Source organism: Macrobrachium rosenbergii, chromosome 58 (genome assembly GCF_040412425.1).
Source record: "Macrobrachium rosenbergii isolate ZJJX-2024 chromosome 58, ASM4041242v1, whole genome shotgun sequence".
Taxonomy (NCBI): Eukaryota; Metazoa; Arthropoda; class Malacostraca; order Decapoda; family Palaemonidae; genus Macrobrachium; species Macrobrachium rosenbergii.
The window spans coordinates 14690237-14762325 of record NC_089798.1 but is presented as its reverse complement, the minus strand read 5'-3'; the positions used below and the strand labels follow the sequence as shown (position 1 = coordinate 14762325).

At 39.1% G+C, this 72089-nt stretch overlaps 1 protein-coding gene and 1 long non-coding RNA gene across 3 annotated transcripts; one reads left to right on the top strand and one right to left on the bottom strand.

Annotated features, from left to right (window-relative positions):
* Positions 1 to 17167: 17167 nt before the first annotated feature.
* Positions 17168 to 34396, top strand: LOC136837215 (uncharacterized). Of its 2 annotated transcripts, none has more exons than XR_010852632.1 (5): positions 17168 to 17482; positions 30591 to 30689; positions 31345 to 31428; positions 31704 to 31857; positions 33743 to 34396. It is a non-coding gene; the product is annotated as an uncharacterized lncRNA (long non-coding RNA). The 2 variants fall into 2 exon arrangements; XR_010852631.1 differs by having other exon boundaries at positions 33706 to 34396.
* A 2818-nt stretch (positions 34397 to 37214) lies between these two features.
* On the bottom strand, positions 37215 to 47835 carry LOC136837226 (protein white-like). The gene is given in 13 exon segments (XM_067101918.1): positions 37215 to 38389; positions 40108 to 40213; positions 40696 to 40924; positions 41379 to 41510; positions 41773 to 41919; positions 42316 to 42499; positions 43218 to 43456; positions 43592 to 43690; positions 43885 to 43956; positions 44410 to 44648; positions 45282 to 45329; positions 45332 to 45467; positions 47603 to 47835. Coding segments are annotated over 13 exon segments (2007 nt in total). The 5' UTR covers positions 47702 to 47835; the 3' UTR covers positions 37215 to 38112.
* Positions 47836 to 72089: the final 24254 nt, after the last annotated feature.

Genomic DNA, 72089 nt, shown 5'->3' with positions numbered 1-72089 from the left:
TATAAACACCATCGCAAATATTTATGAAACAGACTTGAGACTTTTAGGTATCAGTGTTGGAGATATGTGTGGGTCATTGTCCGAGACAATTCCATTGATATGTCCGGAATATTGTTTCAGATTTCGCTGTCACAAACACCAAGTCCACATGTCATGATTTAATCTTTGACACGTCAGCGAGGAAAGAGGACTTACTTCTTGTGGCAACTTTAGTTAGTTTATATGACTTTGTGCCGAAATAATGAGAAATGAAAACAGATTCCGGGTGCACAGTGGAGGGCCGTGTTAAAAGCATGAAACATGATGATACTGCTCTGATGGTTGCTCGGCTCCATGTTATAAAGAGGCCAAGGACTTAGTGGTAGTCCAAATTAGTGTTTCACACAAGTAACCAGCGGTTGTCAAAGACGCTTCCTGTATGGACGGTGTTGGCTTGTTTTATCCTGTTCGTGATGTGTGCGATAAATTGCTGACATTAATTTATGGCCTGTTTTACTGTGGCGTGGACACACCCTAATGAATTATTCAAGAGAGTATCCGAACAATACTGTCATGCATTTGATTTTCAGATATAGTTCAATGTTCGCACATGTAATCATTGTTATACAGTAGATGTGAACCTTATCATACTCGATTCTTCCCTAAAAGTGATCCTCTCTGATTACAGGGTAAACCATCTGATTACCATGATGAATAAAGTTTCCGTCATCACGGGAGACAGTCCTAAAGTAGTACCTCCCTGTCATACTAACAAGAAAGCCGCTACCGAATTCTGTCCAGAGCCATTGTCTAAATCATCCTTAGGCGAGACTGTGGAACAAAACATGCCCATGACGTCCCGCATCAAGTCGTACCTCGGACTGCCATCTGAGACCCACCAGATAATCTTGGAGGGTCTTCACTGGTTCAGTGTCCTCGTGGGGCTCCAGCCAGGCCGAAGAAGTGGCACATCAACCTCATGGAAATCTGTTATTTTAGCAGCAGTGTATATCTTCGTACCCTTATTTCTTACTTTCTACTATTTATTCGTCCACCGTACGTACTAGAAGTAATACTGTAACCTTTGTTTTGAGAAAATCAGTTAATCATACCCCGTCGCAAAATAGATGAAGATCTAACAGCAACAAAAGACTTTCCTCATACTTCCTTTACTCACCATCAAATTTCAAGTCTTTGTGGTTTGTTTGATTTTGCGCTCGTCACTGCCAATTAATTATGAATACAACAACTGAGAGTTCCATTCTCTAAGTCGCATTACTAAGGGAAAATGAATAATTTTCTGTGCAATGCATTTGCTGAATTATGAGATCCACAGCTCCTGTATTCCTCTTGATTTTCTAGACCTCAAGCAATAAACCAATTAATTCAGCTCTTGGCCTAAAATGGCTGTAAATTAATACAGGTTTAATTTGGATTATGAAATCTAGTCTATCAAGCCAAGCACCGCGCCGCTTTCGGATATTCAGCGCTGTGAAAAGAGGAAGCTGAAGTGACTGGACAGCAAATTAAAGAGATCTAGAAAATAAAGGAGATGAAGCAGGAGGATCTAAAGATGGAACAGTTACGAAGGTGTTACCATTTATAACCATATGTTAAATATATCGGTATTGCTACGACAGTTTATGTGCTCACTAATAACCGTCATCTCTCTCTCTCTCTCTCTCTCTCTCTCTCTCTCTCTCTCTCTGAACTATTTAGGTCCACCTTGGAAGTGCCGATTTAGATCATCTGGTAATCACGTCACCTTCACGACAGAATAAATCAAGCGTAATAGCTGGAAAATTAGAAATATGCAAGAATTCATGTGTATATCCGGTAAAAATTAGAAAAAAAAAGAACTAATTTGAACAGATAGTTAAATTAGATTGGCACTAAACATTTCATAAGTCATGATGGGCATGAGAAGCGTCGTTTGCTACAAAAGAATCTTGCGCGATACATTAGGATATTGATGACATTTGAATTTGAACTCATGGAGAGTCAAAATACATAAATACTACTGCGCTCTTGACATAAGCGCAAACTGGCTACACTAAGACTGCTTCTCCCCATACCTTGCTGCTGTCCCTTCATACGACCAAATAAAGGTTTGGATAGATTAAAAAGAATGAAAAATGTATGCAAACCGGATCATTTCGATTTCCAGAGAGTACCTGGGCCGTATTACTTAGTCTGGTGCTTGCAGGGAAGAGAGCGCCCACCCCAAAAGTTCCTTTCTCCCAAAGGCAGCAGTGCTCTATCCTAGAAGACTGATTAAAAAACTTTATGAAAGAAACAAACCACACAAAAATCCTGAGAATGATGCTTTAATTTTGACGGAAATCTTGACGTATGATTTAGTTTCTGTTTTTAGCCTTAAGTGTATGTGTTAGTTTTGCATTCCTTTGTTACAGCTGAATTTGATGATGTTAAGTTGCTTTATAAAGTCTACAATTACAACCTAGTTTTACAGTATAAGGCTTGTGAACAAGAGGAAGGAATCCACGTAGTTAGAACAGGAATTCCTTGTACAGTCTGCAAAATATTTATAAAGATACCAAAATCTATGCTAGGTTAGCAAAGGCTTGAAAAGTGAAGGTGATTTAAAAAGATGCTCACAATATTGTATTTGTATAAAATGTTTTCTAGTTCATAAAGGATACAAGGAATTTGATATGGTAATCCGAAGTGATCAGGTCTCTACTTGTCTTAAACTTGATATTTGCGTTCTAAGCTGATCTTAAGTGTTTAATGAAGTCATAAGCTACCTTAAAATCTAAATGACAGCAATACTAAAAATGCCATATACTCGAGGTACTAACATTACACTTTATGCTGGCAGCGATCTTTTGTTTAGTTAATTAACGCTAAAGAATACTGAGCTAAGAGCAGAATTCATGCTACTTTCCATGACATGCTCTCAATTCGTTTCTCTGAGTAAGAGCTGTAAAACTATGATTTTCCAACTATGAAACAACTGTGTACAACCCGCGTCATTGCAGCGGTAACGTTATTATCTGAAGAAAATTCGTATAATTTTTCAGAAAACCTATGAATTTTTATGGTCGTATAATTTGCCCATCAGGTAGAGTATGTGACAGTTTTTAATTGCTTTTCCTTTTGGTTAGCAAAGAGAGGTCTCCTATCAAATTTCTTATTTAGTGTTTATGTGACTTATAAACCTGTGTACTGTGGAGCATGAGGCCCAAAACTACAGAAAAACAGAAAAAAAAATAATCCTTGCAATAAATTACGTTACTCATCACTAGCTAACATCCTTGTTCGCCAATTTATACTTCCAATCCAGCTTAATGAAGAAATATTCATAAACGGTCGATCAAAATTATTTGCAGTCTGTTTTTCCGGGGAAGCAAGGCTACCAACTTCAAGCCTGAATCAGTCACTGAACCTGAAATAAAATTTAGCTTATTGACTAATTTATTAACTGTCATACTCAGTTAATAAATGAGTCAATAAACTAAATTTCTTTATTTTCAGCATCACATACAGTACATCTTACATCTAACTTAGCTGTCAAAGGAACATCTCTTGGCTAATTGACTTTCTCAAAGAAGAGGGAGATAGACTGCTTTTCACTTCATGGGATTACTGTTAGCCATGCACGAAGGGGCTGCATGACCCTGCAAATCACTCATTCTGTGTATTCATATTTTCTTATTTTAACAGAATTCTCTTCTTGGGAATCACAGAAGGACCAGTCTTTCACATTATGGATTGGAGAATGCATGTACTGCATCACAATGAGTTGCAATTCGTGTGTAACCTTATTATCGTTCTGGTACCATCGCAACACTTTTGTTACACTCCTAGAAGATTTACGAGAGTTGCAAGTTGATTCTCTCGGGATGACATATTTTTTCAAGTTGCCTTCCTTAATAATCTACTTGTCTTTAACTTCATACATGAATATACGGTGGTATTTGGAAACGTTCGTGTTTAGGAACAAGTGGCTAGCCCTGCTTTTCATAATTTCTTATAACTGGTTACTGATCGTCGCAGTGTCCACAGTTGCCTTCCAAATAACGCTAAGTACAATTCTCCTGGGGGCCTTTCGAAATACGAACAGGAAGATGCGAGAAGCCTTGATCTTTGAGGAGAGAAAGAATCCCACACGCACTCTCCGATACGTTTACCGGGAGCTCCTCAATCTTCGGAAATTTCACGAAGTTCTGGGTGAAATAATGGGACTTCCCCTCCTCGGTCTTTATGTATATACATTTTATTCCCTCACCAATTCGTTGTTCTACCTTACCTACTGTATCTTCTATGGAGGAGACACGGCTGTAATACCAGGATTTATCGTCATGGATGCCAGCATGGTGGTGATGGTGTCATCCATGGGTTATACTGCAGACTCCCTTAACAAACAGGTAAGGAAATAAAAACGTCATTTTGTGTTTGTCTTCTTGCATGCACATGTTTTAAATTAGGTCACTAGAGACAGAACAAATAACTCAGGATAGAAGAGAAGATGAGAAAAGCATTTAAGAAGCATGCACATATTTTATGTGGGTACAGCGTTAAGCTGGAAATGCATTGATCTGATAGCAATGCTGAAAGTGTTGCTTTAATTTGTGAAACTGTTTCAGCTGGCGTAGGTCTCTAGTCTGTGGGGACCTTGCACGAAACGCTAATGGAGTTACCGGTACTTCAAAATATTATGAGTTAAACTTAGAATAAACCATCAGCTGTGGCCGATAGAGAAGGAAACAGGAGGAGGAGATGATCGTGCCGAGGGTATTTCAAATTTTGGGAATTAATACTTGTTACGGATACGTTGATGCAAATCTTATGAATGGAAATGTTGCAATTTACCTTTTGATCGCTTAAAGTGTCTCACGGGCCACTGGGCTTAACCTGGTGATCGAATCCACGTAAGATGGCCGACCAGTGCAAATAGAGTGCAATGGCGTCTAGCCCAACATATCTCTCTCTCAGTAACCCCTCTTTTTATCCATTCTCTCTGCTGCCGAGATCTCTATGCTTTTTAGGCTTATAGGAGTGATGCGCTCAGCTGCCTCTATCTTAAGTGGACGTACATTCCCGCTCTGCTTCACAGAGGCCACCATTTGCCTCATGCCACGTGGACACCAATTCTAGGACCCCAACTCATAAAGAAGTGATCATTTTGGATACCCAAGGTAAGTCGACTATACTATATTTCCTTTGTTTTTATCAAGAAACCTTCCCAAATGCCCCCATGGTCTCCCATGTGTATCTCTCTCTCCCTTTGTCAGTATATGTCCCACCTTCGCCCTAATGCAACTCTTCAGCGTCATTTGCACCCACTGTTAGCAAGCTTAGTCATTTTCCAGATTAGGAACAGTGATAGTAAAGCGTCTTTTGACTGCCTGTGCTGTCCTGTGCCCACCTAAGTGGTCAGAGAAATCTTTAAGCATTCGGGCGTGATATTGCAGTTAGTTAGGAAAGCCCAATGGTATATGGTTAGGGCCTTAATTCATGCTAGTCCTATAGTTAATTCAACACCTCTCTCTTTCAGAGGGATGTCTTTATTGTGTGTGACATAGGACAAATCTCAGCTCACACTTTTGTTTGTCGCCTGGACCCTCCACGAATGATGGAACAGAGGAATTTAACCTTTTACAGCACTGTCAAATAATTATACATCCTTCTTTATTGTTTATCCACGTGTGCCCATGGTTATAATTAATTTGTGAGCTATTGTTATTATTTGTTAAGTAAACATTGTAAATTGCTAAATGAATATAATTGTACCTTCCAGTAGATTGATGTAAAGTAATAATTCATGTTTACATTCCCATTCTTTTCATTCCTCTCATGTTTTGTATTACCGGCAGCCATTTTATAGTATTCTGTTGCACTAGCAACCTTGCTAAAGATCAAGTAATGAAATTAACGTAGAAATTCCCCAAGTAAAAAATGCACACATACATTAAAAGAGTAAAAAGCGAACTGAGATCCTTGCCACGGCAGTAAGCACTCTTGAAATTCTCACCCGTTTTAGTTAGCAGAAGACGTTCTGCAGTACTGATTTTCCTCAGGCAGGTTAGCAAACGTTAGTGCATCATAGCGATAGAAATTTTAAAGATCTTGCTCTTATTTACAGTGTTTAAGGTGTTCTTTTTAAATTAATGTATGCTCTACTTTGATTTGTAAAGTAAAATTGGTTCCACTCTGTGATTTAGGAAAGTACATCCATTTTAGCCAAGCACATGTTCACGTAAACAAAGGGCAAGCCTGATTTAGCCTAGCCTAGATTACCTCTTTCAGTCATTAAAGCCAAAGCCAGTGGTAGATTTTTTTGAGCCCGAAACCTACACAATTTCAGAGAGGGGAAACTTCAGAATTTTGCTGAGCCACATGTTTTACATGATGCTACATTGCTGGGCTGTTTGTGCATGCTACAACTTTAGATAGGGCACATGCTTCCAAAGTTAGCATTTATTTGCCAGGGAGTAGCATTTGGATGAGTGTTTAACCATAACAAAACAGTTTCGCGGAGTTTCGGCCTAAGAAGGCAAATTTTCTCAATGCTAGGTGTTAGGTAGTGTAAATTTATGCATGCTATTTATATTTTTCTTTCAGTTTCAGTGGGATATGCATATACAATTGGCTAGGGAATGTTTATTGTCATATTAAATTGAATTGTTAGACTCAAAGAGAGATAGAGAGGATAGGTTTCTGTTTTCTTAAATTTTGCCTAGGGTGTTAGCTATTGCTTTCAGCCCCACTAGATTATTTAGCCCATCAGAGGGAATTAGGTGTTATATTGATTTCATATCACAATAAGCAGTCCTATATAGAATTTCATATTCTCAGACTAATTGCTTGGTATACTCCTCTGTTGATAACAAACCCATTTAACGTACAGGCAACCATTTTTCTGGGCTCTTACATCCTATATATATACATTACAACCTTGCAATCTGCAAAATCATTAACTGCCTTGTACTTCTTAAACAAATTGCACTATGCGCTACTCAATTATCGTGTCCTTACACACCACTTGCACCTGCATGATAAAGCCCTAGCATGCCATACTATTTGTACTTATTTTACCTAAAACTTGCACATACATGCCAAAGCATCCTTGTGTTCCTAAACACAACCTGCACCTGTGCCATTTGTTGTATTGTGTGACATTATCTTTCAACCAGTTCTTTGAACAAGCAATTCATTCTTTATGAACCCAACCTCTGACCTAAGTGTAACCAGCGTGTCCATGGGCAAGTTATTACTGTTCTTCGTGAACAAGCCATGCATTTTGTCCCTCAACGCACTTTATGTTTCCATTCACATCTTGCACCACTTGCCATTCTGCACCTATGTGCCAAATTCTGTGGACTGCCACATATTTAGTTCCTAGGTACTCACCTACACCTGTGTGCTAATCCTGTAGAGTGTTATATATCCATTCTTTGGAATCCATAACTTCTGCGCTGTAGCCAGTGCCGTTCGTGTACATGTTATCCATGGGGTGCCACATACTTAATTCTTCGGAACCACTTTACACAACAGTGCCCGTGTTACCCTTATCACAATGGCACCTCCATACCAGTGTAGCCTATACAAGGTACACTGCCGGTTAGAGTCGCCTCAGAGGGACTATCCCATTTACAGGTGGCACCTCCTATCGGCCCATTTCCTTATTTTGCATACACTCTGTCTAGTTCAGAGTGCATTTTCCATTTTGGCACAATTGCTTGCATGGCCATCCTAAAATTTTAAGCATTTTTGAGGAAGATCAGACCACACTTCAAGCATCAGCAACTTGGATAGGAAAAAGTATGGGGTTAAAAGGAGAACAGCTATCCCAATGGACCCAAGAGCAAGTGACTGCTGCTAAGAAAGCCAGGGAAGAAGAAAATATGAATTGCAGCGGAATAGCTGAGACAAGAAGAGGGGGAGAGGCAGGCAGAGAAGGAGTGACAAGAGAAAGAGAAGCAGTGACAGCATGAACTAGCCTTGGCACAGGAGAAGGAAGAGGAGTGTCAACATGACGAAAAGGAGAAAGAAAGGGAGCACAGTATCAACTAGCCTTGAAGGAGAGCGAACTCAAGCTCGAAAAATCCAAGCACGATAGTGCCATGGCACTGGCCCAACTGGAGCCAATCATCCAACCCCAGTCTCTGCTCCTTCCATTATCTCAAATATCAGCCACCTCATGCCTCACCAGAATGACGCAGAGCCAGAGGCGTGGCTGGAACATGTGGAAACTCTCCTCTAGAGTACAGTCTGACTGACACTGAGAAGGCCATGATCCTAGCAAAACACATGGCAGGAAGGGGTCAGGATGCCCTAAATTCCTTAGAAAATTGTGACAGGGGAAACCTTGAGGCAGTCAGGAAGGCTGCAGCAACAGCACATGAGATTACAACTGAGCGTTGGAGACAAAGATGGCGAAGTCTTCCCAAGGAGGTTGGCCAGACCTGTTCTGACTGGTGCTACAAAAAGTCTTGTGCCTTGCAGTGGTGGATCGACGCCTTGGAGTGCATTATGCACCTGGCCCCTTGGCTCTACACAATGAGAAGCAGCCAAGACTATTCATTGACTGCTGCCGCCTGGCCGATGCCTATGAGATGTACCACCCATCCTCCAGCACCTCCAATAGGCGCATAGTTCCACCTGACGCCACTGCCTCATCAGTCCAACCAAGAAACGGACCCTCTAATCCACCTGTATGTACTTACTGTAAGAAAGTAAGGCATTTGGAAGCCCAGTGCAAAGCCAAGGGGGAAGCCATGACAAAGCCCCCCTCTAACCAGAAATCCCAGCCCTCCCATACTGTAACTACTCCTCATAGAGATTATAGCCAAGTTTACTGCCATAATTGTAAGAAAAAGAGACATTCTATGAATTTCATGGATTGGCCTGGAAAGAAATCTGCTGCTGTCATTGCTCTGGCAGCCACTCATCCATCCTCTTTAGGATCCCCAGCTTTGGGGCCTATTTTTGTTGCACCTCCTCGAGGTCGTTACCTTGCTCAACAGGTCTCTGCATTTGAATACAATGGCGCTCAAATCAGCTTATATGGCGAGACAAGCTACCAAATGGGGCCAGCATTGAAGACAACAAGCCTGTAGCTATTGAATGCATCAATAATTAGAGGCTGACAATCCTGACTGTCCCATTGATGGTCACCAGGCCCCACAAAAGTAGGATTTGTATGATTGGAGTAGCCAGTCATACAAATGACCTCCTGGGACAGGACCACCCCTCCCAAGCCCTTCTTTGGGACAGTCAGGGGTCCTACCCTCTTCGAGTCTCCCTCAGGTGCTGATGGTCATTCCAGCCCTGACATTGAGCCACAGCCAGTAACTACACTTGGCCAGTGTAGTGCTCTGCCCAATCCGGTCATTGAGCTCACACCAAAGCCAGATTCTGGTTCCTTTGCAACCTTTACCCAAGGGGACGTCCAGCACTCTTTGGTCCCGATGCCACTTATGTCTCCTCTCCAAATCCTGTGCCTGAGCCTGCCTTAGTGTCAGTGCCAGAGCAAGATGCCGATTTCCGGCAACCCCTCTTGTCTATCAGCCTGGTCCCGATACCAGTGTCCATCCGAGAGCCAGCCCGAAGCTCAGTAGAGTCCATTCTGGATTCCCCCTGACCACAGCGGAAGCTTGTCCCCCGGCACAGCCTTGCAACCCATGCCTGAGTTGATCCTTGTAACCTGGGAACCTCTCACACCTACAGCCACCTCTTCTTCTTCACCACTGTCCCCAGAAGACAAGACTCTGGTGGACAACCACCTCTGAGAAGTCCTATTTAAGTTGGTCACCAATGCGGAGGCCATGCCACACAAGCTAGCAGAACTAGCTGGCACCATTGCTGTCCCGGTTGATGCAGCAGCCAAGGCAGTAGCCAACTCAGTGCCTGTTTCGCTAGTTGACGTAACACCCACAATCAATCCAGGCCTAGGTCCCGAGGGTAGTTGTGTTGCTGGCCCAAACAAACCTTCCCCAAGGGTCTTCTCAGCCTCATCTGGTGCCACGTACCCAGCCCCAGATAGGAGATGTCAACCTAAAGGGCAGAAGAAATCAAGAAGAGGGGTAAGGGGCGTAGAAGGAACTCATGTCCTATACTTGTATTACAGTGCCTTATCTCACTAGAGCAATTCTGGCACCTTGCCCAGAGAAGGATACCTAGAATGTCACCTAACTTGTAGTCTAACCAGAACTTGTATCTATGAAATATGAAATGTTCATACCTTTGTACTTAGTTAAATCTGTTCTCTAGCTCACAGCTGAGGACATTTCCTATGTCCATTTTTATTTTGAGTATTCTAATGTTAAGTCATGTAACCTGCCTATTATTGCCAAGCAGGACTTCATGTGTTTATGCCACACTAAAATTAATTGCATCTCATTTTGAATGTAAAGCATTTTTAATTATTTGCTTCACTTGCTTAATTACCTTATTTGATGTATTCTTCTTTCCACTGCATATTGCTAATGTAAAGTACTCTATTAGAAGCGACCATTTATTTTTATTAAAATTTTATAAGCTGTGGCTGTTCCCCAGCTCTCACGCGAAGGACCAGTCCTAGCTTCCTTTGTATTTTAGTTTACCATATTTTATAGACTTAGTGCTCTTTTAAAATTCATGGTGCTCTGTTAGCTAGGTGCTGTATGGCATTCAGTTAGTTAATTAACAGATTTACTAGATTTAGTCAACCCCACAGACAGTACATTACTTAAATAAATGCAGGCATATTATTCTTAACTCTAAGTATTGTTATTTTATGTAACTGAGAGAGAGTATTCTGCAATGGCCAGCCAGCCAAAACTCCCTTTTGCTTTGCTTAGATTCACACAGGTTAAGCCTGTCCTTACAGAATTTCCATCCCATTTAGGATGGAATCTCTGCTTAAATTGGGGACTATCTTACAGGCTACTAGGGTTAACCTGGTGATTGAATCCACGTAAGATGGCCAACCAGGGCAGATGGAGTGCAATGGCATCCAACCCAGCATATCTCTCTCTCAGTAACCCCTCCTTTTATCCATTCTCTCTGCTTCTGAGATCTCTGTGCTTTTTAGGCTTATGGGAGCAACATGCACAGCCACCGCCATCTTGTGAGAGATACACATGGGAGACCATGGGGGAATTTGGGAAGGTTTCTTGATAAAAAGTAAAGAAAATATAGTATAGTCGAAGGAAAATGGGCCTCCAAATTCCCATGTATGATTTAGACTTCCCTTGGGTATCCAAAATGATCACTCCTTTATGAGTTAGGGTCCCAGAATTGGTGTCCAGGCATGAGGCAAATGGTGGCCCCTGTGAAGCAGAGCAGGATTGTACATCTGCTTGAGATGGCTTCTAACGGCAGAATAGAATATCTCCTGGCCCATGCTTTTCTGACCTGGCCGGGAGTTGCCCCAGGGCAACTTTCACAAGATAGAGGCGGCTGAGGCATCACTCCTATAAGCCTAAAAAGCATAGAGATCTCGGCAGCAGAGAGAATGGATAAAAAGAGGGGTTACTGAGAGAGAGATACATTGGTTTAGACGCCATTGCACTCAATTTGCACTGGTCGGCCATCTTATGTGGATTCGACCACCAGGTTAAGCCAAGTGGCTTGTAAGAAGTGTGTTGCTTCCGAGGACTGGTTAAAAGTTTTAAAACTTTGGCTTATGGTAGTACTACCTCCCAAACACGTCAAATAGCCACATTCACAGCCCCTGCAGCAATGAATAGGAGCATCTCACCTCTAATATTTACGGAAGGTGTCAACAACAACATTAAGAAATTTTCAGCAACACATCAACAAGTATAGTCTCATGCATTTTATCGACTCTTCAGAAAAAGTCGATAAATATTAAAACTTCTGCTATCTGTTGACCATAAAATTCTAGAAATATACATGATATTGTGCTTTGCTGTTACCTAGTCTTGTGGTTTATTTAAATTGCCAATTCTTGTCGACCTGTCATAAGGTTGATACTTGAAAAGTAAAAAAGACCTAGTTGATCCAAGTAATGAGATCTTAGTGGATAAAGCATTTGTCTTTCCTTTACAAAACCCTAACTATGCCAATGTTATGGAGAACATAACGTGAATGAATACAATAAAATACATTTGCTCAAGAGGACCTCACTTGTTTTGAAGAAAAATACAGACAACCGCACTAATAACGACCAAAATGTTTTCTTCGTTTAAAATGACGAATGCCCATAAATTATGCACAGTAATGATTTTTTTTTTATGTTAACTTTAGCGGGCAAACAGTGAAATTGGTGCGACGTAAATGCACTGTTATAATTCTTTTCTTTTTTTCGATATTCTATTAATATAAATGGTGCTGAAGTCGTTTACCTGGTTTGTTTTGGCAAGCGTATACAAACTTATCTTTGTAACGTGTAGGACTCTGATGAATAATGAAATTGTAATTCAATTTGAGCTTATGCACCGAATATACACATGTGTTTTAAAATCTGATCTAATCTTTAATAGCCAGCAAGTACAATTGCATTTTATAATTTACGGAAACTTGAGTGACTAAACACAATATATATTTTACAGGTCTTAACTGAGAAAATCATTTGAGTAAGTTTCTAGAACTTTGGGTAATAATGAATTTATCTGCAAAACAAGGAAGACCTACGATAATGCCTTCTTTTTGAGAAGAAAATAGACAGTTTGAGCTATTATATAAAGACTCCTTTGAAAGGACATATGTAGGATGCTCTGTGGTTATTATAAAAAAAAATTTATACACAAAATATCCCCAAGACTTCAGAATGGCCATCACAGCTTGTGAAATTAGTGTTTAATGAGATTTTTTTTTATTACACGCTTTTACTTAACTTGACTTGTGTCTGTTTGGGTCAAAACTTGTACCTCAATTTTCGACCTGTTCCCTTCTTCTGATGGACTTGAAATTTTGCATGGTTACTCAGTTCCGGTGACAATACAACCTTACTTGATCAGTAGGTCAGCAGTGACCTCCAGTGACCCTACAGTAACCTCTCCCAGTATCTCATGATTTGTATGAAGTGAATAACTCTTCGGAATTTTCATACCTTCTTTGACTTAGTAGAATAAATTAATAACTACGGATTTTCTAAACCTTCTTTGGCTCGACAGGATATCGCGTTCAATTTCCTTAGCTACAATCGTAAATCGGTTACAGTTTCTGTCAAAACTACAAAGTATAACATTAAAAAAATTTTAAAAAATTAAAACACGCTTTTCTTAAAATGCACTAAAAAGCAAAAAAAAATTATTTTTGAGACACCTGGATTTTCTTACATTTAATCATGTCTACAAAAATAAAAGCATGGGCTCCAAACATGGAAGGTAATGTTACAAGAAAAGAAATGTTTTTTTATTTCTTGTAATATTTCCTCCCGTGTTTGGCGACCACGCTTTTATTTTTGTAGACGTGATTAACTGTAAGAAATCTTGGTGTCTCAAGAAATTAATTTTAACTTTTTAGTGCATTTCAATAAAAACTTGTTTTAATTTTTTTTATTTTATTTTATTTAGTCAGCAGATAAAAAACCACTTTTAAAATAATAAGAATTGGCATTTGAAGTTAATTAGAGGTCGATCATTAATGGTAGCGCATTTCTCTTTACCATTAAGCTAAGATCATCAAATAAGTCAGCAGCTAATATTCCAGATAATTTCTTTTATTTTGGAGGGTTGGGGTAGTGGCAGGGGTAATCACAAACAAGCAATTGTATATCTGCAGAATTTTGTCATTACCTACTATACTATACATACAACAAAACCATACGTCTTTGATAATTTGCATTTCATGGCAACGAGGTAGTTGACTAAAGCAGGCGAGTGAGGAGCTGAGGGACAAACCGCCCCACCCCTCCCCCCAAGTGCTCAGGCACCTTAAAGGCCTGCCTACGCTAGGAAACATTGTTTGGAAACAAAGTTTGCAAACTGCTTGAAAACAGTTTCTTGGAAACTGTTTGTAAACAGTTTGCAAACCGTTTCCAAACAGATTGGAAACTGTCTGCAAACAATGTTTCCCGTCCAGACCTCAGTTGTCGTCAGGATGCCTCCTGGTGCAGTAGCCTCTGTATTTTACTTGGCAATTTTAATGCACTCAAGGAGGGATGAGAGAAAGAAAAAGAGATGGTTGAGGAAGCTTTTAGAAAAAGGAGCATGCCATGCTGACTTGCTTCTGACGTGTATATATATGTACATATACATATATACATATGTATAAGTATGAATGTTTAAGTTTATATATGTAATTATACATACACACACACACACGCATATATATATATATATATATATATATATATATATATATATATATATATATATATATATATATATAAGTACATTATACATGTGTATATATACATATAAACACAGAAACACTAAATGTTTTCCATTCTGGATGGGAAACAAATATACGGTGAAAAGTGTTTGCAAACGGCTTGCAAACAGTTTGTACTCTGTTTCCAAACTGTTTGCAAACTTTGTTTCCAGACAATGTTTCCTAGTGTGGACAGGCTTAGGGACAAAAGTGTGGTTGGTTGAAGGTGGGATTGGGATAAAAGACTTCGGGTTTGCATTATCTGTGAAAAATGTAAATAACCTTACAGTGTGATTGCTTCCATCGAGGATACTACAAGTACACTCTCGTGCATATTATTGAATCTTCAGATGTAGTCAATAAACATTAAAACTTTTGCTATCTGTAGACGCCATAGACAGGAGGTAGGATCCAGATATCATGACTGGAGTTGATCCCCGCCCCCACCCCAGGGAAATGTCAGGTGAGCAGGGGAGGGATGATTCCTGTGCAATCTGACGTGTCATGTCGAGGATGGCAGGGCCCTGTGCCAGAAGATGCCTTGTTTATAATCTTACCCTAGGAAATAGGAGATTTCAGGTTTCACATGTGGGATGGGATTCTAAATCAGGTTAGTATGAGGTGGTCAGAGGGGGTGGGGGAGATTGAAACAAAACCAACTTCAGCCACCTTCCCCCCTTGCTGGGCTAGGTTAGGTTAGGGGAGATAAAGACAGGAGGTATCACTAGCCTACTCATGGTTTACAGTATTCCAGGTTAGATTAGGTTGGGTTGCCCTTGCCTTTTGGCAGTGGCGTAGCTGGCATTCCATCAGTGGGTGGGGCCAAGATATTTTTTTTTGGGGGGGGCGAAAAAAATTACGCAAAACCAATGTTTCTGTAATTAGTAAAATATACTACACTCGAATGTGTATATCAATGTGAACGAGGGAAACTAATAGTATTAGTAATTAGTAAACCTGTATTTGAAATGATTGAGCTCAATTTTCAATTAATTTTCAACCCTTAATATATGCAAATGTATCAAATACTGTAATGTAAATTCCCTCACAACTTTCTATTCAACACTAGCCCAATTTCTATGATCAAGTTTTAATTTTCAATTATAGTATTATATCCTTGCCATGCAAATATATCAAAATAGGGCATATGATCAATAATACAAAAGACTTGTCCCTTTCCCTCTTCTTCAGCTCCACTCCCTGGAAAGTAACTCTAAGCAGCAGTAGCAAGTTATTCAAAACTGTAACTGTAGTTTCAATCTCTTCATACATAAGTTGATAACATTAAGTTGGATCAAAATATGAACAAACGTGTCATTCGTGTTAAAAAACTATAACTATATCCATTCATTTCTTTGCTCTATATAAGTTGTAAAGGTAACACGAACCAAAATAATGTCATTAGATATGTAGCACATCTGTAAACAAACTAAAAATATTTTTTGTACTAAGATGATAGTAGACATCGTCATGATCAGCGTCTGGCAATGACGGTGATTATTCTACAACACCAGCGAAGCGTGGCATTTTTTAAACGTTGTGGGTAAAAGTCGCTTTCGACCTTCGTAGGACATGATCGCTAGGGCGAGAATATGACCACCAAGGGGTTCAAGTTTAGCTACAAAGGGAATTTCAACTGGAGGCCAAGTATCTGACTGAGGGGGCTAGGCCCCCTCCCCTGCCCCCATAAAGACGCCACTGCCTCCTGGCCACCTAAGTATCCAGTGATCCAGGCTAGGTTAGGTTGAATGATTCATTATGAAGTAGGCCTTAAGGCCGAGCATGTTGAATGATTCATTATGAAGTAGGCCTTAAGGCCGAGCATTGTAGATGTAAGGTTATGAAAGGTAAGGCTAGGATGCGTGCCTGTAATTGGCCTTGTGACATTTTATCCTTTGAAAATGTTTTTGATTAATGATGATTATGGACATACGCCATGAATTTTTTCGACTGGTTATCTTATGGCACATGTAATTAACCATTCCTATTTGTGCTAGTCATTTTATTCTTTCACTCATAAAAACCCATGTTTAGGCTACTGCTTGGGTTCCCCATGTTTGTTATGTACAGGGGGCTGGGGAAACAAGCAATTTGTTTGCAACTCAACAATGAAATCTCAATAATACAAAATCATCAAGCAAGCAGTAGGAAAACATATGTACCAATACACTTGGCAAGATATTCAAGCCTCATGGCATTTTAGCAGTATCAGTTACACTACTCATACCGTAGTAATTTCCATTAACGAGAGTTAAATGTTTAGACCAAGGAAACTGGCACCATCAAGAAAACTTCGAATAACTAGTAATATTGAATGATAATCTATGAGATTATCATTTTTTGCTTTTGTATAGTCCTCCCTAGCACCATTCTCTGGTGCTGTTTCGAGAATAGAAGAAATCTAATTTTTTCTGTTGTTCGAGAAGCTTGCACTAATACTGTGTGTTTGTCATAATTTTCAATTCGAAAAAATAATTGCCTATCAAGATGTTAGTAAAATTTTATAGGTTTCAGTCATGTTTAGAAGCGTATTAATTACAATTTTCTTTAGGGGTTTCACACAGTCTGTTTTTTCAAGATCTTCCAGACTTTGAGTTATCCAAGATTTGGCAATGCAGCTTATGACAGAATCGTCGAGAGCCAGAGGCAATTCCATTTAAATAGAGACAAGTATGAGAGAAAACAGAAGGCAATCCTAATCACATATCCCTGGTCGTCTCACACAGAAAAGAATACAGGCTTCAGCTTAACGGGATTTGTTTTTGTGTCCACTGCAAGGAAGAAGCTGTTATAAAGAATAAGCCCTCGGCAAACCACTTCCACGAGGTAGGATAGGTCTGAAGTGAAACACATCGTGCCAAGTATTGTGAATAAATTTTATATTTTTCTTCTTTTACCCCATGTTTCAGTCATACCAAATATAGTGCTAGCCTATACTCCAGCATGTTGACGGGGACAGTGAAGCTTGTGGAACTGGCCAAGTAGATGGGAATGGAAGGCACGGAACTGTGGTATTTTGTGCGTGAAAAGTAGATTCTACCCTGCGCAGAGCAACAGGGAGGAAGAAGAGCAGCAAAAGAGGAAGCTGAAATGAAGTGTATATGAAGAGAACGTAAGACAAGAAGTTGAAAGAAAAAGACAAAAGCTCAAAGATGCCTAAGGGCAGTGGGAACATGAACTTCAAATAATCAAACACAAAGCAGAAATAGGACAGGTAAGCAGCACTAGCATCCCTATAGCCACAGTAAAGCCAAAGCTGCCCAGATTCGATGAGAAACACAACATGGATACTTTCGCTGAAAGGTTAAGGAGGCTTGCAGAGAGGCAAGGTTGGTTTAGGATGAGCAGACTGTTTGTCTAAGTCCATTACTATCCGATAAAGGTCTGCAAATTTTTTTTTATAGTATGAAATTTAATAAAGCTTTGAATTTTGAAAGCTGAAAGATAGCATTGTTAAAGAAATATGAGATGATTGAGAAGGGTGGTAATTCTATGTAGCCTATTAGCTCCGCGCCTGTTTTTACTTTTTCAACTGGTTTTTTCTACACTTTTAGGAGCTCTTCGTTGGCGAGTCGGTAGAGCTGTGGACTAGCACGTGCTAGGCCTGAGTTTGAGTCTCCGGCCGGCTGATGAAGAGTTAGAGGAATTTATTTCTGGTGATAGAAATTCATTTCTCACTATAATGTGGTTCGGATTCCACAATAAGCTGTAGGTCCCGTTCCCGTTGCCAAGTAACCAATTGGTTCTTAGCCAAGTAATAAGTCTAATCCTTCAGGCCATTCCTAGGAGAGCTGTTAATCAGCTCAGTGGTCTGGTAAAACTAAGGTATACTTAACGATCTCTACACTTTTAGGGGTTCTGATACTGGCGGTGCATCTGTTTGTTGTCGACCAAATGGAATGTCCCTTCGCCATGTTTAGTAGTGGCCCCGTGGGGGGTTACCCATACGTTAACAAGTTATTGCACTTGCCGGACAGGATATGAACCATTCGAAATAGATGTACCAGTATGTCTTGTGAAGATCGCATATGGAAACCCCTTGTTGGATGGACTTCAGGGGTTAATTACAATCGAGTGCCAAAAAGTAAAGGTAAATTCATAATTAGCAACCAAAAAACTGTAGAAAAAGTTATGTTAGAAGGCAGTCGCCGCAGCGGAGCTGCTATATAATTCTACCAGAAGGGCTTTAGGAAAAAAAGTCCTTGAAACTAGGCCAGCACAATTGTACATAGAAGTTTGCCTACTGGGGAATAATTGACTGATAAGAAAGGGGTTTGTGTACTTACTGATAGGAGTATCCATAGACTTCCTGTCGCAAAGATTTATGCAACTTGATAGTAAGTGGGAAAGTTACTTGCCATGTGCCTAGATAACCGTATATAAACCCTTATTCTTGGGAATATTCCAAACATAAAAGACCTCAAAGAAATTATTAAAGCTAAAGCTGAGATGGTCGAGAAAGCTGTAATGACAAACAACAGTGCATCACGTGAGGTGTATTCAACGGTATTACCCCCCTACAGGAAAGATACCGCTAATGAAAATGCCGTTGATGGAAGAGCTGTTCAAGAGAGTAGTGTTAGACCAGATTTGGGTTAGTTTACAGTTTAGTTGGCCAGGCCTCGCAACACCTTCTGCCTGGACTACAATCACTCCGCCAAGGTAAGTAGTTCCGCGACCCGACCCTGCTCGCGACCCAGTGACCCCACGCTTTCTGGGGGCGTCCAGGGCAGGCAAAGGCCCCCCGGCCAGGTTAGGGCACACTGCCCTATGTTAGGTTAGGTTGATTACATCTGGTTAGGTCAGGACCTGGCTATAGGAAAAGTTTGTCTTGTTGTATTCGTCCGCCAGTTTCCTAGTCGGAGCCTACACGACAGCCTTGGCCAGCTAAACTGTAGGCGCTCCCAGATTTGACCTACATCGTCATTGCCAGAGGAGGGAACAGAGACATCCTGCAGGTAGCAGAGGCGCTGCTTGAAGTTTCCAGCATGCTAGTTGTCCACAAAGAAACTCTCAGCGACTGAGGTACCCAGCTTATTTCTAGATGATGAGGGGGTTGAGCCATCTGGTGGACACAAGCAGCTGTTCATAACTTTGTGTAAATTGAAATGCAATGGAATGTGAGAAAAGATCAACAGATTGCTGAAGTCTATGCTGAAGATTTGCCAGGAGAGAGCAAAGGATTGGGACCGGAAGTTACCAGTGATCTTGTTTGTTTATCGAGAAGTACTGCAGTCAGGCACCAGATTTTCACTATTCAAGATACTATACGGAAGGACAGAGAGAGGACCGATGCAGATTCTCAAGGAATTGTGGACCGAAGTATGTGTTGGAGCTGAAGAGTCACTTGGAAGAGACCTGTCAACTAGCCAGAGAGTCTATATGTGGCACTGGGACACTAGAAGCATCATTACAACAAAAGGATGAAGGACTATCAGTTCAATGTGAGACAGAAAGAGTTCATGTTACTATCAACAGAAGCAAACAAGCTAATGTTGCAGGAGAGAGGGCCATACAACGACAAGGAGATGGTTAACCGCATGGACTACAAAGCTGATGTTGGCAAAGAATTGAAGACTCTTCATTTGAACATCCTGACTGGCAACAGTCAGAGGAAGGTGAATGAAACAGCAGCAGCTATTGTTGAGGAAGAGAGATACTAGAGAGCAACCATCATCAAGAGAGAGCTGATGGAGAACGAACATGAGGGCTGGCTGGTATTTTGACCAATGGAAGACGGGGCTTACCAAGACTCAAACATTAGCCATGATCTATAAGCAGCAAAAGAAACAGGTATTGCAGTTGCTAGAACAATATCAGGACATTAACCAGCAATCCAGGAAAGACTTTGTTGGAAGAAAACTGCATTGACAACAAAACAGCCAATCAGAGCAAAAATGTGTCCTTTAACTCATCCTTTACCAAGAATAAGTTGAGGCGATGCTAGAAATGGGAATCATGAAAATATAAACTTCTGCATACTGTTTACTGGTAGTAATGGCAAGTACAAGAATGGATCAAATAGGTTCTGTATGGATTAATGTTGACTAAAGGCCATAACCAAGTCTGAAAACAAACCAGTGGGCGAGTCAGAGTCCATGATGGTGAAACTTCATAATGACAAATTTTTCACCAAGGTGGCCTTGATCATTGATGCAAAAAGCTCAGTGGAGAAGACAGCTTTCAGTTTCAGGTGGTTGTTCAAAAGGGTACCATTTGGATTAATGAACTTAGCAGCAAATTTAAACGTTCATGAAGAAGATGCTACCTGGGGCCAAGAACACTGATCATTTTGTGGATGATGTGTTTGCTCATACGGCAACATGCGAAGAACACAGCAAGTGAGATTGACTATCTGACTTTCCACTTTCCAAGTTAAATCAGATGTAGCGAAGTGGAATTCTTCCTATGCAGGGTCAGCTGTAATAGAATAGCCATGGATGAAACAAAACTAATGAAGATCTAGGATGCATCACCACCAAAGACCAAGACACAAACGAGGTCATTCCATTTCTAAAACTGACAGGCTGGTACAAGATGTTTATGAATAACAAAGGAAATCTTGCTGTTCCTTTGACCAACGTAATTATGAATGGATGGCTAAACAAGGTGGAGTGGAAGAAACCTCAATCCAAGACATTTGATGGACTTCAGCAAGCTTTAGGAAAGACAGGAGCAATACAAGTCCCAGTCTTCAATAAGACATTCATTTTGAGGACAGAGGCACTGGATGAAGGACTGAGAGGCATACTCCTGCAAGAGCTCTCAGATGGAATATTTCCATGTGCTTATGAAAGTAGATAAATCAAGAACAACAGCAGTTACTGAACCACTGGAAAGGAATAACTGACAATATTTCCATTAAACAGTTTCTATCTGTACTTGCATGGGGTGGATTTCGAGGTATTGTGGTAGAGACAAACCACAAGCCACTTTGGTACATTCAAAGATACAAGGCTAAAAGTCTAGGAACTATGGGGGGAGCCAAAGCATTCTAAAGCTACAAGTTTCAAGTGGAGATCATTCCAGGAAAGTTCAGTGTTGTTGCAAATTACCTCCATAGACAAAATAAAAAAAAAAAAAGATAAAATCTAATAAGTGGGGGTGCATTGTCAAAGTATAAATTACAATATGGATTTTTTCTTTTGTGTAGTTCCCTTAGTACCGTTTCTATGTTGCAGTTTCGAAAATAGATGAAACTAATTTACTGTGATATTCTTGAACTTTGGTTATGTACGTTAACTTCATGCTTGTTACTATGAATATACAGTATTTGTTTTGTAAGATGTTAGTGTAATTTTGGTATATTTTATATATGTTTAAAAGCAAGTCAATATAATTGTAAGAAATTTTTCATAATCTATTTGTTAGAGATTTTTCCATGTTGAACTGACCAAAATCAATGTAATGTCTACCCTCTGTGGGTGTGTGTATGTGTTTGCCAGACCTTTTAATAGCTAGAGGTGATAGTAACAGCCGAGGTCGGAATAGGTGACAAGACCAGAAGAGCGAGGGGAGGCAAGGCTCCTGTCTTCTATCATTTCACACAGATAGAAAGAATCCGCCAGAAGTTATCGTTACCTCCTGCTCAAGCGTAGTAAATAAACTTTATTTTTTATGGATACTTCGTGTTTTATTCACACCAGGTATAAAGACACCAGCCAACATTCTTAAAGAACCTTCCTCAAACATTGCGTGACAGGAAATACGAGAGTGTATACAAGATAATAAATTGGGTGATGCATATAGTATAAAGAGGTTAAACTCGTTGCTGATGAGCCCTCTGTGTAGGTGTATGAAACTTAAGGTTCTTTGCAGCGTCCCTTCGGTCCCTAGCTGCAACCGCTTTCTTTCCTTTTACTGTACCTCCTGTCATGTTCTCTATCTTCCATCTTACTTCCTACCCTCTCCTAACAATTGATTCATAGTGCAACTGCGAGGTTTTCCTCCTGTTACACCAGTTTCGGTTTCAGCACTGAATGACCTCATAGGTCCCAGTGCTTGGCCTTTGGCCTAAATTCTGTATTCAGTTCAATTCAGAAGTTTTGTAAGCAGCGGGTTTGCCCCACGAGTTAACAATTGAGGTGTGAATGTGGCAATTACTATTGTTGTTTCTCTGGAGCTGCCATCTCTCAGAAAAAAGAGGGCTTGGTAATAAAATAAGCTATATAATTTAGAAAGAAATATCAAGCCTTAGGGTTTTGGATTTGCAAGGATGCAAATGATGGTTTTTTTTTTAAAAGGAGGGTGTATTGTACTCATTGAGATTAAGGAAAAAGATCAGTACATGCAAGGTTGAGAAGGACAAAGATTAGGTGCTGAAGTGAGCAGAAATGTAAATTTGCTGAATGCCAAAGAATGAAAAGGTCAAAGTTTTTAGATGAGTTGTGTCCACAGTATAAGTGGCGTAGAAAGATTTTATAGGGTGAGAAATGTAGAGATATGTGGAAGTGAAGAGTTTAAAGTTGGGGAAGTGATAGATCAGAGTGTATTAAGTTGGTTTGGTCATATGGAACAAGCAAAGGGGCAACAAAATGGTAGAAAGAGTATATACAGTAATTAAAGTCTGTTGGAAGGGCGAAGAAGAGGAAGTTCCGGAAAAGGATGGACAGATGATGCAAAGGAGGTATTGGAAAGGAAAGGCCAGAATATCCAAGAAGCCCAAGAGTACGTGCAAGATGGGGTGAATGGCGCACTGGGTGCAGAAAGGTTTGACATGCTGCTGATGAACCTTCTGTGCGAGTACAAAAATGTCACTGATATTGTGAAAGTTTTCTGCACAGTGGTTCATATATGCTTCAGCAGTTTAAGTAAGAGTGTGGCAATCCTGTTAAGCCACCTTCTGTTACAGGAAATTTATATGTATATGCATGTGATATATATATAATATATATATATATATGTGTGTGTGTGTAACTGAATCACGAAAATATGGAACATGATAAGTATATAAATAAAGAAAAAATCCATGAAGGAAAGAGAAACAACAGTGGAGTGCTGCAAGGCCTTTTGACCTACAGTAGTCCGCCAAGTAAAGGACTAGTGTAAGTTGAAAGGCCTTGCAGCATTCTGCGGTTTCTCTTTCCTTCGTGGATTTCGTCTTTATTTATATATATAATAAAAGGAGCCCATAAAAATGCCAAAAGATAGAAACTTGATGCTTATATTTCAGAGAATAAATGTCTCCCTCGACAGGCAAGTATGAATGAAATAAGAATTACAGAAAAGTGGTATTTATACCAAGAGTTCCAGAAGTCAGCCATTAACGTCACACCAGTTGATAGTTTAATCTTCTTAATCGCTGGTTGGAGGAAGATTTTATCTATATTATCTGAGTCCCAAGCTCCTTTTGAGAGGTTCATCATATTTCTTTGTTTAATCAGTGCCGATTCTACCATCTGGCTTTTGAACCGACAATTGCTACTATAAATTATACATGAGAAATTCCAGTTTAAACTGTGATTATGTTTATTTATGTGGTTAAAAACAGCTGCGCTGTGTTGGTTAACTGAACGTTTGTGTTGTATTAATCTCTAGGGGAGTGATTTACCTGTAAAACTGATGTAGGATTGGTCACAGTCGAAGCAAGTGATTTTGTATACTCCTGTGTCTTTGGGGACTGGCTTTTGTCGGATGTTATTCAAGGATTTTGCTAAGGTATTTGAGTAGGTAAAGGCAAAAGGGCTACAGTTTCTAAGTGTCTGTGTCAACATCTTAATACTGTCCAGGTGTGGCATTTTGATTTTCTTGTTGGGCATCTCTCTAGTCTTGTTTTAAGGGGGACAGTAGAAGATTATGTTTGCTTTATGGATCGCTTTCTCAATTATATGGGCAGGATACTTTAAAGATGACGGCTGCTTACGGATTAGTTCAATTTCCTTTTCTAGGAAATCCAGGGAGCAAATCCATAAGGCTCTTAAGAATAGATTGCTGGCGCTGGCTATGCCAGTGATGATAGAAATGTCATGTTAACTAAAATAATGAATGTATGAAAGTGAAACTGTTGGTTTTCTGTATACAGTAAATTTGTATTCTGTCGTGTCTCTAATTATTAAAACGTCAAGGAAAGGAATTTTGTCTGGTTCCCATTCAACTTTGAATTTGATGCTGGGCACTAATGCATTTAATTTTGGAAGAAATTCGTTAAAATTGCCCCATGTATCATCCCAAAAAGTTAGGATATCATCTACATATCTCATCCACAGCATGTCTTTAGGTTTTACTGCATTTATTATTACAGTTTCAAAATATTCCATGTATAGGTTGGCTAAAACAGGACTTAAAGGGCTGCCCATGCTGCACCCGAATTTTTGTTTATAGAATGACTCCCCGAATGAGAGGACGTTGTTTGATACACATAATTCAACCAACTTTGTTATTTTATCTAGGGCTAGTGGGAAATGATCTGAACAGGGGGCTAATTTTTCTCTCAAAAACTGTAGAACGTCCTGTACTGGTACTTTTGTGAATGGGGAATCTACATCTAAGCTTAAAGTTTTATGTTGTGAAGTAGTATATGTGCTTCTTTGAATTTGTGACAGAAATCTTCAGAATATTTAATGTGACTAAGAATGGGAAAGGAGGCCGGCTAACTACTTATAAATTTTATAATTGAAAGCTCCGGCACATGAGGTAATAGGTCGGAATTGAAGATTATCTTTATGAGTTTTGGGAAAGCCGTAAAAGTAAGGTAGTTTTGGGTTAATGACTTTAAATTTCTCCAGTAGTTCAATGCTCTTTTTGCCTTTGCCGCTCAATCTTACTTTTCTAAAAAAAAAAAAAAAAAAAAATTCTGTGTGGACGTTTTGGAGGGGAATTTTTGTTAATTTGTCATAAGTGTTTGTGTCACTAAGGAGTTGCTTGATTTTGTCGAGGTAAATGTCTTTGTCCATAATCACAATTTTGCCGCCTTTGACGGATCACCTTATTACAACCACGGTTGAGCTCAACCGTGATTACAACATATAATTTTTGTAGCGAGCGGATGGCTTTCATAATCTACGGGGGACAGGGTATTTCTTGTTGAGGTCGGCTGACGCATTTAGTAAAATACGTTTTAAATATATCTCTTCCCGGCTGTAATTTCTATCAGATATGAATTTGTCAAAAGCAACTATAAAATCTAGATTATTTTTCCGGTCTGGCATGGGGGCAAAGGATAAGCCAAGGTTTAAGACTAAGTGTTGGTTTACAGCAAGAGGCTCCTTTTATTAGATGGAATTCTTTTTAACAGAAAATGTTTCAGTCATATACATATATATATATATATGTATACATTATATATATATATATATATATATATATATATATATATATATATATATATATATATATATATATATAATCATATATGCTTCTAAACGTCTTTAATATCAATTCGCTCTACCTGAAATAATATATTTTCATATATGTTACCGAAGGGGAATTTTTAGTTGACAATAAGTTCGTCGTCCTGTGGGCTCGAACCAGCGAAGGACAAGAACTCAGATCTCCAGTGGACACATTAACCCACACGGCCAGCAAGTGAGGTATAAGTGGATATCGGCTCCCATATACAAATCCCCCATCAAACTCAGGTGTTTGTATTTAGAGACGATATCCACCCACCTCTGCCATGTCAACAGTGTAGTGCGTTTGTCGCACGCAGCCATGTTATGGCTTTTTATCACATCACCGTGATTCATACACAATCAGTAAGCTACAAACGTCCTTTAATATCCAATTCACTCTACCTCGGAAATAATATATTTTCATATATGTTACCGAAGGGGAATTTTTTAGTTGATAATAAGTTCGTCGTCCCGTGGGCTTGAACCAGTGAAGGACAAGAACTCAGGACTACAGTGGACGCATTAACCCACACGGCCAGCAAGTGAGGTATGAGTGGATATCGGCTCCCATATACAAATCCCCCGTCGAACTCAGGTGTTTGTATTTAGAGACGATATCCACCCACCTCTGCCATGTTAACTGTGTAGTGCGTTTGTCGCATGCAGCCATATGACCTGTATCACATCACCGTGATTCATATACAATCAGTAAGCTACAAACGTTCTTTAATATCCAATTCGCTCTACCTCGGAAATAATATACTTTCGGTAACATATATGAAAATATATTATTTCCAAGGTAGAGTGAATTGGATATTAAAGGATGTTTGTAGCTTACTGATTGTATATGAATCACGGTGATGTGATAAAGGTCATAATATGGCTGCGTGCGACAAACGCACTACACAGTTAACATGGCAGAGGTGGGTGGACATCGTCTCTAAATACAAACACCTGAGTTCGACGGGGGATTTGTATATGGGAGCCGATATCCACTTATACCTCACTTGCTGGCCATGTGGGTTAATGTGTCCACTGTAGTCCTGAGTTATTGTCCTTCACTGGTTTGAGCCCACGGGACGACAAACTTATTATCAACTAAATAATTCCCCTTCAGTAACATATATGAAAATATATTATTTCTGAGGTAGAGCGAATTGGATATTAAAGGACGTTTGTAGCTTACTGATTGTATATGAATCACAGCGATGTGATAAAAAGTCATAATATGACTGCGTGCGACAAACGCACTACACGGTTAACATGACAGAGGTGGGTGGATATCGTCTCTAAATACAAACACCTTAGTTCGACGGGGGATTTGTATATGGGAGCCGATATCCACTTATACCTCACTTGCTGGCCATGTGGGTTAATGCGTCCACTGTAGTCCTGAGTTCTTGTCCTTCGCTGGTTCAAGCCCACTGGACGACGAACTTATTATCAACTAAAAAATTCCCCTTCAGTAACATATATGAAAATATATTATTTCCGAGGTAGAGCGAATTGGATATTAAAAGACGTTTGTAGCTTACTGATTGTGTATGAATCACGGTGATGTGATAAAAAGTCATAATATGGCTGCGTGCGACAAGTGCACTACATGGTTAACATGGCATAGGTGGGTGGATATCGTCTCTAAATACAAACACCTGAGTTCGACGGGGGATTTGTATATGGGAGCCAATATCCACTTATACCTCCCTTGCTGGCCATGTGGGTTAATGCGTCCACTTTAGTCCTGAGTTCTTGTCCTTCACTGGTTCAAACCCACAGGACAACGAACTTATTATCTACTAAAAAATTCCCCTTCGGTAACATATATGAAAATATATTATTTCCGAGGTAGAGCGAATTGGATATTAAAGGACGTTTGTAGCTTACTGATTGTATATGAATCACGGTGATGTGATAAAAAGTCATAATATGGCTGCGTGCGCCAAATGCACTACACGGTTAACATGGCAGAGGTGGGTGGATGTCGTCTCTAAATACAAACACCTGAGTTCGATGGGGGATTTGTGTATGGGAGCCAATATCCACTTATACCTCACTTGCTGGCCGTGTGGGTTAATGCGTCCACTGTAGTCCCGAGTTCTTGTCCTTCGCTGGTTCGAGCCCATCGGACGACGAACTTATCATCAATTATAAAATTCCCCTTCGGTAACACATATGAAAATATATTATTTCCGAGGTAGAGCGAATTGGATATTAAAGGACGTTTGTAGCTTACTGATTGTATATGAATCACGGTGATGTGATAAAAAGTCATAATATGGCTGCGTGCGACAAATGCACTACACGGTTAATATGGCAGAGGTGGGTGGATGTCGTCTCTAAATACAAACACCTGAGTTCGGCGGGGGATTTGTATATGAGAGCCGATATCCACTTATACCTCACTTGCTGGCCATGTGGGTTAATGCGTCCACTGTAGTCCTGAGTTATTGTCCTTCACTGGTTTGAGCCCATGGGACGACAAACTTATTATCAACTAAATAATTCCCCTTTGGTAACATATATGAAAATATATTATTTCCGAGGTAGAGCGAATTGGATATTAAAGGACGTTTGTAGCTTACTGATTGTATATGAATCACGGTGATGTGATAAAAAGTCATAATATGGCTGCGTGCGACAAATGCACTACACGGTTAACATGACAGAGGTGGGTGGATATCGTCTCTAAATACAAACACCTTAGTTCGACGGGGGATTTGTATATGGGAGCCGATATCCACTTACACCTCACTTGCTGGCGGTGTGGGTTAATGTGTCCACTGGAGATCTGAGTTCTTGTCCTTCGCTGGTTCAAGCCCACGGGACAACGAACTTATTACCAATTATAAAATTCCCCTTCGGTAACATATATGAAAATATATTATTTCCGAGGTAGAGCGAATTGGATATTAAAAGACGTTTGTAGCTTACTGATTGTGTATGAATCACGGTGATGTGATAAAAAGTCATAATATGGCTGCGTGCGACAAGTGCACTACACTGTTAACATGGCAAAGGTGGGTGGATATCGTCTCTAAATACAAACACCTGAGTTCGACGGGGGATTTGTATATGGGAGCCGATATCCACTTACACCTCACTTGCTGGCCGTATGGGTTAATGCATCCACTTTAGTCCTGAGTTCTTGTCCTTCACTGGTTCAAGCCCACGGGACGACAAACTTATTATCAACTAGAAAATTCCCCTTCGGGTACACATATGAAAATATATTATTTCCGAGATAGAGAGAATTGGATATTAAAGGACGTTTGTAGCTTACTGACTGTATATGAATCACGGTGATGTGATAAAAAGTCATAATATGGCTGCGTGCGCCAAATGCACTACATGGTTAACATGGCATAGGTGGGTGGATGTCGTCTCTAAATACAAATACCTTAGTTCGACGGGGGATTTGTGTATGGGAGCCGATATCCACTTATACCTCACTTGCTGGCCGTGTGGGTTAATGCGTCCACTGCAGTCCTGAGTTCTTGTCCTTCGCTGGTTCGAGCCCATGGGACGACGAACTTATCATCAATTAAAAAATTCCCCTTCGGTAACACATATCAAAAAATATTATTTCCGAGGTAGAGCGAATTGGATATTAAAGGACGTTTGTAGCTTACTGATTGTATATGAATCATGGTGATGTGATAAAAAGTCATAATATGGCTGCGTGCGACAAATGCACTACACGGTTAATATGGCAGAGGTGGGTGGATGTCGTCTCTAAATACAAACACCTGAGTTCGACAGGGGATTTGTATATGGGAGCCGATATCCACTTATACCTCACTTGCTGGCAGTGTGGGTTAATGCATCCACTGTAGTCCTGAGTTCTTGTCTTTCGCTGGTTTGAGCCCATGGGACGACGAACTTATCTTCAATTAAAAAATTCCCCTTCGGTAACATATATGAAAATATATTATTTCCGAGGTAGAGCGAATTGGATATTAAAGGACGTTTGTAGCTTACTGATTGTATATGAATCACGGTGATGTGATAAAAAGTCATAATATGGTTGCTTGCGACAAACGCACTACACTGTTAACATGGCAGAGGTGGGTGGATATCGTCTCTAAATACAAGCACCTGAGTTCGACGGGGGATTTGTATATGGGAGCCGATATCCACTTATAACTCACTTGCTGGCCGTATGGGTTAATGCGTCCACTGTAGTCCGGAGTACTTGTCCTTCACTGGTTCGAGCCCATGGGACGACGAACTTATTATCAACTAAAAAATTCCCCTTCGGTAACATATATGAAAATATATTATTTCCGAGGTAGAGCGAATTGGATATTAAAAGACGTTTGTAGCTTTCTGATTGTATATGAATCACGGTGATGTGAAAAAGTCATATATATATATATATATATATATATATATATATATATATATATATATATATATATATATATATATATATATATATATATATATATATATATATATATATATATATATATATATATATATATATATATATATATGTATGTATATTATAGTGTATACTGAATATGTGCATTTTTATCTTGTGTCAAGTATAGCGTTTCGATTATACTGTACTGTAAAGGTCAAGCTTAGATAAGCATTTTTATGTTATGCTATTCCTAACTACATTGTTAATTATTTTGCTAAAGTATACGAGTAATTCTTCCTATTAAATAGATTAATACCCAAAAGCAATTTTTTCGGAATGATAGTTTTACACATTCAAATGATATTGATCTTCAGAATGGATGACTAAACTATCTATTGCACCTGACTTCAGAATTTTGAGATCATCACAAATCACCTTTGATTAAAACGACAAGTGGAGGTGGCGTTGGTCTAGTCACTCTAGCCTTTCTATAAATAGGAGAATACCTGGTCATTGCTATCTTGGGGATTAGAATCATGGTTTTGCTATTTTCATGTGTATGCGTGCGTAAGAGAGAGAGCGAGAGATTGATCCCTCAAATTTCATGCTGTATGTTTCCGCTGCAGGCATCTGCTGGCATCGGGATTTTAACAGACCACGAACGAACGCAACTGAATGGAAGGGAGACTGCAATGGATCCCCTGTGGACTGAAGACCCTGTAAAGGTAACTTTCAGCATACTGTTTTTTAGTCACGAAAAGCGATTGATCGAACATGCTACGTAAGATACCGGAATTTTATGTTCGGGCGAAAAATGGCAAATATATCCCATAATGGTGAAAGTTTTTGTTTCTCTATTTGCACTGTGTTTCACACATCTTAACTCTCAAATTCGCCGCTCGCCTTCGATTTCTGTCATCTGGAACGGGAACAAGTATTGCTCATCATTTGCCCTACAAATTATTATTATTATTATTATTCATAAAGTAAATACAACTTTATGTGACAAACCAAAAGGTCTTGCACTTGCTTATAGAGCTTTCAAAAGATGGAGTATCAGAATGATAAACAAAAGTAGGGATAACGCCATGCATTCACATGATAAAGTTATACCACACAGTTACATTCGTATGTGGCCAAGTCGCCGATTCCCCCTCGGGAGTTTTTCGGGACTCCCGAACAGAAACACACACGCATACATTAAATACTTGTCTGTGCTTATTCGTAAATGTACAGGAATATTTTATTTATGCATTCATAAGTACACGCATGCCTATCATTATTAATAAAATACGTAGTGTATGATATATTTGTGCCCAAGATTATGCATAACCTAAAAACAGGTATTTATGCACTCTTCAATTTCATCGTTGATTGCAGATGGCCATTCATAAGCTGTGTTCTCAACCACTTTCCTTCGAAATCTGCGGCCTTTTCGTCATTTCTCCGTCATTCATAATAAATGTAAGTATTCAATATCTTTCTAACTTTTGGATAGAGTGCTGAGAATCTCAGGATGAGAAATAATAATGATAAACTGATAATGGTGAGGTACTTTACTACGTATATTGAGGTTCATTACTTTTTTCCATAAGTTCCCTGAGTTTCCTTACCTCTGGAAAATATCATGGTATGCATTCTCATGAAATATGGACCCTACCTTCATTGAATTTCCTGGGATGATGATGATTCTCAATACGATACTCTTATTTTTGTTGCATTTTCCGTTTGTCTCTCAGGTACTCAATTCAGTAGTCTCTTACCTCGTGATAACGTTGCAGTTCCAACTCCTTGAGAGGCAGCCGAAGACTGAACCTCCAACTCACTCAGCAAGAGACTCAGTCGAGTGACGCCCTTCACTCCCCTGTGACAGATACAGAATCTTTATGTCTGGTACGATGTCGTCAAAGTTCGAGTTCCTTTAAATGGAAACGATATCGAATGATAAACATACATCTGGGAAGCTTTATTGAATTGTAGTGAACATAGAATTTAGGCCAAAGGCCAAGCACTGGGTCGGAAGCTTTATGGCAAATCTGTATTCGATTTTCTAGAGCGTCATAGTTGCATGTTGCGTGTTGCACGTCATATAAGCACACTATTGCGTATTAATACTGTAGAATGCATTACAATACACTGGGAACCAATAGCATTAAAAAGTCCTAGGCCAGAGTCATTTGTGCATTCAGAGTACGTCTTTGCGGTTTCTAATTTGAGAGATTAATGAGCAAACGAGCAGCAAATGGCTTCAAAAATAAAGCTAAAACATTTCCATCTGAAGTACAGTTCTCATGAGCGTCACCACCTATGACCCCCGTAAGAGGTAGTGCCGTCAGTGCATTTCATGCGGTGCACTGTAGGCATTACTTACGGTTCTTTGCAGCGTTCCTTCGGCCCCTAGCCGCAACCCCTTTCGTTCCTTTTACTGTACCTCCATTCATATTCTCTTTCTTCCATCCTACTTTCCACCCTCCTGTTACACCTTTCAAACCTTTTACTGCCAATTTCCGTTTCACCGCTGAATAACCTTTGGCCAAAATTCTGTATTCAAAAACCAGCTTTGGCATTTACACGCACGACATGAGCGTTAGCAACTGTGAGCTTTTCAGGCCTCGCACGAGCTTCACCATTAATATTTCAGGCCTGACCTGAGCATTCACCATCTGTGACGTTTTCAGGCCTGACATGAGCTTCGCCAACTATAATATTTCAGGCCTGACCTGAGCATTCACCATATGTGACACTTTAGGCTCCTCATGAACTTCACCATTTGTAATTGAGGTGTCCGCCATAAGAAGGTGCATACGCTCGCGTCGTCTTACCGAAATACTGTTTTTGCTAAATGACACTGTTTGAACCTTTCTTCAGTCATGCGAGAATGAATGACTTCCCCCTCGAACATTGCAAATGAGGTTGAAAGGCCTTTAAAGAAATTTATGCTCAACCAGTATTCCTGTCGCTGCTCTCTCCTCTCCTTCTGCAAGATAGGAATTCCTGGGCATAAAAAGATGCGCTGGTCACGATACAGCCAGTGAGGGCGCCGGATTTAGATGCCATCTTGTCCCTTCCAGTGTTTGCGTCTATAACCTTATAGTGAAGAATGCTGTAAACTATCGTATTATCCTCTTAGTATTAGTATTATTATTATTATACATTGCTGTTGTATTGTTGTGGTATAGTTCTGGCAAAATCATGATGAATGACCTCCTTTAGTGTTGGAGTGTTTTGTCTGAGGTAGGCGACAAAGCAACTAGCTACTCTACTGGATAATTCTTACTCTATTGTTATGCAATACATTATTACTGAGAGATGAAAGGATGTGTAGAGTGCATTAATTATTTAATAATAATGATTCATTGTCATATATTTATTACTGAGAGTTCTAAGAATGTGAAACATGCAATGATTATATTACATTACAAACCTAAGTAACATTTTAAGGGTAAAATTTCGCCTAAAGTTCGATTACACTAAAAATCACTCAGTAAAAAGTGCAAAAAACTTTATGGTGACTTAAAATCACAGAAACTTTAACAGTTCCATCATTTCCAATGACTGTTTTTACTTTAAGACCAAAATAATAGTTCTAGCTTTAAAATTACCGTAATTGTGTTTATTGGAATTTTGCCAAACCTTGACTGCTTTTCCTGAAAATTTTTAATTTGGAGCGAGCATACCTCCTCTCTGTCGGACGCTTATTTCAGGGTTCACGTGAGCATTCACCATCTACAACATTTCCAGGTCTCATACAATCATTCACCGTCACTGACATTTCCAGGCCCCACATGAACATCTGTGATGTTCTCACGTATGAAAACCACTACCTCTCTCGGCCTCATGTCAGCATCACCACTTTTTCAAGCCTCGTAGGAGCATCACCATCTATGACATTTTCTGTGAGCGTTTCCCAGCAGCTTTGCGGGAAAGGTTGTGTTAGACATTGTTATTTTGTAAAGTGGATAACAAGCATCAACCCAAGAAGCACAGAAACTGAAGATGACTATGCAAGGATATTTCTGATAATGTTTGTAATTGCTGGAAACTAAGAGTCCAGTCCTTTAAACAGCGTTTATCAGAGAGGAAAAAACCCTGAACTGTGGTGAAATCCAGGCTGAACTAATTTCAACATTAAGAAATTAAAAGATGTGATACATCTGGCATCATTTCCATCAGTATTAATTCCAACATCTGTGTACATACTAAACGTTTTTCCAACAGTACCTAACTTTATGAAACCTTGTCGTGAGAAAAGAAATGGTGCAAGTTGGGCTAAACAATAACACTGTGTTTTGCTACAATTTGTCTTCATACTCTGTTGAGCTACCACCAACTGATCTGGACCAACATACTTTCTGCTCTCAAGTCATGGCGGGTTTAGATATATCAAAAAGTAATAAAGTGTCATTTTTAGAAATTCAACGATTTTAGTGTTTAAGTTCTTGTATAGTTCTGTCACATGGACTTCTATCAGTTCTTGCTTTAAGATGTAGAATTCTTTCCTCAATCCTTTTGCTCACATTTTGCACAGACTTAGTTAGAAGCACTACCTCCAGGCTAGGAAATAAGAATCAAAAAGGAAATATGTGATTTTTCACGACTTCTTTAAGGTGTATAAAAACAAATATGAAAATTCCAGGGCACAGCATCTCTGTAGTAACGTGCAAGTGCATTATTTGATTGCTAATGTTTTTCATTCTTCCACAGTTATTACATTAACTCAGTTTTCAACGATGACGGAAATTTTTTAAACTTAAAAAGATGTCATTTTATTGTACTCTAAATAAAGTGTACTGTCTGTTTCACTAGCTCACACTCGTTTCTATATAAGTCTCCTAACTAAATGCTAGCTCATTTTAGCACATGATATCTTTATTCCGGTGCTTATAATCATGTGGCATCTCCCTACAGCCTGTTTCTGTGAAAAGCTTGGCATCACTCTGGTGTTAGTCCCTATGAGCACTTAACATCTCCCAATCGTTGTTCATATGTGCAATCGACATCTTCCAAATTCTGGAACCTATAAGCATTTCACATCTCTAAAATACTGATACCTATGAGCTCTAGACATCCCCCAAAATGTCTGTCCATTTGGAACTTAACAATCCAGACTTGTTTGTACCTATGAACTCTTGACAGATCCCAAATGCTGGTTCCCATGACCACATAATGTCCCCCAAATGCTAGTACCTGTGAGCGAGCTCTTGACATCTTCCAGTTGCTGGAACTTAGCATCTGACATCTCGCAAAATCTAGTACTAGCAAGCATTAGACATCATCCAAATACTAGTTACTATAAGATCTTGACTTCATCCAAATGTTTGTTCCTATGAACTCCCAGGATCTACCAAATGTTGGTTCTTCTGAGCTCCCAAATGCTGTTACCTCGATGCTGATACTAAGACCACTTAACTTGATACCTCCTAAATGCTGATACTTACGACCACTTTGCATCTTCAAAAATGCAGTTCCCTCTGAGCTCTTGAAATCCCCCAAAATGCTCTTTCCTAAAATATTTGACATCCCCTGAATAATGGTCTTTACGACCTTTGGAAATTTCCAAATGCTGGGTGCTATGAATATTTAGCATCACCCAAATGCGGAATTTTACTAGCACTTGGAACAATTGGCATTTCCCAAATGCTGGTAAGCTTTTGACATCTGCAAAATGCTGGTTCCTATGGTCTCCTTCCATATAAATGCTAGCTCCTTTGAGCACTTTATATCTGTATGCTGGTTCTCATGAGTTCGTGGCATTTCCCAGTTGCTGGTTCCTATGATCTCATAACGACTGTAAAGTGCTAAGCACTTGACATTCCCCTATATTGGTTCATATGAACTCTTGACATCTCACAAATTATGGTTCCTATAAGCTCTTGACATCTCCCGAATGCTGCATACTATGAGTATTTAACATCTCCCAAATACTGGTATGTAAGAGCACTTGGCATCCCCCAAATACTGGTGGTTCCTACGAGAAATTGACATTTCCCAGATGATGTTACCTATGAACCCGTAACATCTCCCAAATGCTGGTGCCTATCATGTCCCATATTCTGGTATCTATGAGCACTTAGCATTTCAAAGATGCTGGTACTTTTGAACATGACATCTGCCGAATATTTCTACCTATGACCACTTGATATTCCCAGATGCTGTAATTTGTGAGCACTTTACGGCTGACAAATGCTAATAACTATGAGCACTTGATCTCTCATAAACTCTCATATCTTAAAGCAAATCTTGCAAATGCTGGAACTTGTGAACAATGACATCCAACAAATGTTGGTTCCTATGAGTACATGACAACTCCCAAATACTCGTGTCTTTGAGCACTTGACATCTCCCATACTGTGTGATACCTATGAGCACTTTACATTTTCAAAATTCAGGTATTATGCACTTTACATCCCACAAAAGCTGGTTTCTATGGGAACGTGACGTCTTTGGTACCTACTTGAGTACTTGCAAAGATTTTAATCTCCCAAAATCCTTCTCTAGGATCACTTGACATATCAAAGATTTTGTTTCTACTGAACACTTTACATCCCACAAAAACTGGTTTCTATGGGAACGTGACGTCTTTGGTACCTACGAGTACTTGCAATCTCCAAAATCCTTCTCTAGGATCACTTGACATATCAAAGATTTTATTTCTACTGAACACTTTACATCCCACAAAAACTGGTTTCTATGGGAACGTGACGTCTTTGGTACCTACGAGTACTTGCAATCTCCAAAATCCTTCTCTAGGATCACTTGACATATCAAAGATTTTGTTTCTACTGAACACTTTACATCTCCCAAATACTTGCACGTATGAGCAATTAACATCTCTCAAATTCAGGTATCAATGAGCCAGTACCTATGAGAATTTAACATTTCTCAAATCCTGATATCCGTAAACAAGACATCTCCTAAATGCTGGCTCCTGTGAGCACTTAACATCTCCTAAACGCTGATATCTCTGGTATTTGACTTCTCCCAGTGATGAGAACTTTTCTTTTATGTTGGTATCTATGAGGACTTGGCACCTCCCATGGCCATATTTGAATCGTTTCATTTATTTGGAAGCCCTCATGAAAGACTACTAGAGTTGTTTGTTTGAAAAGTCTGGATTCTGAATCTATTTATTCGTAGGTTTTTCCTTAAACATGGTAGGTTTATTGAAGTCGAGGTTTCCAAGGTTATATCTTTAGTGAGACAGACTTCCTCAACCGTTGAGCCAATCTAGGGATAATGAGAAGACGAGGTGTAATTCACATTTTTCTTTATTGGATACTATAAATCTATACACACTATAAACATTGAGTAACACAACGTGTTTTACCCTTGGTGAATATTTACAATACAAAGGATATTTCCTTTTGTAGATGAGTTTCAGGAAAATGTACTGCAAAGTCATGACTAATGTACAAGGTTCTATGACGATTAGGTGACGATGAACTGCTGCATTAAACCACAACCTGAGACTCACTGCAGTTTGTCATTGGCGTTTCCTCCGCACGTGAGAGGCAAAGAAAAGGATGAATCTTCCACGATCAGTGGAAGACTTCGTAAAGGAACTCGCAACACAGATGAACATAATAAATAGACCCGTACTCTAATGGCTGTATCCATTAAATAAATAAAGAACAATCGTCAAACTAATAGGCGTCTTCACAAAGATTTATAAGTGAATTTAGCATTACACACAAAGACTGCTGCACGGATGCAAATATGGGCCAAGTATCATGCATTCATTCATTCACCAGTAAATGAGTGACACGGCTATTTACCGAGTGTAATGGGTGGTGATAGATGGAGAAGTATTTTCATGAATAATGAATTTCTGTGAGAACCAAATTCTGCTTATAGTCTATGTAAACATATGATATCAAGATATGAGATGACTAAGAGAGTTATTAAGGAACATATGAAAAATGTATGTATGACCGTCTTTAAAGCTTCAAAAATATATTTCGCGCTCTATTCAGACCAGATAATCGATGCTATCTTTATCATTCACGCCTGCAAGAAGATACCCTTCAAGGAAGGGTATTTCTCACGCAGCATCATAAGGAAACACTGTTCAAGTCATAACTTCTGCACGCAATGGCATCTCAAGTAGGAGCAATAAATATCGAAAAACCTAAGGCCTAAATGGAACGACTAATGAGTTTTACTTCTTCTCGTCTTCAAGAGCAAGAAGAAGTACGCCAGCAAACGGAAACCAACAATCAGACAAACGAGTCCAACCAGGCTTTGGATGATGTTCGAATCGTTGTAACCCATCCGCGTGATAACGGCTTCACCGTCGGCGTAACAAGTCTCGCCGGTGCTGCAGGTGATGTTGGTGACGCCCGTCCACTGGTTCAGTACTAACGCTTCGTTGCCGTAGTGGAACCACGACAGGTACTTGAGGCCATGCAGGTAGACTGGCGTCGATCTGAAGGTGAGAGAAAGGGAGAACGTTAACTGCTAGTTCCTTTCAATGCTCGAATCGGGGTTTTACTTCTCTCCTGCGAGAGAGAGCGCAGCGTCAAGGAACGAGCACAATTCAGTGGTGCCCAATAGGTTATCTCACGACGTACCAACAACCCTCATTAGTACGGGCTTTATAAAACGAATAAAAAACAACGCCTAAGTTTAAGGTATAATCTATAAAAATAATCGTTCAAACATTAAACGGCTACAAATCGCACATACCTGCATACACGTACACAGTATATCCGTGTATACATAGTACGTACTTTCCCAGTCGGTTTGGAAAGCGCAAGAAAAGAGAGCAGTAGCATCAATCCTCAGAGGTCCCCCGAATTAAGAATGAAGCAAAAATTGTTAACTCATCTTAATAACGCTTGAACGCCTCCTATGCTCTTTGAGAGAAATAATTAGTTTTTCGAGTGTTTAAACATAGGTACAAAAAGGGAAAAAAGTTACTTTTCTTAGGAACTAAAACCTCTCATTAAATCTTTTGATCAGTTTGGCTCGTTTAGCAGACAAATTATGTTAAATGTTAAAGAGCATCGTGATATATATTTGCCACAAGGACGATAACCAGCCACCATAGAAAATATTTTATTACCAGCTTGCTGGCGCGCGCGCGCGCTAGAACTCGGCTCTGCTGTCTCCCCTACCCTCCCGATCCCCTACCTACCCCGCACCTACCCGAGGCGAACAAACAGGTTTGCAGGAGGAGGGTGGATGTCTCCCCTACCCTCCCGTTCCCCAACTAAACCCGCCTCCACCCGGGGCAGACAAACCAGTTTCTAAGGGGGGGCGCGGTTGGCCGTGTCATGGAGGACAAACAAGATCAGATCCACTCGGATTTTATTACTATAGCAACAGATTTGGTGTCTGTCAGTTTCCCTTATAACTGTCTCTGATTATTCGAATTTTATTGAACCGTTTCGATGCCGGCTGCCAGAACTTCTTCAGACTGTCTGGATTCTGTGAAAACATCTTTGACATCTATCTGCATTTCCGTTTTGACTCTTAGCTGAGTGCAACTGTTTCCTCAAGGTTTGATTTCTCTAGCAAGACAACTATTCTACCTCTGAGACTATCCACAAACCTTCAAAAGATTGGAACTAAGTAACTTGAAGGCGCATCTGAGGCCAGGCACATGGTAACTCTGTATGGAGAAAGAAGTTATACCACTTCTTTTAGTAGAATTATATATACATATATATAAATAAATATACATATATATGTTATATATATAAATATATATACAGATATATATATATATATATATATATATATATATATATATATATATATATATATATTGTATATATATGTAAATGTATATATACAGTATATGTGTACAGACATACATATTATATATATATATATATATATATATATATATATATTGTATTATATATGTAAATGTATATATACAGTATATGTGTACAGACATACATATTATATATATATATATATATATATATATATATATATATATATATATATATATATATATATATATATATATATATATATATACAATATATATATATACAATATGTATATATATATATATATATACAATATATATATATACAATATATATATATATATATATATATATATATATATATATATATATATATATTGAAGTTAATGGGAAGTGTCTATTGAAAACATCTGTCGACCTACCTCGTATTAAGGAAAAAGCCACCAAAGAGCATAAGTGGCATGAGGAGAGGCGCCATTAGGGTGAGAGCCATGTTGACGCTGGAGGATAAGCACGACAACAAGTGACCTGTGGACAAAGATTCATCTCTTTTATGCTGAATTGAACTGAACATAGAATTTAGGCCGAGGGCCGAGCACTGGGACAATCAGGTCATTCAGCGCTGAAACGGAAATTGACAGCAAGAGGTCTGAAAGGTGTAAGAGGAGGAAAACCTCGCAGTTGCAATGGGAATCAATTGTTAGGAGAGGGTGGAAAGTAAGATGGAAGAAAGAGAATATGAAAGGAGGTACAGTAAAAGAAACGTAAGAGGTTGCAGCTAGGGGCCGAAGGCACGCTGCAAACAACCTTAAGTAGTGCTGAGGTGAACTGACGGCATTAGCTCCCTACGGGAATCCCTTTTATACTTTAACTAAGCATTAATGTTTGATTTGCTTCATAGCGACTATTAATCCATTTATACTTTTCGTTGATTTCAAACAAGCGCTACTCATACTACTACTGCTATCGGCAGTAGCCTATATCACGAATCACTACTTGGTGAGACTTACCGAAAGAAACAGCCGTCCACGAGGTCAGAACAGAGATGAGAACACACATGAAGAATCTCTCCAGGTCTGGATTCAAGCCGATGAGAAAATAGACGATGGAAGTGTACATCATGGAGTACACTGTGAAAAACGGCCACTCCACGAGATTTTTCGCCAGGAAATAAACATCAGTTCTGTACATGCCGTTGAGGTGCTCCCGCAAGAAGAGATGTTTCTGAGCGCAGAAGGTCTGCAAGAAGAAAAGCATAGTTGATTATGTCTAGAGGTGCAATCCTAGTAACAATATTTAAAGTTATATTTGTACTTTGAGACCGAAGGGAAAATTATTTCCAACAGTGGTTGGAAGAATGACTGAGAAGAAAAGCTTTTATGGGGGAAATGAAAATAAGAAGGATTTAATACGAAAGGTGTCTTGCATGGAACCAAAAAAAGAGTCATTAACACATCTGTATGACGATAATATTTGATAAAAGAATTTAGAGCGTAACATTTCAACTGCAAAGGCAAAACCAAAGCCAGAAACATAACTAAAAGGCTTGGAAAAATGGAAGGCAACGATATAAAATTCGATAAAGATGAATAATACCTTTAGGTCTATCGTTTTCAAATATGTCGCTAAAATTACCTATCACTGATAATCCCAAATCTCTACACGAGGAAAAGAGCGATTAAGACATACTTACGTTTATAACGGCAGTGCAGTTCTGGAATGTCATATTCGTTATAAGTAAAAACAAAGCACCGTTAATGTTGTGAACTCCTATTTGGTCTAGGCTCTGCTTCATGTAGATGAAGCCAACTAGAATAGCGATGGCCTGAAAGAAAATGGATGCCAATTATTATTATTATTATTATTATTATTATTATTATTATTATTATTATTATTATTCATAATTGCAGAAGGCAAAGCCTTAACAACATTCAAGACATCTGAAGAGGAATCAAAACATAAGGCGAGATTCTAAATGATATGCAAAAAAAAAAATGTTTCATCTATAACCTGTGCTTGCTATTTCCATTTCTGTCTTGGATTATGAACTGAAAATGCCAAAAGAAACGAACGAGAGACTCTCTTACCATTAACTGAAAAAACCGAACTCTTATGAGGAAAGGTTCTCGGATGACTTCCAACCAGGCTCTCCAGAGGACAGCACTGAACTGTGAACACCAGGAGGCTTTGTAAGGGGATTTATCACCCGACCTTTTTCTGCTCCACGGATACTCCTGTTTCGGGTAAAAATCCTTGTTATCTAATATTTTTCTGGAATGAGCGAAATGTTATGAATGCATCCTGAGCAGTCAATTAAAACTGACGGTGGAATGCAGTTTTGTGGTAAATAAACCGAATGTAAACGTTGTCAGATGACATTACAACATTCAGTCAATGTAATTACTTTCGAAGCCTGAAATATTGAGAATTTCTTTGCGCTGAACCTCTCAGTATAGGGACTCAAGCTTTAGTTCATCCTTTATAGTATACAAATATATTTCAATGCCTTTGATTTATTCAGAAACTTGTACGTTTACACGGCTACTCATAAAATAACATTTTAGTGCAGGCAAGTACACTGAATAGAATGCATTATCGCATGAGAATAAACTTAGAATTGCACAACCAACCTCGTGCACTTCTTGGTTCAATTTCGCCGCCTCCTGAATTTCTAAAAAGCTCTTGCTGTCAGCAAAGGAGTCGCAGATTCTCCTAATCCGGACTTTGTCGTGCGTTTCATTGCCGGGCTCGACGGACAGTTGGTCAATGAAGAAATCGGATGGGTTGAACTTGTCGGGGCAAGGCAACTTCAGTCTGGAAACGACAAAACCACAAATTTACTCTTTCTTTATATTCTTGGTAACGCTGCACATTACGGTTACTGCATCTTGGAGTGTGCAGACTGAATTTTATATTGTAGTGCCCAAAAAGCTTCCAAAAGCAAGCTCTTCTTTACTTTTATTCAACAAAATCGCGTTGCCACAGCTTTATGAATAGTAAGGAGAAACGAATGAGAAGGGAAGTTTGAGTTCGAGAAAAGAATTCAGTCTATAAATTCTAACTCCATCACAGTTTAAAAGAAACTGGAACTGAGATTTTCAAGAGATGCTTTTTTGTGGTAAATGGAGGGACTTTTCAGTTCCAGGAGCCAGAGATTTCCTAGTTGGGATATAGACAGTAGAGTATGAAGAGGGAAGGAAGAACTAGGAAACAAAATAAATATTGAAACAAAACGAACCAAGAATGTAACCTGAAGAATAAACCCGAATATAACCGATAACGATAATGCAAACCGTTTCGGTAACTAGAAAATAATTTTAAGATGGTGGTAGGATGCGAAGAAAACTTTTCAAGGAAATCTATCATGAATAAAGTCTATCAAGAAAATTGAGCCTAATCCATTTCCCACAGTCAACAAATGAGTAGCTCTCAAAAGGGAAACCATCATTTCCCCCACCTCACCCCTCACAAAGGCTGACCATGACTTTTCGGACGTCCTTCTTCCCCTGAAACTCTCTCTCCCCTCACTTACCCCCTGAAGAAGGCAAGGGCTTCATCCACCTCCCCGAGGAAGGCCACGCGGCCTTCGGCCATGAGAAGGAGCCTGTCAAACATGCCGAAGACTTCGGAGCTTGGCTGATGGATTGTGGTGATGACCGTCTTGCCCTTCTCGGCCATTTGTTTCATCACGGCCACCACGTTCTGCGCCATGAAGGAGTCGAGGCCGGAGGTGGGCTCGTCGCAGAACAACAGCGAAGGGTTCGTCAGCAGCTTCAAGAAGAAAAGATAAAAATCGTTATGTAGGTTCTGGTTGCTCAGTAACTAAGAGAGATAGAGAGAGAGAGAGGATATGGCGATGCACATATCAACTTAATCAGCGAGTCTCTTGAAAAACACTTTATTTACCTCACAGCCGAAGGAGAGACGCTTCATTTCGCCTCCGGATATACTCTTGGTTTTTCCCGGGACGCCAATCAGCGTGTTTTGGCACTTGAATAGCCCAAGCTGAAAAAGAAGAGTAAAAAATTATAAAACCGGCAAATGGTAATGAAAGCGAGCATTTCTGACCTAATTTGCAACCAAAGTTTCGTGCATAATTTTCTCTTCCGAGTCTGAAAAATGGAAATCTATTTCACTGGCAATCATTTCATCTCTATCGTCAGTCAGCTTATCAACAGAAAAAAGGAAAAATACGTTACCTCTAAAATGACTTCATCGACTCGCTTTATCCTTTCGGTGTAGGTGCAGAACTTGTCCATTCTTAGGAGTGCCTGGAGATGGATTCAAATATCATTTAGAAATTTATTCGAAAAGGATTACGCTTATGACACCTGTAAGGACACAGTTTCCATAAGATATTAGTCATAAAAGGAGAACTATTTATCATTCATAAATCTTCATGGGAAATCTAATGAAGGATTTAGTGTTCATTTTGCCTATCCTAAATCAAGGGCCAACGCTTGAGTGAAATTAGTAAAACGTTGAGTCATTAGTCAATTTCCCACTCATTTTTAATTTTTATATTGATCATTTGCCAGCAAAAGTTTCGGCAGATTTGTATGACTAATAATCAGATATAGAATAGTCTTACTCTAAGTATATCCAGAATTTTTTTTTCATGTTTTTTAACATAACTGATGTTCAAGCTAACTATGCTGGCAGTGATTAAATATCTTTAAGACAGGAATATAATAGCGCGGTAGCTAATTGTTCAGAGAACCCACCTGAAAGATGAGTTGCTCACGAACCGTGAGTGAGCCCAGGAACATGTCGTCTTGTTGGACGTATGCTGAGCAGCCCGTCAGGGCCTCGGGGTCGACTCGTTCTCCATTGACAAACAAATCTCCTGTGACCCTCAGCGCCTGCGTGTTCCGGTGATTGAGGACGTTGAGCAGCGTCGTCTTGCCAGCTCCTGACGACCCCATAATGGCGAGCAGCTCACCAGGGCGACAGATACCGGTCACTAGAATGACAGAAACTGGTTACTGTTGGCACTTTACCGGTGTACTTACTCTTCGAAGTTGGCTATGGACACATGGCCTCACGAAAATATTTTACAAATAGAAGTGAAAAGTGAGAGGTACCTATGCCGATTATGCTTCTGTGAATATTTTTCCTCTGGTAATCAAATAGTTATAATTTCCTTTGCATCTGATGTAAATGCTCAGAAATCTGCAATACAGCCGTTATACTTCTGCAAGGTTCGCTGAATCTTGGATTCAGTAATAAAAGAAACACTAAAAATACTAAAAGTAGTATCAAAAAGGGAATGAAATGTCGTACACAGCAATTGACACGAAAAAAATATTACGATTATTGGTACGGCATGCTATGCCCGAATGCATTCTCAGGATGCACCCAGTTTTTCGGAGAAATTGGTATTAACACAAATGCTTTTTGATAACCTCAAAATAGCGCTCTGCAATACAAACAAACCGGTTTTATGCTGTAACATGTACTCTTAAGTGGCAAAATCGTGAATATCATCTTGTTATTTATGGAGAAATATGTCAAAAGGAAGCTTTCTTATTCACAATAAAAAGAAAGGAAAAACCCCAATAATGAAGACACACGAGAATCCTGCAAGACCACTTACCATCCTTCAAGATGCTAATCTCTCCGGGTAAAGACTCAGACTTTCTAAAGAGCCCTTTGACACGGCCGGTGGCGTATAGAATACGTTAATATTGTTCCACGAGTATGTGATCGGCTCCGGTTCACCCGTGACCTCCAAAGATGTCTCACTGATGGCCTCTGCCGCCATGTTGTGCTGGCACACGCACTGCCAGGGAGAAAAAAAAACAGCATTAGAGCATAAGAAAATAAAAAAGAAAAAAGAGCCAACCTTTACCGAGTAAACAAAAAACAATGTGATAGTTGCCGAGGAAGAGATAATTACCACCTGTCGAGATGACGAAGCCACGCAATCAGTCTCCCAGATGCAAAGTTTCTCGGCGAACAACGAGATCATTATTATTAATTAATTATTACAAAAATGAGGGTCATGGCCAAATTAAAGTGCAGAAATGAAGGAAGCTTTGTAAAACACATAAGAAATTAACTGCTGTTACTACTACCATTACTGCGGCTGCTGACAGTGTTGATAATAATAAGAGTAAAAGGTCAGTGATTTTACAGGAGATAAAGATTCTTCAAATTATTGCACATAAGCCGCCGTTTCTCTCTGACTTTTGCGCACCAACTCTACTACTGCAACTCTTCTTGCAAAGTCCCAGTGTCCGTTAGACAAGCTGAAGCACTAAGTGAATATCAGGGGTGATAAAAATAGTTTTCAAGGGCTGCCTTTTAATTTTATTTGAAACGGTAATAAGGACAGCACGAGTTGCCGAATTAATGCTTCATTTTTTTATTTATTCTGTAGGCACTTTTCGTTAGTTATGCATTGCTGATGCAGTAAGGCGTCACCAACAGAATATGCTCAGCAGGAAGTTTTCTCGTTCCACCCAAGGAGACAGTTTAGAGTGAAACTGAAATTAATATTTTTGGGCAGTGGCACGTCAGTAGCCAAAGAGAAAGGCAGGCTGTAGACTGAAACAGAATTTCTTCTTGCCAAAACTTTGATCATTTTCCTCCCATGGATCGAAATAAAAAAGCATTCATATTAGATACACAGAAATAACCATTGGGGCAACTGCGTTATTCAGAATCACAATTCATTTCCAATCAGTGGTATTCAGTATTTGTATCAAGAACTTGTACCACAACTAAAGTAAAAACGCACTTAGGGGCTGCCCAGCCATGAAGATTAACAGGTCTTTTTTTTTTTTAATCCAGTGGTCTCAGGAGCCAACACTCATTTACATAACCTGTTTCTTACTTTGGCGTCTCGGGATCAGAACAACCAAAGATGCTCACTGCGATAGCGCTCTGAGATATATATAATTTAACCCAACCGTAATGCTTTCGTTTGATAATTCCATTTTTGCGGAAGATTTCTACTGTACATTCCTCGAAACAACCCGACGTTAACATTACGAAAACAGCTCTTTTCCAGATGATATTCCAGAGACACCAGAGAGAGAGAGAGAGAGAGGCAGCAACTTCAATTTAGTCGTTCGTAACAATCGTTTGTTTCCTATAGAAAATTTGTTAGAATATACAAAGACCTCTTGATGAATGATGTTGCCATCTCCCTTCCTGACTGAAATCAAGATAAAGTCGGGGCGAGAAATGGACGGCCCCCGAAGGACCACCAAACAGAACAAGTTAGATCTCACTGCCTGAGGGGCCTGAATTTCGGGCGTCTTTTCCTCCTGGCTCCACGAACTAAGATCTAAAAATGGTAGGGTGGGGGGATTGTGTGGTAAGGCCCGTTTGGTGGGTAAGGAATGTTGTTATGTTAAAGGGTTTAGGGGCTGACGACTGGGATTTCTTAGAGTGAAAACGGAGATACTTAATGGTATTACGACAGAAATAAATTGCAACTTCATTTTGACCTCGTTTTAAAACGTAAATTATTAGCAAAAGCTTCTAAGAAATTGTTGAAATCCTAATATAAAAGGAACAAAACTATTTTTCTTGCGATGCTAGAGGGGATAAAAGTGCTTTTCCATTTAATTTTCGGGCAAGTGATCTGAAGAAACCTTCATTTTCCTTGAGAATCCTCTTCCGCTGCATCACTACTGTCTTCATCTTGTTTCATTCGGTACTATTTTTTATTCTACTTTCCTCTTCATTTGAGAAATTGCGAAATTTGCGCGAAAATTTAAAAATCTAATTATGCCAATTCTGTTCAGTATATTTCGCACCGCGTACTTCTAAGCCCTAGTGGATGTTTTTATGACAACAAAGTTATCAGTGAAATACTTATGTGACTTTGTGAGACTGATCAACTGTTTTTCTCTAGCAAATATTTCCTCGACACATCTCATGCATTCTCTACATTTAAGACCTTACCTGATGAACCTTTGTGTCTGCCAAAACTTCAGTCCTCCAGTGGTCTTTATGATATTCGCCTTTCGTCTTCAGGTAGCTATATAAAAGGGTCTGTACCATTGCTGTCGAAACTGTTCTTGACCAGACACAGTCAGTCTTCAGCAATGCATGCAACAGCGGCAGCGCTGATGAAACTTGGGTGAAAAGGATGACTGACTACTCAAACAAAATGAGTTGTCAGGTTTGCGTTCCTTTTCTGGTGCTTCACGAATAGCGCTGGAGCTTAACAACACTTTGAAGTAATTGCACAGCAAGAGAGATGTGCGCTTGCGGAAAGTGTTTATAGTGTTCTGAAATCTTGAGCGTGATGGTTCAGCCACGTTAGAATAGCAACCTCAGCCGGGAGAACTACGGTACAACCTAATACTTTCATTGGTGGCCGCTGAGCAGTCGCTCCAATCAAAGCGTGGATATGTAAGAGCGTAACTTGCTAAGGTACAGCGGTTGTGCGGGTTTCTTATTTAGCTCCGCCCCTTAAGACTCTACTTGTGTGTTTCCAGTCCGGTCCAAGGAGGAAAAACGAACCAAAAATTAGCTTGGGACCAGTTGCTCCTTCGCAACCTATGGTTGTCCAGCTATAATCCCGTCACACTGTTTATAAATTGAGGGCTTGCCACGGAATTCATTTTTCTCTTCAGTCTCAACGGATTATATTTAATCTTCATCATTTATTTATTTATTTTTTTTTTTGCAGTTGGTTGGACCTGATGATGAAGCTACAAAAATCGATTGGTAGACTGATTCGTTTTTAAAACGTGGTGTCCGGGCTACCCAGTCACTAACGCCGACAATGGAAAGAAGGGAACTGGCAGAAAAAATGTGAAATGAAAGTTTTCTGCCTTATGTGAGGAATAGGACCCTAAACGACCACTTCCAGGTCAAGTTCTAGAATAGTGCGTGACCTCTTATCTTAGTTATTTTTTTCTTCTATAATTACTATCGTCATTATTCGTAACGTACTGATATGGAACAAGGTCCCCAGAGCTCTAGTAATCTGGTAATAACGAGAAAAAAGGGAAAAAAAGAAAAGTAATGTACAGTAAAGATTAAAGACAAGTAACTTTTATAAAAGTAGCATAAATAGCTCATAAGCAGCAGTTGAGATTAACAAGCCAAAGAAACTAATGGAAATGTGCATGTTGCTTCAAGAAATGCTTGCAGACTCTCACAGCAGCATGCGCAAAAATAAGTTATGAAACATTCATAAATTGTCAAGTTTCGTTGTAGACTACTCCAGGATCCAAAAATTAAAAGCTGTGAAAAAATAATGATTTCAATTTGAGCATTATCACATAAAAACCGTATTAGTAACACACCTGCAGGGGAGGCAACAACGCAAAAATGCAGATTTTCCTTCATTCACTCGTTGACCTTTCTGACCCCATTGTAGCACTTTGCCACGCAAACCATATACTCTTTAAGAAAACTCTCTCTCTCTCTCTCTCTCTGTGTGTGTTTGTGTGTATGTGTGTGCTCACGACCAATCTTCTTCCATCCGACCTGGCGATCAGCAGGAAGGAGGTTGAAAAAGGGGACGCGTTTTACTCGTTATTATTAAGTGGAGTTGTTAGCCCTTCTGTTCAGACCCTGAAACGAAGGGTTGTAATTTCCCTTTCCTCTCCTGTACTGGCAATCCTTTGAGCAGCATACTCGAAACATGGCGTACGTGACAGTGTACCCGTGAATCCGGCGTTCTCATCTGTGGCTTGCTTCCAAGCATCGGCCATGTATTTTCTTTCTTTGTCAAGGAAAATTTCTTTTTATTTTCTCATACATTATATGCCCCGTAGGGGGTAAGGCCCGTCAGTGCACCTCACGGGGTGCACTGTATGCATTACTAAAGGTTCTTTGCAGCGTCCCTATGGGCCCTAGCTGAACCCCCTTTCATTCCTTTTACTGTACCTCCATTCATATTATCTTTCTTCCATCTTGATATCCACCGTCTCCTAACAATTATTTCATAATGCAAATGCGAGGTTTTCCTCCCGTTACACCTTTCAAACCCCTACTCTCAATTTCCTTCCCAGCGCTGAATGATCTCGTAGGTCCCAGTGCTTGGCCTTTGGCCTAAACTCTATATTCCATTCCATTCCAGTCCATTCCATATATTATATGATGAAAAAATCTTTAAGGAAAGTGGCCAATGGCTTTATACCTGGTGTGGTTAAACCATGAAGTACATAAAAACATAAAATTCATTTACAACACTAGAGCAACGACGCATCCCAGAATATGACGACTGTATTCGTTGTAGTAGTGTTCAGAGATTGCCCTACGAACGGCTCCTCCCTTGGCGCACGCATGAAATGTTCATGTTGAACTGAAATCACTGCATTCTTTCTGTCAACTTGAGACTGCTGAAGACTTGAGACTCTTTTGGTCGTGTCTTCTTGGACAACTACGGGCTGTCACTTATATAACTGCTTCTGCCTTTCGAAAGTTCTTGCATGTACATACACACAGACACACACACACACACACCCACCCACACAAGGTAGGCATTATATAATCTCGGTCACCTTGACCTGGAAATATCTCGAGCAGACAGATTATGTAAAACTTCTAAGAGAATCCTACCAATATGTTAAATATAGATGAAATATACTTAATTTTTTATATCTTGTTAAAGAAAAATATTCTCAAAACATGCATCTATATAGCAAAGTAACCTATTTAACTAAAGTTCCAGAATATTGCAAAAAATTTATTTCGTCTATTCTCGAAATTGCAACAAAGAAATATGCTAGGCGAACTACACAAAAGAAAAATTCAATATCATACTTGGGCAAGACACCTTCACTTAGGAGAAATTATCTCATAAATTTTCTTTTTAATTAATCTGCTGAAGTAATCTGCTCCGACGCAGAGGCTCCCGGGAATACTCTCCGGTCGAAACTCGAATCTCTGGAGAGCTCTGTTCCACTACACGATCCTTGGACTAAATTTATTGCATCTTTAGATGTAAGCAAGTGGCTTTTAGTCTGCCTCGATCACAAAATCCCCGTACGGGGTAGTGCCGTCAGTGCACTTCATCCGGTGCACTGTAGGCATTACTTCAGGTTCTTTGCAGCGTGTCTTCGGCCCCTAGCTGTGACCCCTTTCGTTCCTCTTACCCTACCTCCTTTGATATTCTCTTTCTTCCATCTTACTTTCCACCCTCTCCTAACGATTGATTCATATTGCAACTGCGAGGTTTCCCTCCTGTTACACCTTTCAAATCTTTTACTGTCAATGTTCGTTTCAGCGCTAAATGACCTCATAAGGTAACCAGTGCTTGGCATTTGGCCTAAAGTTTATATTCCATTCAATTCTATCACAAAATCCATCACATTCAGGCACATGAAATATCCTGACTGCAGATATTGTTGCCAGGCATTCCTTTTCAATCATGCGTGGTTGCTCTCGTTCGTTTTCGGTTTCCGACTTACGTAAGCAATTGGAAATATGCAGCTGTGAACTCTTGCAGAAGTATGCCTCCCAGTTCTTCATTCGATGCATCTGTCTTCACAATGATAGCTTTTTGACATCCGGTACTTGTAGTATCAGCGAATTTCCTAAAGATTGGTTTAATTCATCAAATCCCTTTTGCTGAAGTTCTCTCCGCTCTTCTTTGTCAGTTGTTCCTTCTTCACTCGGTCGGTCAGAGGCACTGCAAGATTTAAGCAGTTCAGAAACTCCTGTAGTAGCCTGTCAGTCCTAAGACCTAAGACTAATCTCATTTGTGTCTCGGTTTTTGTTTCTGTCAGTCCTAAGACTGATCTCACTTTTGTCTTGGTTTTTGTTTGTGCCAGTCCTAAGACTGATCTCACTTTTGTCTTGGTTTTTGTTTGTGCCAGTCCTAAGACTGATCTCACTTTTGTCTTGGTTTTTGTTTGTGCCAGTCGTAAGACTGATCTCACTTGTGTCTTGGTTTTTGTTTGTGCCAGTCGTAAGACTGATCTCACTTGTGTCTTGGTTTTTGTTTGTGCCAGTCCTAAGACTGATTTCACTTGTGTCTTGGTTTTTGTTTGTGCCAGTCCTAAGACTGATCTCACTTGCGTCTTGGTTTTTGTTTGTGCCAGTCCTAAGACTGATCTCACTTGTGTCTTGGTTTTTGTTTGTGGCAATCCTAAGACTGATCTCACTTGTGTCTTGGTTTTTGTTTGTGCCAGTCCTAAGACTGATCTCACTTGTGTCTTGGTTTTTGTTTGCGCCAGTCCTAAGACTGATCTCACTTGTGTCTTGGTTTTTGTTTGTGCTAATCCTAAGGCTGATTTCACTTGTGTCTTGGTTTTTGTTTGTGCCAGTCCTAAGACTGATCTCACTTGTGTCTTGGTTTTTGTTTGCGCCAGTCCTAAGACTGATCTCACTTGTGTCTTGGTTTTTGTTTGTGCCAATCCTAAGACTGATCTCACTTGTGTCTTGGTCTTTGTTTGTGCCAATCCTAAGAATGATCTCATTTGTGTCTTGGTTTTTGTTTGTGCTAATCCTAAGACTGATCTCACTTGTGTCTTGGTTTTTGTTTGTGCCAGTCCTAAGACTGATCTCACTTGTGTCTTGGTTTTTGTTTGTGGCAATCCTAAGACTGATCTCACTTGTGTCTTGGTTTTTGTTTGTGCCAATCCTAAGACTGATCTCACTTGTGTCTTGGTTTCTGGTGGTGATGCATCCTGGATCCTCATTGGTTCACAAACAAAAACCAAGACACAAGTGAGTCTTGGTTTTTGTTTGTGCCAATCCTAAGACTGATCTCACTTGTGTATTGGTTTTTGTTTGTGCCAATCCTAAGACTGATCTCACTTGTGTCTTGGTTTTTGTTTGTGCCAGTCCTAAGACTGATCTCACTTGTGTCTTGGTTTTTGTTTGTGCCAGTCCTAAGACTGATCTCACTTGTGTCTTGGTTTTTGTTTGTGCCAATCCTAAGACTGATCTCACTTGTGTCTTGGTCTTTGTTTGTGCCAATCCAAAGAATGATCTCATTTGTGTCTTGGTTTTTGTTTGTGCTAATCCTAAGACTGATCTCACTTGTGTCTTGGTTTTTGTTTGTGCCAGTCCTAAGACTGATCTCACTTGTGTCTTGGTTTTTGTTTGTGCCAATCCTAAGACTGATCTCACTTGTGTCTTGGTCTTTGTTTGTGCCAATCCAAAGAATGATCTCATTTGTGTCTTGGTTTTTGTTTGTGCTAATCCTAAGACTGATCTCACTTGTGTCTTGGTTTTTGTTTGTGCCAGTCCTAAGACTGATCTCACTTGTGTCTTGGTTTTTGTTTGTGGCAATCCTAAGACTGATCTCACTTGTGTCTTAGTTTTTGTTTGTGCCAATCCTAAGACTGATCTCACTTGTGTCTTGGTTTCTGGTGGTGATGCATCCTGGATCCTCATTGGTTCACAAACAAAAACCAAGACACAAGTGAGTCTTGGTTTTTGTTTGTGCCAATCCTAAGACTGATCTCACTTGTGTATTGGTTTTAGTTTGTGCCAATCCTAAGGCTGATCTCACTTGTGTCTTGGTTTTTGTTTGTGCCAGTCCTAAGACTGATCTCACTTGTGTCTTGGTTTTTGTTTGTGCCAATCCTAAGACTGATCTCACTTGTGTCTTGGTTTTTGTTTGTGCCAATCCTAAGACTGATCTCACTTGTGTCTTGGTTTTTGCTTGTGCCAATCCTAAGACTGATCTCACTTGTGTCTTGGTTTTTGTTTGTGCCAGTCCTAAGACTGATCTCACTTGTGTCTTGGTTTTTGTTTGTGGCAATCCTAAGGCTGATCTCACTTGCGTCTTGGTTTTTGTTTTTGCCAGTCCTAAGACTGATCTCACTTGTGTCTTGGTTTTTGTTTGTGCCAATCCTAAGACTGATCTCACTTGTGTCTTGGTTTTTGGTGGTGATGCATCCTGGATCCTCATTGGTTCACTTCATCCATGGCGATCCTGTTATAGCTGACCTTGTGTCCAAGAAATACCATTTCATTTTATCTGCATTTGCTACATGAATGGTTTCTTAGCTCCAAGATGATCTTTGAAAATGGACTTATATGCCAACTTCCCTACTTAGGTATGTTATCTCTCTGGTACTATGATTTGCAAACTACTCCAGCTACCTTGCCCTGGGAAACTCTTTGCTCTCGCCAACTGCTTAGCTATACTGGGATCCTTCTGCTGTTCTTCTGTGTTCTGCTCTGCTTCTACCTGCAGGATGTTAGAAACTACTGCCAGTGGCTCTCCAAACATGGCTCTCATCAACTGTATGGCCACTCTGGGATCCATCTACTGAGCTTCTTTTAGCTGCTCTACTTCTGCCTGTGGGATACTAGAAGCTACTGCCAGTGGCTTGAAGCTGCATTTCTCTCTCTAGACTTGGGCTTCGGTCACAACCATTATTGATTCAGTATTAGCTTTTCCCAGATCCATCCCTACATCACTTTTAGTCATCTGTCCCTACGGCTTTCTCAGCCAGCTCAGCCTCACCTATAACCAATTCTTCATGGTCCTTTGCATATGGAATGTTTCCAAGAGCAAGGTCATAAAAAATAAGGTTACGAAGGCACATAGCATTTATTTCTCTTATCCAGTAAGGAGTGCTCACATTATTTTGTGCAACTGGATATCTATGAATACTTCTATTGGTCCTCAGTTACCAAACTTTTATGTACAACTGTTCTGGCCTATATCTCAAGGAATTTTGCCTTGCCTACATAATCTTTATTAACTAGTAAATTATAGTTCTTCTTCCTCTGCTTCCATGATCTGCTTGTTCCTAATTCAACAGGAAGTTCAGCTCTATCTTCAACATAGTCTTCCAACTAAGTTTGTCGACATCTTCACAAATCATGATAGCGGCCACCTCCCTCTTTTCTTCCACTATCATAGCACTGGCTGGCTTTTGCTTGAACTTCTGCTGGTCCCTATTCAAAGACAGGGCCGACCCTATGGTTGCTGGCGCCCCGGGCAAGCTGAACTTCGGCACCCTTATAAGTACTATAAGTTTTTAAAATTTTCATAAGGAGAGAATCTGAAAACGCAGAATGAAGAATTTATTACAGTATACAAGCATCAAGAGTTTATCACAATAGGCAGGCAGCAAGGTTTCAAATCCCTTCATTAATATAACTAGGAGAGAGAGACCACTACGACTGTATCTACATTACAGGCAATGCTCGCACAGTTACAAACAAACCTGAGTGGGGGATGGCTGAGTGAAAGTCCGAAGGAAGGGTGCCGTCGATCTTCTAGATATTGGTACTATGGCCTCTGTAGAACATTGTAAGCTACAGAGGTCGTAGCACTTCGGCATTAAAGTAGACCCAAGAAAAGCAAGTGAATTAATAATATAGTGAGTTAAAAACAAGTAACAACAAACACAAAAATGAGGGCACAGAATCGGAACAAACTGATGGTGGGTTTTTCTGGACCCTTAAGGCATCTAGTTTTCATCTACTTTTTCTGTGAATAAATTACTATTTTTGAACATTCACCGAAAAATAATACATTGTTTTCTTAACAATATTTGGACAGCTTGCAACAAATTACATGGGTTACGTTTATATATGACTTGAAAATAAGGCTATAATCAGCATCAAGGGAATAGGTAACGAATGCTGACAAATTAGCATATTGCATTCATGGTACAAAACAAAACAAAGCGAATTAAGAATTTAATAACAGTATGTTCAAAACAATTACAAAAAAAAAAAAAAAACACAAAAACGAGGCATTCAAATCTCTACAGAATCTGAACAAACTGAAAAGCATACTATATTCCGTAAGTTCAAGATGATATGAACTGTAGCTGTCACGAATTTTCTCCTGGTAAAAAGTATGAACAGAAGTCGAAAAACATTCGTTATCCTACTTAAAACATTTTTTATCTCCTTTAGATCTGAAAGTCTTTTCATAGTAATTTCTATATCTATCTTCTTTGGAAGGTAATTTTCTATTGACAAAATTTCCAAAGAATTTAATCTGTCTTGAGTCATGGACGACCTTAAGTATGTCTTTATAAGCTTTAGTTTACTTCTAAAGCTTCTCTCTCCGGTGGCTACAGTAAAAGGTACCGTAAGCATTGTTCTTATGCAGCCCACAGATTTTTCATGACATCTTGTAATTTATTAGTGTTTATGAACCTAGCGGCTTCTATTGGAAGCTTTACATCTTCAGAAAATAATTCCTTTGCAGTATCCAGTCCAGTCAAGAGGTCAAATCCATTATCACTATTTGTTTGGTACCTTAACTTATCCCCCAAACCTTGACATGCTACGTTCAATTTATTTTTTATCCGGCAGATCTTGTCGGTTAATTAAATATCCCTGTGTGTTACTGAAACTTTGTAACTGTTCAAATATCTCAGATACTGAATTAATAGCTCTGTCGAGTATTACATTGAACACATGTTTTTAAATTTTTTTATGGATCATCTGCAGCTGGAACCTCGTCAAAACACTCGTATTCCAACAGCCTCCTTTTTTTTATTATTCTTTTTATGCTTCTAAAAATGGGCTCTACATCTAATTCTGTAGCTAATTCTTTTGCTGACTCTAGTGCTTTTTCATAACTATTTTTACGACTGTCGTGGAAATTTTCTTGTATTTGTCAGTTGTTTTCCACAGTTTGTATTTGATCACCATAACAGAAAGAATTAATAATCAAATTCTCAAACATTTTACTGCATTCAAGAAATTTAACATTTTGGTTTTTATTTAATTTTATTTATTATTTAAAAAAATTTTCCTTTTTATTAGGAAGATCCCAAACATATGACATGACGCCTTCCTTGATGGCAACCCTTAGCACATGGCGCCCCGGGCGACTGCCGGAGTTGCCGGTACCTTGAGCCGACCCTGTTCAAAGAGGTACAAAGTTTTTTAGCTAAGTGTCCTGGTTTGTGATACACCAATCACCTACCTTCACTCTTGCTTGTATTCCTCTGTACAGTCGTCCTATAGTCCTTGGGTCTCTGGATGTTACCACTGGAATTCATCTGCTTCTGGCATTTCAGTAAGCTTACCCTGTGAACTTTCAAGTATTGCTCAGCAAGCTTCACCATCTCACCGATGTCCTTTAGTATTCGTTTGCTGAGGAATAGTGTCATCTTGATTGAACAAGTGAGGTCTCACTTCGTTCTGGTTTATCCTGTTCAGGTTTTCACAGTTCAAGGCTTCATCACAAGGCATACTATAAAAAAAACTCGCCAAATCTTGCCTTTTAGTAATGGACTATGACCAACAGGCCAATCATCCCTAGGCCAGCCTTTACTCTCTCCAAATCTCTCAGATCTTTTCCTCTGTTGCTCTGCACAGGCAAGGTCTTGTTACTGGGTAATGAATTTTCTCAGTTCTGGGCCTTCCAAACCCATTTTCCTGGCTAGCTCCACGAGCTTTGTTATTTCTGTCAGTGCCATGCTAAAATATTCTTATACTTTAGGATAACACAATAGAATCACACCAAAGCACTGCTGCTTAAAATATCCTGCAAGGTCACTTTTTTTTTTTTACAGTGTGTGATGAAGGGTTCTTTAAGGGCAGTGGCCAATGGCTTTATACCTGGTGTGAATAAACATGAATTCGAAATAACCTTATTCAAATGGGGTTCCAGAACATTACCGAAATTGAAAGGTTTCATCTATTCTCGAAATTGCGACGTACCAATGATTATAGGGGAGCTATACGGGAGAATTCTATTCAAGAAGAGCACAAATCATTATAGCAGCTGAGATACAGTATTTTCCAAGCATAGTCATGAAATTCATTTTCTTTTCTCAGTGGCTCACTGGCGATGTCGAATACTCGCTGAAAATCGTGGAGAAAACTGAAGGCTTTTCACGATTCTTTTGCAGTACTCAGGAACTCAGGATGTTGCTTTGATTTATATTACGACAACAAAGCTAGCAAAAAGTTAACAGTGATTTTCCCACATTTTTATTGAATTCAGATCAAGGAACGTTTAATAGATTTGATTTCTGTCTATTTCATATCATCATACATAAATTGATTGAAGGTTTTTTAATGTACCTCTGTGCTTTTGGAAATGATCTGGAAAAGTATGTCACAAAAACACATCAGGTCAAGAATGTCAGAATTACGAAAATTGTAAGAATATTCCTCTTGTCCATTCTGTTTTAGTGTCTCCTTGGTTCTCATTCAGAATTTCATTCTTTAGTAATAAAGTATCGTTTCGGTTTGGTAAACGGAATATTTTTGGGGAGAGGACAAAATTTAGTCAGTCTAACAGTCTTACACTTTATTTCAGTTTTCTGAGGAATTATATCGTACTTAAAGTAATAAAAAAAAAACTGATCCTGGCCCTTAAGAGCGGTTACCTCGTTGAACATAAAGGAAGAATGTTATTTACGATGTATTATTATTATTATTTTATATCAGCACTGACACTTGTTACAGTTATAAAATTTCAGCTTTCTTCCAGCGCACTCGTAATTAACCAATGTCTTTCTGTCTGTACACACATTGAATATGTAGCCTATACCTTGAGTACTTTTAGTCTTGTTTAAAGGGCTTCTCTTTGATGACCAGTTCCCATTTAAAAAGCGTTATCCTAAAGGCAAACGTGAGCAGTTATATAACACGTATGTAACAACGATTCTTCAAGTTATGTCCTGCCAAGTCCAACAAAAATATTTTACCCTTATTTTTGACTGGGGTATCATATGCTTCAGTTCCTCATAGCTACAGACACAGACAAAAGACACAGTTACGGAATCTAAGCCATTCTTGAAAAAATGGGCACATACTGCCCAGTTTTGTCTTGTCTCAGAGCATAAAAGATTTTCAGTTTCCATCTTTCTTCAGCCTGACTTTAAGGACTACGCATAAGCTTGGTCTGTTTCTCTCCGAGTTACCCAACATGAAGCATAGGTCTTGTTACCATTTTCTTTTCTAGTGTTTGCTTTAAAAAGAAAATATATTTCATTGATCGAATCATCATCCAGTGTCATTAGGTATGAATTTGGTCAGTTACATTGTGACATAACATACCATATGAAACAAGTATGAAACACACACCTTGGTCAAAAATTCATACCTAATGACACTGGATGAAGATTCGATCAACGAAATATATTTTCTTATTAAAGCAAACACTAGAAAAGAAAATGGTAACAAGACCTGTCTTCATGTTGGGTAACTCAGAGAGAAACAGACCAAGCTTATGCGTAGTCCTTTAAGTCAGCTGAAGAAAGACGGAAACTGAAAATTTTTTATGCTCTGAGACAAGACAAAACTGGGCAGTATGTGCCCATTTTTTCAAGAATGGCTTGGATTCCGTAACTATGGCTTTTGACTGTGTCTGTAGCTATGAGGAACTGAAGCATATGATACCCCAATCAAAAATAAGGATAAAATATTTCTGTTGACCTTAGCAGGACATAACTAGAATCGCTGTTACATACGTGTTATGTAACTGCTCACGTTTGCCTTCAGGATAACGCTTTTTAAATGAGAACTGCCCATCAAAAGAGGTCCTTTAAACAAGACTAAAAGTACTCAAGGCATACATATTCAATGTGTGTACTGAGAAAGTACGAAAATCTTGTCGATATTATTGGCAACTTGTCGGGAATTGCTTCGTTACACAATATCCAGCTCTTCCTTAAGAGCCAGGCCCTTGCACACCTTACGCTGGGAAGATCCACCATTCATTTCTAAATAAAATCTCACTTTGACACTTATTGACCTAGTGGAGATACCCTGTCATGCTCTGATATTTTTCGTTGTCACGGTGAGTCATTTCGTTGCATGTTTGGATTGCTGATTGCACTGTGAATCTTTGAACGTACTTGAAATTGTATTTGATATTTGACTATAATCCCTTGATGGTAGGCATCACTCAAGCGTTGCTCCGCACGGGTCCTGTAAAAGATATGGGCCCAACAGCTGAGCACTTCTCCCAGGGCTTCATAGCGCACAGTTTTTAAAAGTGCGATCACTGGACATGATTGCAGTGAACTTTTGACCATATCAAAATTATTTTTGAATAATCATTTTTATGAAGTAAATACAGTAGAAGGGAAAAATGGTTTCCAAAACATTCATGATAATAGACAGGGTCGACAAAACTGAGAGGAGACACGTCTCAATGCAGGTGGAGTGAGGAAACAGCAGGATCTCTGCAAAAGGCTTCAGGAAGAGAAGTGTAGTGGAAAACAAAAGTTGGAACGTATGAAGAGGTTACTGAGCCAACTCAGCGTCATGGAAACGAAATGTGAATATTGGGTGAGAATAAGAGAAGGAAAGGCAAAGTTGTGAAATGAACTGCTCGTGTTGTTTATGTGGAAAAGCGTAGATGAAAGGATGAGATACGTAGAGATATAAGAAAGATGTCTAAATGTTTATTGTAGATAAAAAGAGAGATCAGGGTGTTGTAAGGTGGTCTGGTCATGTGGAGAAAATGAGGGATTATGCAAGTGAGCAGAATCAGAAAGCACGGTAAAGGAGGTAACCAGACTGAGAAAGTGCTGACTAGATGGTGTAGCTGACGTATTGGAAGGGAAGGGTTTTATTGTCGAGAAAGACCCCGCGTCCTTCTGTGAGCTTGCTCGCTTTATTTTTTATTTTTTTTTTTTTTTGTCACGAAAGCCCAACTAATCATCATGGCTTTTTTAATGAGATGGTTTCTTTTCCGAGGGAAAGACAATCGGGAAAAAAAACTTTTTTCCGGTTTTTATCTGTAGTTTTTCAAACATCAGCTTCATATTCTGAAAGCCAATCTAGATTTCATCTCAAACAAAGACTGTTTTCTTTTAGCGATTCTAATTTTAGGCGAGTGAAGCCCTCAAGTCTAGAATCTGTTCAGCTTCGTCTTACAAACTAGTTTCGAATTAATTATGATTACGAGTCAAGGACTCTCCGAGAGAGCCACTTCCCCTGCCCTGCGCTTTCATAAGTTCCTATTTTTGAATTGTAAACGAATTCATTGTTGCATATGTAAATCTATAACCTAATTTCGCTCGCTCCGTGCCTATTGTACTAACTTATGCAAATTCTTGTTTATATATTAAAACTGACACGAAGAATATATATGTTAAAGTAAATATGTGAAATCAGGGATTTGACGAAATCCAAGGGATTTTCACTGTACAGGTAATCATCAAACTTCCTGTCTCATACTTATGATTTTTAAATTAATGAAGATTCACTGCTCTTGGCGTTGTGTCTTTTCTTTGGTAATGTCGATCCCATTTTCTGTTAAGATCATTCCACTCGCCTAACTTATTCATGGTGTTCCTGAAATCATTTGGTCACGTGTGCATAGTAAACCCATGACTCCTTCTGTAGGCAGATAAGCAGACAGATCGACAGAGAATGATCCAGAATAATATCAGCTGAAACAGTGTTTTCATCTATAAGTTCTTCGTTGGCGGGGTGGATAGAGCTGTCGCCTGGAACGCTGTTGACCCAGCCTTCGACTCTCCTACCCGGCTAATGAAGAATTAGAGGAATTTATTTCTGGTGATAGAAATTAATTTCTTGTCATAATGTGGTTCGGATCCCACTATAACCTGTAGGTCCCGTTGCTCGGTAACCCGTTGGTTCTTAGCCACGTAAAATTATATCTAATCCTTCGGGCCAGCCCTAGGAGAGCTGTTAATCAGCTCAGTGGTCTGGTTAAACTAAGATATAATTAACTTATGCGTTATAACCGTGGATTCCCAAGAAATCTAAGGAACACGCACAGCGCCATACCCGTGCAGTCTAAGGAGCAACTTAACTGGTGCACCAGTGGTTTACGTTGCTCAAGCACTTGATTTTTATTTATGAAAACAAGACAGTCTGCCTGTGTGTTCCTTATACGGGATGTTTACAGTTCCTCGGCGTGCTTACTTTCTCCCTTTGTAAAGGTGATCGCCATGTAGTCCATTAGCCAAAGCTGTCAGTAAGAGTAGAAATAATGATTGTATCTTCATGTAACCCAACGTGTATGATAACGACGAATATTAATAAATGTCACGAGCAAGGTAAAAGTCTCTCTAAAGAATGGCATTGTCATCGTCAAATTTCGTTTGAATACTTTCCCTAGTTTGTGCTTTCCATTTTCGTATACTGGATATGTTAAAGTAAATATGTCAAATCCAGGGATTTCACGGAATCCCTAGGGAATTTGTGAAAGAAAATTCATAAGTAACAGGTGATTTTTTTATCTGAAGGAAGTCAAACCGCGACTCACACTTGCAAATCAGTATAGAGCCGAGAGGGTATCACGATTAATAAGAAAATCTGAACTTTTGTTTGCAGGTAAATCCACAGAAATACCTGTGAACATTTTTTATGCTGTTTGTGTGAGCACTAAAGTATATTCTGGGAAGTATCGTAGGAATGTATTGTATTTACTGTCACTTATGGAACATTCCCACCTCGCTAGCTTGCAATCTCCTCTTTTAGTATCATTTGTTGTTTTAATGGAACCATATGGATTAATAAGAACTACCCATTTTGTGACAGGCATCTGTGCTCGTGCCCCATGGAAAATATGTCCGCTATAAAAAAAGATAATGTCTCGTCTTTCAGTTCTTGTACGAATCAAAGAACATTCTTTTAATATGAGAGGAATATTATTAGAGAGTGTGCAATAAGGGTGCAAGTTACTTTTATCATTTTTGTAGCAGATTGGTTCTCATTAATATGTATTCCATGAAAGCATGTTATACTGTTGTTTATCATATCTATAGTTCGTGATATTCTTTTCCTTTCCATCTTCATAAGAGATTAGTCCCTTTATTGATGTAAGGAATGTCCATCAGTTGTGGTCCTAACTTTTATTGAAATACTGTAGATGGTGATTCGCTTTTATACTTCGGGTGTAATCAGTCACCATTTCTATGCTAGACTTTTTAGGGGTAAGCAATAGAAATATCACTAAATAATTCCAGTTCGGCCAGAGCAAAATGGGTTTCTTTGCATTTGGCAAACAAGGTTAATGTTATGATAGCTTCTATCTGTCTATCGTCCTGATACAGATTGTAACCTTCTTTTTTGAGCTAGAAGACATCAGGCTGAATTCTAAAGGGCATATCTACCATCAAAATATTATGCTCTGTAGTATTTCAAAGTGCCCTTTTATATCTTCCAAATATTTTTCGTGTTCTCATGTCCACTAAAAAAACATTCTTGGGAAATCATCAGAAACTGTCTACCACCAAAGGCTTTCCTGAAGCAGATCTGCCATTTGATCAACTACTAAAGTGCAAAAGCCCAGATCTCTCATGAATGAAGCAGTGTTGGAGGTTTCAAGGCCTTGACCCAGCAGGGTGATTTGGCCTCAGACTAGGTCTCGTACTTTCTGGCCTTTGTGATTCGGGTGAGGTTAGCTCTAGTCTCTTCTAGGTACTTTATGGATATCTTAATGTTAATGAATATGAATTGACTGCACTTGGGAGGATAAAATGTGAAAGATTTTCAGTTCTGACTATTTATAAAAGAGAAAAAAATTTACTACCTTTATTAAATCAATTTTGAGAGTGTTAACTTTACAAGGTACAAGAGTGACTAGTGCAGCTACATCTGTATCTCTTTTTGTAAATAGTCTTTGTTCACAAATGTTTATTTGAAGTCTCATTTTGTTAGTTAGAAAAATGCTTGGAAAACAATAGATAGTTCCCAGCAATTATTAGTAGTCTATGAGCTAATATATCCTGTCAGCATTTCTCTTCAGATTTCTGTTCTCTGTCTTTTTTCCATATTTATCTTATATAAATAATCTCCTTTAAAAACAGAAAGTAAAAGGAAGTAAGGGACAATGGCAGAGCAATAATGAATCATTTCCTTGACATTCTTACAAAACATATACTGAAGTTTACAGAAAGTTTCACTGTATTAGTATTTTGTCAATCTTGACCTGATCTGCAGTGCTAGTGTATTCCTAAAATTCTTGAATTTAAGTAAACGTAATGTCAAATTCTTTTGCAGGCTGCTTCTCAAGTTATTAAACAGAGTATAGTAGACATAAGAGCCCCAAGTCCAAAATAATAGAATCTGACTCTCTTTGGTTGGAGATCCCTTTCACACTGCTTTAATCCTTTATAATATTAGCTACCTAGTAATCATCCTGAAGAAAAATTATCAATGTTTACTTTTAACTGCTATGATAGTGACAGAATGAAACAGAATGAGGTTCATAATCAACAAGCATCAGTTCCCAGGAAGGTCAAGATTTGAAAACCCTGAATTTTTAACTTAGTAGCAGTGACAATTATGTTCAAAATCACTCATCTTCAGGCTCTTAGGGCACACAATTTTCTTACATAACAAGATAAAGTGGTATCAAAATTAGTTATTTCTATATATAAGCCCAATGATGATAGCAAGATGCCTAAAACTTATGGGCATTTGGAAATTTCTTGGTAAATGTGCAATGCTCTTGACACTAAGTTAAATACTTAAAGAATCATGTCAACGCAAATCCAAGATCAGAATTGTGCCAAGGTACATCCCAGAAAGGTATAATGCATTATCTGGTGGTCTTAGGAAGGGAAAATTCATTCAACCAAGGCTTTTTGGCATCTGCAAGCACACTGCTAGTACATGTATTGCAGTATTTGAGGTTAGGAACTGAACAAAGATTCTTCAGTGAAACTGGAGAGGCTGTGCAGCACTCCAAGAGGAGGATCCTCATGGGTTGATCAGACCTCCTAATAGACCTCCTAATTGGAATCTCTGTTGCATCTTTAAGTCTTAAGAAACCTCCTTATGAGCCATCACAAGGAGCTTCTCTCTTGGAACTCACACTGGAGACAGTCATTCTACTGGGGTTTGCATCTTTGAGATGGGTCAACTTGATTCACCCACATTCTGGGAATGTCATATACGCTGTAGGATGATCATCATAGGGGTTGCTGGGTGCTCGTGACCTCGGAATGAAGAGCTTGGTGACTAGTAATGGTGCTAGGACCATTTCACTGCTCTCTTTCTTATTCCTTTCTTGTCCTCTGTTCACAGTAATGAAGATCTCTGACTCTGCCCAGTGAGAGCTGATAGGCTTTACCTGCTCAAGGATCGGAGACTTAGTGGGCCAGCACTCACCACTATCAGGTTGTTCCTTTCTTCAGGACAGAAGCACCTCACTCAGAACTGATTCTTTTATTGTCTAAGGCAAGTGATTTTGAGATCATATAGTGATGCAATGGACTGCAAAGCAGACCAGGTAAGATTATAACTACATGAAGGGAGAACACACTGTATGGCTGTTGCTTCTACACGTAATCGGGAATTGTCTTCTGTTTTATCTTTTATTTTTCTTCCTGTCAATGCCGGTCAACTTTTACAATTATTTTTCGTTTAAGGGATTTTGCTCATAACTGGCTTGACTCCTTTACCAGGTCTGGTGGTTGCATCAGGTTACGTTTTACCTGTAGGAGAAGAAGCGTGGAACTCATCATCTAGTTAATCATAACTCAACTCTATCTCTCATTCAGGGCACAGTAAAGAGATGTAAATTTACAAAGTTATTGGCCTTTACATCCTTTGTTAATGACGAATCTACGTCCTTTCAAATCTGAAAGACTTTTTACACGCCATGGGTTTGATCTTATTAAGTGCAACCAAAGACTTGGTTCCTGACTTACTAGTCTTCACTACAGCCACACTCGTATGGTCTAGAAGATTCAGCCTCTCGGCTCGTATCTAGATGATAACTGATATATTCATGACAAATGTGGTTCTGATGAAACAATCCATGTTCTTTCAACATTAAACCATGTTTTTCTTCATACAAGTCCATTAACCATTAATGCTGTGGTGCTGCCAATTATGTAGATAGGCAAAAGGTATAGTTTAATTATGATTTCCTTCTTAGTTACTTTTAAATAAGCGCCTTCAAAGTATTGTTCTTGTTTTGAGAAGTAGTATACAAAACTAAAAAGTGTGCAGAGACTGGACTGTAGTCACTTCAAGATAATTAGATAACCAATTACTTTTTTTTATGTGAGTTTTCACTTGGAAAAGTCCTTGGCAATAGATTTATTACGTACAAGTAAGCGCCTGTGAGCTACTGGCTCAGGCTCAGGAGATAAATCTTCATGATTTTACTCCCGTTAAGAGGACAATCTCATCCTTCAATCACTGCAAAGAAATGTTGCTGGTTTCAGCGATATAAAAATAAAGGTTCTTCTCGTTTCGTTGAGCTCAGTGTCATTTTTTTTATTTTGTTTTATCTCATTACATTAATTTATGTGCCTATTTACCTTATATCTGTTGTTTTTCAATTCATTCTTTGTCTACATACTATAATAAAGTCTGATTCAAATAAGGTGATGAGCCATTAAGATCACAAATGGAATGCTGGTGGAACCTTTTAATTGGGATTATGCCTAAGTCTTGGGCAATTAAAATCAGCTTTGTCCGTCTCTCTCTCTCTCTCTCTCTCTCTCTCTCTTTCTCTCTCTCTCTCTCTCTCTATCTCTCTCTATTTATATTTATCTTATTTATATTTATATATATATATATATATATATATATATATATATATATATATATATATATATATATATATATATATATATATATATGAATGACAGGATGGTATACGTATCCTGATCAACTGAGCCTATTTCCTCAAATGAGCCTCAGAGCAATACCGCGAATTTCATGCAGTGCTTTTTCATCCAAAGATAGAGAAAGGAGGAGTTTTCTGCTCCCTGCTTAAAATAGTCCAACTTTGTATTGGGAACTTGACACATAAACATGGGGTCATTAATTACGATTAGGTAGGCTTAGCATTCGTACAAGGCGTTTCGGGATTATCATTCTCGGCTTAAAGTTACCCGGAGAGGACAAAGCGGTCCCACAGTATTTGCGTACTGGAATGTTTAGTTTATTCTTGTTCATTTGGCTTTGATGCCTTAATATTTTGCATGATACCTACAATAACAAAATGCTAGTTATTTCGAGTAATACAGAAGTGGGGTCAAATCAGGTTTTACGAAGTCAGTTCTTTTCATGGCGCATTCTTTATCGGAAGTATCTCTGTTACTTAACATGTGTTCTTTGGACCGAGGTCCCTGATATTCTTCAATTACTCAGTGTGCGTGAGTGCTGATTGTCAGGGACTTTCATTCAGGAAACAATTTCATAAATCAGTTCGCAATTATATTTGAAGAGCAACACGTCATTCTCTAAGAAAAGTCCATGTGAGTCTCATTGGTTAGGATTTAATCACACAAATCAGAATTTTTTTTTTAAACACTCACAGACACGGTATGGAAGAGACCTGGTAAATCACACGAAAACATCTGGTACAATCTGCCTTTTAATAAGGTTCGTTTGACGTAGCTGAGTTGGACCAAGATTCGTGTCGTGTAAATCGAGCAGAAAAACATCAAGATTCAAGAATGACAGAAAGAGATCAAGTAGTAAAAATGAGAAGTAGAATTAAGATTCGATGGGGAAAACTTTTGCGTGGCTGATGGAGAAACAAATATGAAAAGATATCTACAATTCAAGAAGACTTATGCAACTGAAAAAAAGCGACGTCTCGCAAAAAAACACCAATGAATTATCGTCAGTAACTGAGGGTCGGCCCCCTGCAAGCTTTTCATAGCACTATTATTCAGGCATGAATAAAAATCTCGTCCTTAGAAGTGGCTGAAGCACTCCCGGCTATTTACCTCCAGTTCACGTCGTGCCCTCATACCCAGTTTTTATCCGCTTTTTCAGACTACAGCAATTTTTACCAGACTCATTAAAAATTCTCTCTCTCTCTCTCTTATTTTCGTTGATGATAAAATTAGTGGATCCATTATGTTGTATTGCTGACATTTTCTCTGTTAGTGGCCATTATAATTTTGTAGCCTGTTCTTTCTTTCAAGAGGTGGAATGGATAGAGTACTAAGTTCATGTTCACTGACGGATTTTATCCGAAAACAGGAAGAAATAGTCTTGCTCTTTTGCACTTTTATCTTAATCTCGTCGTCCACGGTCCACCCTACCCTTACTCGCAACAATTTTGAAATAATCGTTACATCTGCTTGAGAATAGTCCATAATTTTCGTATAACAATCTTGAAAACTCTGTAAAACCTATTTCTTCTTTACATTCTGACCTTTCAGTCTTTAAGGTGGAACTTTTTTTCGTAACAGTAACCATTCATAGTTTTCCTAGATGTTTTTTCTGTACAACTTTTTTAACATACAATATTTTAGGTTTTTCTTACACATCTGCTCTGTTCCTTGGGCGTTTCACTGAATAGTCTCGTGGGTGTGGTCGAGTGCATTCTCCAATACCTTTGTAGCACGGCAGTGCCCTGGCACAGATCTTTCATCTTCAGATTTATTTAGTTAGTCTTCTATTTCGTTCTGGTAGTAAGTCATTATGTTGATATGCTTTAATGTTTCATGTATCCACTCAGTCTTTAGCTGCCGGCTTTAGTTGTTAAAGATCAAGATTATTTAATGAATTTTCTGTTAATAGAGCCTGTCAACCAGAATGTTCAAAATCTGTTCTCTAAGTTCAAGCCGAGCTCCCAGTGACTTCATATTGGAAAGAATGCACTCCAATCTGTGGACATTTCCCACGACTGGCTGTAGTCTTTTGTGTTTTCGATATTCTTGACCCGTGACTCTGTACACACTTTCGTCATCTAAGTTACCATGTGCATATATACTGATCATGTCTAAATTTCTGATTTCATAGCATTACTTTAATGCTACCTGTAATAGATATTACAGGTTGTCATCTCGTGTATCTGCAGTTAACATTCAGATGCTAATGTTTCATCTCTTAAGTCTTGGATTACAATATTACTACTTTCATAATTCACTTCAGTTTTCTATTAGATCTTTGACGCTGATTCCCCTGACCAGTGGTTCTTAACCTCAGGGTCGTGACCCAAAGTTGGGTCACCAAACCATTTCAATGGGTGCCCTCAAAGTCACAAAGACAAAGTACAGAAACCACCTGCAACCAGGGGATGACCTAAGATGGCAGTCTATCATTAAAATCACCCACATTTGAGGAGCTGGTCAAAACAGTCCAGTGTCAAGTTTCTCATTGATTGCAATCGTACCCTGCTTCATGTTAAGTAGGCTTGTATGAATAATTTTGCCTTCCTTCCCCCACAGTGGTAAATCATAACCTAATTATACATTTAATTTTATATCATGAAGCAAAAACATTTTGGTTTTCTTTTGGCTAGTTAATGTATTGTTTCTTTCACATCGATCATTGTTGTGCAGATGTGCTACTTGCATTAATAAAAATCTCTGCACGTATTTGTGTTTCTGTAACAGGTTTTCATAAGCATAATTGTACAAAAAGAAAATGTTTATGAGGGCATGTTTATTTGGACAAGATTTTGGGTCACTGCCAAAAAAGGTTAAGAACCACTGCCCTAGACCTTGGGGTATTTGTTAACTGAATGCCCCAGCCGTGGAGATCTTTGGGATCGACCCCCTCTGAGACTAGTGGTGGGGGTGACAGGGGCATCCTGAAGATTCTTGGAGAGGATCCTGTGCACGATGTCATTAGCATTTTTGATTTGATGTAATGCAAGTCGTCCTAATCGGTTTCAAACCATATAATCTTATAAAGATTTGTCCGAAATTTTTACTCTTGCAATAACTGTTATTGGATCTGCCTCCATGACTTTTCAGATAGTGATGTCAGATAATGTCCAATCATTCATCCATTCATTTATTCATTTTTTAGGTTGATGCAGTTGTAAAAATGATATCGGAGCCCAAGACCTATGATGTACCACGATGCCAGAGATCCCTAAATCAATCAGTTCATTGGATCCTGATTAGATCTTTCGTTCATGAACTCTTTGTTTTATCAATTCTGCGATCTTTCCCTCTTAGCCGTTTATTTGGGGACTTTACTCTCATCATTTTAGACGTCATTTCTTTTTCATCTGCAGTATTATGGTTCCATAACCTTTCCATAATTTAGTTTTAACATAAAAATCCGTAAGTGACCTGTTTTTTTACACTCAACGGAAATCTCTCATTTTTGCTATAATGTTTGTTATTTTGTTCAATACCTCTTACTGCGGAGTCAGCAGGAGCTATTGAAGACTTCAAGGTTTTTCACCTTGTCTGCACCACTAACTACCTAGGATATTGGACATGTATTCGTCATATGTATTCTTCAGATGTTTACAGATGATTTCTGTTGTTACTTTCATCACCCTTATGTGGCATTTTATCTCTTATCTGTTTCAGCCATTACTTTTAATACAATGAGTGAACTCCCCGAATTTTTTAGTGATCGTTGACCTCTAATATTTTCTCCCGCACACATGACTTCGAAAGTGGACACTTCCTTGGCCTTTTATTATTCGTGGGTGGTGATTTTCATTCTACACTCCATGTTTGAGCTTTTGTCTCAGAAAATATGGTGCCGAAACTGGAAAGTTGAATTGAACCCCACCCTTACCAGTTCCAAGTCACAAGTCCAGCAATGATAATCTCTCTATGCTTGAGCATCCACGGTGCTTTACTTTTCTCTATTTTCACCACAATTTCAAAGGAGTTTTCGTCTGCTTTTGTTCTTAGCTTTTCTCAAAGTCCAAAAAGTTTTCTTCCTGTTCCAACTCCTGACCGTAGCGTTGGCAATACTGCAGTGGACATCGCATACATGATAAATGCAAGTATGCATGTGTATATGTTTGGATGATGAAGATAAATGTATGGTATAACCCACTGGCCGTGACTGCAGAGAAAACAAAACCCAACAGCCGCTGTTACTTCTCAGCGCAATGTAGGGTTTCCGTCCAGTTTCACCTTCCAGTATTCCTTGTATTTCATTTTCTCTTTTTCTGGTTCTTTTTATTTTGCCCCTTCATCTTTATTTCGTTGAAATAAAGAGGTCAGCTTCAGATGGAAGATGATCACTCTGACTGTCTTGGTCATTAGATCCCGAAGCTCCTCCTGCCATCCTCGTGAATGTTTGTAATGAAGTCGGGGAGGCCTAGGGCTCGCAGATACTTACAGTGTCACTTTCCGTGTTATATGGTGCCACATACTTGGGAAAAATGATATCCATCATTTTCTTGACATGTGAATTCAAGATCAAAAACCAATACTAAATCAGAATGTTAGATAAAAGCTGTGATTCAATTAGAAATGATAAGAGTACCGCTTTTAGTTTTCTGTAAAAGAAAACTGCTGAGATGGCTTTATCTGTCCGTCCTCACTTTTTCTGTCGGCTCTCAGATTTTAAAAACTACTGAGGGTAGAGGGCTGCAAATTAGTAAGTTGATCACCCACCCTCGAATCATCAGACATACCAAATTGTAGCCCTCTAGCTTCAGTAGTTTTTATTTTATTTAAGGGTAAGGTTAGCCATGGATCGTGCGTCTGGCACCGCCATGTCAAGTTCCGGAGTCTTCGCCGAAACACCTTCACTCGACTGCATCTGGGGAGCAACTGAACGCTGCCCGGTCGTAGCTGAGAGTTTCATACTGCAGCACATCGAGAGGCTCGTAATGACGTCAATCGAAGACACTTACAAGATCGTGACACTGCGGCTCGTCGAGAGGCTCGTCTAGATCCTGAAAGGTACTTTTTTTAATTTCGATTTGGTCAGCCTAGGAACAGGAGCCACCGTCTGGCTGTGGCTCAAAGTTTCATAGGCCGCGGCTGAGAGTTTCATGGGCCGTGGCTGAGAGTTTCATACAGCATATAAACTGTACAGAAAACTCGATTGCGCCGAAGAAGCATTGGTGCATTTTTTACTTGTTTCACTTTGTTGTGGCCTGAGGCGCCTCAGTACATTGGCTGGGAATTTGACAAGCATAAGTTAAGTATATCTTAGTTTAACCAGACCACTAAGGAGCTGATTAACAGCTCTCCTAGAGAGGGCTGGCCCGAAGGATTAGATTTACTTTTACGTGGCTAAGAACCAATTGGTTACCTAGCAACGGGACCTACAGCTTATTGTGGAATCCGAACCACATTATAGCGAGAAATGAATTTCTATCACCAGAAACAAATTCCTCTTGTTCTTCACCGGCCGGTCGGAGATTCGAACTCGCGACCAACAGAGTGGTAGCTGAGAACAGAACCCGCTCACCCAGCGAGGAACTTTAGCTAAAGATTTCCTTTAAGTAGCTAGTAGCTAATTATCAAACTCATGCAAAAGGTGCTTTTAGAATTCTGTCGATTAATAATTTACCTGACAATTCTTTTCTATTTCTGTTCTAGTTCTTATTTTTATTCGGATGCTGATTTACCTTTTATTAAGTTCTGCAACAGGTGCATTTTACTTTTTGTATATATTGGGCTGAATTCAGGAATTCAGATTACTCGTTTTTGTTATGAAATTCTTTAAGTTTTCCTTTCACAAACCCTCTCCTTCTCATATATATATATATATATATATATATATATATATATATATATATATATATATATATATATATATATATATACTATATATATATATATATATATATATATATATATATATATATATATATATATATATATATATATATAAATATGTGTGTGTGTATGTGTGCACATGTACACAC